The sequence below is a fragment of the Aegilops tauschii genome, chromosome 2 (genome assembly GCF_002575655.3).
Source record: "Aegilops tauschii subsp. strangulata cultivar AL8/78 chromosome 2, Aet v6.0, whole genome shotgun sequence".
Lineage (NCBI taxonomy): Eukaryota > Viridiplantae > Streptophyta > Magnoliopsida > Poales > Poaceae > Aegilops > Aegilops tauschii.
In genome coordinates, this window is record NC_053036.3 from 54225832 (window position 1) to 54297431 (window position 71600).

The 71600-nt window shown below is 46.1% G+C and overlaps 2 protein-coding genes and 1 long non-coding RNA gene across 19 annotated transcripts in view; 2 read left to right on the top strand and 1 right to left on the bottom strand.

Moving 5' to 3' along the window:
* The first annotated feature begins 27980 nt into the window (after window positions 1-27980).
* On the top strand, window positions 27981-33564 carry LOC109775038 (uncharacterized). Of its 3 annotated transcripts, XR_012201749.1 has the most exons (11): window positions 27981-28649; window positions 29318-29419; window positions 30317-30391; window positions 31089-31139; window positions 31544-31681; window positions 31764-31883; window positions 32023-32242; window positions 32435-32493; window positions 32584-32639; window positions 32717-32823; window positions 32934-33564. XR_012201749.1 is itself a non-coding variant. In XM_020333792.2 (10 exons), exons 1-10 carry the CDS (start codon window positions 27996-27998, stop codon window positions 33174-33176), a joined length of 1605 nt encoding a protein of 534 aa, XP_020189381.2. In that variant the 5' UTR covers window positions 27981-27995; the 3' UTR covers window positions 33177-33564. The 3 variants fall into 3 exon arrangements, 1 of the variants encoding a protein (XP_020189381.2); XR_005770484.3 differs by having other exon boundaries at window positions 32023-32493; XM_020333792.2 differs by lacking the exon at window positions 32023-32242.
* A 25591-nt stretch (window positions 33565-59155) lies between these two features.
* LOC109744085 (uncharacterized) lies at window positions 59156-68112 on the top strand. Of its 15 annotated transcripts, XR_012201754.1 has the most exons (19): window positions 59156-59553; window positions 59852-59992; window positions 60312-60377; window positions 60478-60582; window positions 60750-60822; window positions 60904-63455; window positions 63534-63630; window positions 63713-64504; window positions 64585-64687; window positions 64782-65041; window positions 65125-65328; window positions 65483-65548; window positions 65632-65742; window positions 65827-66180; window positions 66266-66403; window positions 66478-66714; window positions 66795-66840; window positions 67476-67551; window positions 67847-68112. XR_012201754.1 is itself a non-coding variant. In XM_045232579.2 (18 exons), the coding sequence occupies exons 8-17, from the start codon at window positions 64457-64459 to the stop codon at window positions 66837-66839; spliced, it is 1566 nt and encodes a 521-aa protein (XP_045088514.1). In that variant the 5' UTR covers window positions 59156-59553; window positions 59852-59992; window positions 60312-60377; window positions 60478-60582; window positions 60750-60822; window positions 60904-63455; window positions 63534-63630; window positions 63713-64456; the 3' UTR covers window position 66840; window positions 67847-68112. The 15 variants fall into 15 exon arrangements, 11 of the variants coding, with proteins under 11 accessions (XP_045088514.1, XP_073364046.1, XP_073364045.1 ...); XR_012201752.1 differs by lacking the exon at window positions 67476-67551 and having other exon boundaries at window positions 66795-66900; XM_045232579.2 differs by lacking the exon at window positions 67476-67551.
* A 3290-nt stretch (window positions 68113-71402) lies between these two features.
* Window positions 71403-71600, bottom strand: part of LOC141041526 (uncharacterized) — a 4601-nt gene continuing 4403 nt past the window's right edge. The window contains exon 3 of the long non-coding RNA XR_012201756.1: window positions 71403-71600. This exon is cut by the window's right edge and continues 796 nt beyond it. This is a non-coding gene — a long non-coding RNA (uncharacterized lncRNA).

The following is a 71600-nucleotide window of genomic DNA, read 5'->3' on the forward strand; positions in this document are numbered from 1 at the left end:
CACCCTTGGTTAAGTGTAGGCAAAGTAGCACTGTTCGAGGCGTGCTTTGTACGGTTGAACCTGTATAAGTACTCATACTGCTTTCAGCTATGGTTGTTAAGTGCCCCTGCTGGTTTCAGTTAAGGTTGTTAAGTACTCCTGCTGCTTTTACAGTCTGTCGTGTTTCTTCAGTCCTATCTTCCTCCAGCCGCCAAAACCAAACCAGCGCCGGCGGGGCCGCCTGCTTCCGCCTCCCACGGCTGGCTGCGCCTCAGCGCACGCATCGCCGCCCCACCGTCTCCTAAATCGTTAACGCCGACGTCCGAGGCCTCGCCGTTGTCCTCCGCGCGCTTTGGTGCGCTCGCCGCGGCGCCGCCCTCTCGCGTTGTCAACATGGTCAACAAACAACAGGAATCGGCAGAAGTACGTGGAGAGGATGACATTAGGGCCCACCATGTCAGCGTATGGAAAAATAAAATGCTTCCTCCTAGTGTTTTCCTGACATCTGGGACCCACGACATTGTGAGCGTATATAGTCAATAGACAAGAGAACAACACAAGATCGGCTGACACCTGGGACGTAGCAGCTCGAGTAGTATTTTTTTTGTTATTGTTGGAACAGAGCAGTGTTTGAACTGGGCTATGGCCCGTCTAGCCCAGGTTTATATTTTATGTTCACCATGTGACCAGCCCAGCTATTTTTTCTTTGTGAAAATGAGCCCAGTTTATTTTTTCTGAAGAATACCCAATCCAGGCCTACTTATTTTTCTACGCCCTGATGGGCTGCAACTCTTTCAAGATGCCTGCAAATCTTGAAAGTAATATGAATGGGTTGTAAATATAAAAACAGATGACAAATTGGCAATTACTTTATAATTTCTGAATTTTTTCACATTTTCATATTCCTATTTCACCGGCCATTAATCTAATTTAAATATATCTTCAAAGTACTTTAAATCTGGCTCGACATTTCGGTTTTTAAAAATAGTTTGGAACCCACAGAAATATGCGAAATTGGCCCTGGCCAACCAAAAAAAATGGACTGCAATAAATTGCATAAGAAGTCGCAATGAGCTATATATAAATTATTAAAAAAGAGGGAATGGTCTGACTTATGGGCCTATTAAGTTGACGCGTATGCAAGATTTTTTTAGTTATTATATACGTCAACAAATGATTCTAGCAGACGTAACCGTTGGATGTCAATCCAATGGCCGTCGTGTCTCTTCAATCTCTGATCTTCTTGCTACAGCCGCCAAATCCAGCACCGGCGGGACCGCCTGCTCCCGCCTCCCGTGCAGGCCTCACCGCCCCCTACTACTCCCACCGCTGGCTAGGGAATCCCTCTACTCACCCACACCCCCTATTATTCTGCGGCGACGGCAGCCTCACACCGCAGCCGAACCAGTGAACCCTCGTACTCCTCTCCACGTGGGCATCCACTGCCATGTCTTCCCCGGCTCCGCGTCGTCCCCTTCCTAGGCCTCGCCGTCGTCCACCGCCCTGGTGCTCTCGGCGCGGCGTGGTCAACGTGGTCAAGGAACGACTTCCATCAGAAGAGTACTCTCGTGGAGAGGCTGACAGCTGGGTCCACGGCAGCCGCAAGGAAGTGCCTCCTTATTACGCGGAAAATAATTATTCCTCCACCTGACAGCAGGGACCCACCGGACGGGCAACTGTATTTCGCAAAAAAAACATTTCCCCCTATCGGGTGGTAGGTGCGACATATGCCAACGGGTGGCTTATCATTGTGGGAGCCAGTAATACATCGCCGGTGCCTGGAAACGGGATAAGGCGAAGACATGCATGCCGGCGAATCTTACCCAGGTTCGGGGCTCTCCGTGGAGATAACACCCCTAGTCCTGCTCTGCGGGGTCTCCGCATGATCACTAGATCAACACAAGTAGCTACAAGTGCTCCTTGAGCTGTTTGGCTAGAGGACGAAGAAAGGCAAGGCTAGCTCTCCTCTTCCCTCTACGTGGTGGGTAAAACTATCTTCGAGATCAACCCTTTGCATGGGTGCCCTGGGGGGTTTATATAGGCCTACCCCCAGGGATACAATGGTAATCCGACTGGGTGCGGGTCCCAGCCGTCAGTGTCTGTGCTCGCCGGCTTCTCCGCCGGCCGTTGGGGCCCGCCGACTGGTGGGTCCCGCCGGCTGCCGGCCTCTTGGTCGACAGGCCGGTCCCAACGCCTGGGGGCCTTGTCGGCGGCTGGTTACTGTTGCCTCGCCCCTGATGAAGAGGGCTTTGTCAAGGTAAGCATGGCTACAGTGCCGCCGCCTGGCGGGCTCTCACTGTAGCCTCACCTCGTCTTGTCTCCTTAATGATGCACATACTTCAAGGGAGGGAGGTAGCCGGCTATTGGGAGCCGGCTATGCCTCAGGCCGACTAGGGGAGGCCTGGCCACCTTCGAGCGTCTCTCTGGCTGAAGGGGCCCGCCGCCCGCGGGCCGTACTAGCGCCTGTCGTGGGTGACGTCATGGTCAACATGGCAACAGTGTCGCGCCGGACGGGGGATGGCTGACCCGTACGGCGCACTGTGGCCATGCATGCTCCGGGATTCGGGGGTGGCAGGCTGTACTGTAGCCACGCCCCGTCTCATCACCGTTATGTGGGTGCAACCCTTGAGGGTGCTGCCTTGGCCGGCTTCTGGGAGTCGGCCTTCTTCATGGCCGGCTTCTGTGAGTCGGTCCTCTTGGGGCCGGCTTCCTGGAGTCGGCAATCTCGTAGCTCTCTTCGGGAAGGTTTTTGAGGCCGGGTCGCCTTCTGGTAGTCGGCCTTGGTGATAGTCGGCCAGAGGAAGGCGGCCCCGTGCTCTGGATGCTTGAAGGCTCGATTGGCCTGGTAATTTTTTGAAGAGCCAGGGGGAGTCGGTTAGGCTACCCGTGGCCATTTACTCCGACAGTAGTCCCCGAAGCTGGTTGGGCTTCGAGGCTGAGAGGAGGTTGAGAAGCTCGGTCAGCTTCTTATCTTGACGAGCCAGCAGCTAGGAGCCGGCTTCGGTTGGGTGCGCCGTCTTGGCGAAATTTTTGAAGTCTGAAGGTGGGAGTCGGTTGGTGCGCACGCCCGGTTGCGGGCCGGCCGCTCGCCGCCCGCGTACCACGTGGCACCCTCCGGCTGAAAAAAGCCTGCCAACCCACGCGCGCGACAGGACGTCGCCACAGGCCGGGGGGCCATCACTCCCACGCCTAGGCCGAGGCGTGGATTCTCTGTGGCCCAAACCGGGCCGCACGCCTTCCGGCGGCAGTTTCTGCACGTCGTTAGGGCGCAGTAATCGTGGGACGTGGGGGAGTGGGCGCAGTTAATCCCACATCCCCCCCCTACGCCTCGCCTCCTCGGCTTCGCCGCACGAGGCTATAAGTAGGGGGAGGAGGGGAGCGGCAGACGCTCGCACGCTCATCCTCTCTCCGCCATCTTCTTCCTCCTTCTATCCATCGCAGCAGCATCTTGCCGCCGCGCCCTCCCACCAATCTTCGCACTACCCCGCAACCTCGCCGCCACGGGGCCGTGGTTTCTCCGACGCCGCACCCTTTCTCGTCAGCTTCTTGCCATCATGTAGTACGGCGGAGACTGGGATGGCTCCAACGTCCACGCGGACCACATTGACTTCCTCCGCAAGATGCGGCGGTTGCCCGGCGAGGACCAGGTGCGGGTCCGTCTCGCGCCGAAGAAGGAGATCACGCCAGAGCCAGAGGAAGGTGAGCGGGTAATCTTCCGCTCGCATTTCCTGCGCGGCCTTGGCCTGCCTGCTAGCGCCTTCTTCCGCTCCTTCCTTGAATTCTATCAGCTCCAGCCGCACCACCTCACACCCAATACGGTGGTGCTATTGTCCGCCTTCGTCACTCTGTGCGAGGGCTTTCTTGCCGTTCTTCCCACCCTCGAGCTCTGGGGGGAATTCTTCCAATCCAAGCTTGGCACCCGCATGCAGGGCGTGCCGGCTCAGAGCGGCGCCTTCATCGCGATGCGGAGGCCGGCAGACGACAACCCCTTCCCTGTCATCACGCTGATCCAGTCGGTGAAGCGCTGGCAGAAATCATACTTCTACGTGAAGAACGTCGCCCCGCAAGGCGACTACGTCAACTTGCCGGCTTATGTAGCCGGCCCGCCGACTGGGAGGCGGCCCTAGTGGTCCTATCGGGCCAGGACGCTGTCGCCGGCTGGAGCCGCCGCCGTCACCCGACTCCGGGTAATGATCCTGTCAGAGGGCCTGACTGGGTCCGACCTTCTGGCCGCCTTCGTGGTGCGCCGGGTGCTCCTGCTTCAAAGCCGCCTTCATTTGATCAGTCAAATGAGCGGCCAACTCGATCCGAGTCGCATGTGCACCAAGGAGATGCCTCATGATGAGGTGGCTCATATGGTGAACTATCTCGCGAACTGCAAGCTCTCCGCAGAGTGGCAGTTTGGCAAGGAGCCGTACTCCCGTGCCAATCCCCCGCCTATGGCATGCTTTCTTTATCTTCTCTTCTTTTAGTTTTGTCACCAAGTTTTTCTTGGCCGACTCTGACCAGTCGGCACGTCTTGGCAGAGCCCTCTCCTTTGACCTGCGGCCGGGACAGCGGGGGCGGATCGCCAATTTCTCCCCGACCGGGCAGAGCATGACTTGGAGGACCCCGACTTGGGGGCGGCCGCCATGGACGATAACACCGAGGCAGGAGGTGGCGAAGCAGGCGGCTCCGGGCTTGGAGCCAGCTTCGACGACTGGCCGGATGACGACGAGGCGGAAATCGTCCCGCGCCGCCAGCCGGCGTCTGATCAAGGCGCGGGCTCATCTGCCGCGCTGGCTGCCTGAGGCGGCGCGCAGAAGCGCCGGGCCGCGTCGGGCCTATTCGGCGGTCGGCCGAAGAAGCCCAAGGGCGGGGCGGCGGCGACCAGGCGGGACGAGGCGGCCGCGAAGGCGGCCTGCTTCCGCAAAGTGGTGAAGCAGCCGCAAAAGGTTTCAGCGTAAGTGTCGATTCCCTCACGTATTCCTTCTTCTTTTCTAGTCGGTTTCTGAATCCTTGTCTTGACTCAAAAAACAGGGCTCCGCTTTCTCTTGAGCGGGTCGCTGCCGCCTCCGTGGTTGGATCGCTGGGAGGATCCGGGAGCACCCGCCGCGTGGACCCCCGCGCCGAGCTTCAAGCGGCGACGGAGCGAAATGCGCGGGAAGAGCTGAGGGCGGCTGCCGCCAAGGCGGCGCAGGAGGAGGCGGAGGAGTCGGCGAAGGCACAAGCCGACGAGGCGGCCAAGGCTCAGGCGGAGGCTGCAGCCGCAGCGGCCGGGGCCTTGCTTGTCACCCCCCTGCACGCCATGGCGCCCGAGATCCCAGAGCCTCCGCCGGAGGAAGCCGGTGGTGACCTGCCGGGGTTGGAGAGGGAGGAGGACGACATCGTCGTCCAGGAGAGGGAGGCGGCACCGCCATCGCCGACTGGGGCGGCCCAAGGCAGCCGGCCTAACGCGCCGCCTGCGCAATCGGCTGGAGGCGAGCCGGCTGTGAGGACGGACCTGGTGGTCCGGTCGCCATCGCGCCAGCGCGCGGGGAAGTCAACTTCGGCCCCAGACCCGCAGAAGGCCGCGGGCTCCAGCTCGTCGGCCCATGACGTGGAGACGGCCAGCACCAGCTCGGGGTGGACGCCGGGTGGTGGGACGGCCGTGGTGAATGTGGCGGCGCAAGAAGTCCGGAACCGGCTTCAGTCCCAGGCCGCGGTGCTGAGGCAGTATAATGACGAGTTCCTCATGACACGGGCGGCCATTCGGGTGAGTCTTCCCTTTTTTGCTTCCTGATCTTGGTTTCTTCCATGGGGGCGCGTCAGCACACCCACTGGGTGTAGTCCCCGAGTTCCGAGTCGGCTGCTGAGCAGGCGGCTTGAAACTTCTTGGTAGACTTTGTTTGCTATCTTGTTCTCATTCGCTTCTCTGTCCGACTTGCAGGACTACCACAACCTCTGTGCGGCTGCCTTCAACTCCCAGGCTCGGGAGCTGACCCAGAAGACTGCTGATCTAACTGAGAGCCGGAGTAAGTGCTTCATCTTTTATCTCACGTGGGGGCGCGTCAACGCACCCACTGGGTGTAGTCCCCGAGATTCGGGCCGACTGCTGAGCAGTCAGGTCGGATCTTTCCTAACGACTTCTTTCTTATTGCATTTTTCCTCTTTGCCATATCTGCAGAGGCCAATGCCAGCCTGAGGGAGCAGCTGGGTGGGACCCAGACCGCCATTCGCGCCAAGGAAGCCGAGTTTGACGCCTTGGTTCAGGAGCATGACCGCCTGGTCAAGAAGCTGGCCGACCAGGAGGAGAGTCACAAGGCGGCCCTGAAGGCGGTGCAGGACAGCGAGGCCGCCCTCCAAGCCGAGTACGAGACCGAGGCGGCGAGCTGGGCTGAGGCAAGGCAGTCGTTGATCAACGGCTACGGCCAGATCGAAGACTTGGTTGATGGTAGGCCGCCTTCTTCTTTGTTCCTTGCTTGCCGCTTGCCGTTTGGTTCATTCCTCTTAACTTTGTATTTTTCTCTTCTTTCTCTTTCTTTCTTTCTTGTGCAGAGTACTTCCCTGGTTACTCTACCGCCGCCAACCAGGTCGTCGAGGCCCACCGCGAGGCGCAAAGGCAGGCTGGCGCTAAGATCGCGCCGAACACTCGCCGGTCGCTTGAGGAACAGCTCCTGGCGATTCAAGTCCGCCTCCAGCCGGCTCACCGCATGCTCCGCCGGCTTCAACCTGTTGGGGCGCAAGTGCTGGCCGCTCTCTGGCCCGGCGAGGTGATTCCCCGCACCCCCAGTCGGACTGCCGACTGGCTGGAGGTAGCGGCCGGCCGCTTCGAGGCCTGGAAGGTTTCTGCAGCTCGGTCAGGCGCCAGGTGGGCGCTGGATTCGTCAAAGCCTGGTATCCTGAGCTGAGCTTGGACCAGCTGGCCACCTGGCGGCAGGAGGCCGACACGGAGCTGGAGCCGGTGCGGCCGGCTATCATCCAGCGTGCCTCGGCGATCGCCGACTACACCGACACCAGCGCCTTTGCTTCTGAGGTGGATGATAACGGCGTTGCTCAGCCCCAGGAGTGGTTCGGGCTGAACCCAGCAGATGGCGAGGACTCGGCGGAGGAGATTGACTCCAGCGACGAGGGCGAGGAGGAGGAGGAGGATGGTGAAGACGCCGTGCCAGATGGTGGAGCAGCAGGCCAGCCTCAGCTTGACCGTGCCTCCAGCAACAAGGTGCGTGCGAGCGCACCGCCTGCAGCCGGTGATGATCAAGCCGAGACTCACAGTCGGCCACTCCTCCAGCCAGCGCTGCCGTCTCCACCGACCAGCCCGGCTCGCCTGTTGCGCCCTTAGCCTAATCTGCCGCCTTTACTTTCCTGTTTTATTACTCTTTGAACAATATTTTGTTAAATTTGCGCAGTTCCACCCACTGGGGTGTATTCAAACTATGTTAAGTGCCGGCCTTTCGAAGGCCTTATGTGTAAATATAATCATGCATGTGTTTGGCTTCCCATTGTTCTTGCTTTTCATCCTTTGGCTATTTCATTTGCCGCCCTCCCTTGGTTGCCGCCTTCCCAACCGGACAGCTGCTCTGCAGTCTGTGGCTGGAGAAGTGCTTGGCCAGTTGGGAGGGCAAGTACTCTAGCTTTCTTGGATTGTAGCGAAGTGACTGGGAAGCCGGCCAGCCGGCTGTTCTGAGAGCCGGTAGGTGTGGTGGGAGGCCGGCTTGTGTTATATAGGTTCGTTAGTCCTTAGCCGTTTTCGTGTGGGCATCCTTTCCTGCCTTTGGCTCTTGCCAGTCGGACAGTCGGTTCTTCGAGCTACGACTTTCAATAAGAGGGGGGCTCGGGTGCCGACACACTACTTGTCTGACTTCAGGTAGAACTTTTAATATAACTCAAGGCGGCCAGTCCCCGGGCCGACTAGTCGAACCCGGTGCCAGATAGAAAATCAAATGTAATAGTACATTCATGGGTATGACACTCGTCATTCATAGATAAAAAAGAGGGTAGTCCCTAAGTGTGCCTCGGGGGCCCCGTTGTCTTGTACTTAATAAAAAGGTAGCGTGATACATACTGCTTTTAACTGTAAAATCTTCTCAGGAGATTGGCGTTCCATGGTCGTTCCGACTCCTTGCTGGAATCATCCCTCTTGTGTGCCTTCGGCTTCTGTGCATCGATCAGGTAGTAGGAGTCGTTGCCTAGGGCCTTGCTGATGACAAATGGGCCTTCCCAAGGGGCCGAGAGCTTGTGCTGGCCGACTGTTCGCTGGATCAGCCGGAGCACAAGATCGCCTTCTTGGAAGGATCTTGGCTTGACCTTTCGGTTGTGGTAACGGCGCAAACCCTGCTGGTAGATGGCGGACCGGCTGAGTGCTAACAGCCGGCCCTCTTCCAGCAGGTCGACACCGTCTTCTCGTGCTTCCTTGGCCTCCACCTCCGTGTACATGGTGACCCGAGGCGAGTCGAACTCGATGTCAGTTGGGATGACAGCCTCGGCACCATATACAAGGAAGAAAGGAGTGAAGCCGGTTGACTTGTTCGGGGTAGTACGCAGACTCCAGAGGATAGCCGGCAGCTCATCGAGCCAGCAGCCGGCCGACCGCTCCAGTGGTACGACCAGTCGGGGCTTGATGCCGGAGAGGATGAGCCCGTTTGCTCGCTCGACCTGTCCGTTTGACTGCGGGTGGGCAACGGACGCTAAGTCCAGTCGGATGCTCTGTGTCGCGCAGAAACGTGCCAGTGCTCCCTTGGCAAAGTTCATGCCGTCGTCGGTGATGATGCTGTGTGGTATACCATACCAAGTGGTGATATCTGTGATGAATGTCACGGCAGTCGGCCCATTCAGCTTCTTGATTGGCTTCGCTTCAATCCACTTGGTGAATTTTTCCACGGCGACAAGCAGATGTGTCATGCCGCCGCGGGCTGTCTTGAATGGGCCCACCATGTCCAGCCCCCAAACGGCAAAGGGCCAGGTGAGGGGGATGGTCTTGAGTGCAGAAGCCGGCAGGTGTTGCTTGGAGCTGAAGACTTGGCATCCTTTGCAGCATTTGACTAATTCCTTGGCGTCTTCCAAAGCAGTCGGCCAGAAGAAACCATGGCGGAAGGCTTTGGCGACAAGTGATCTTGAGGCCGCGTGGTGGCCGCATTCGCCTTGGTGGATATCCTTGAGGATTGCTATGCCCTTCTCTGGCTCGACGCAGCGCTGGAAGACTCCAGTGACGCTACGCTTAACAAGTTCTCTGTTTATTATTACGTATGCTCCGGCTCGGCGTTGAACTAGTCTTGCCGAGATCTCATCAGTCGACAGCTCTCTGTTTACTAGGAAGTTGAGGATGGGCTGGGCCCATGATGGAGCTGTGACTTCTTCTGTTGTCAGTACGGCTACTGTGACCCGGGTGGGTGGGTTGGGTGGTGAAGAGTTGGAGTCGGCCACCGTCTGTTGTGTCATTGCAGTCCCCGGACCACTTGTCGAAGTCCCCGAGCCGCCTGCTGGGTTCCCCAAGTCGGATCTGACTGCATCAGGGGCAGGCGGTATGAAGATGGAGTCCGATTCTGGAGACAGCTTGACAAACGGTTTGAGGAGGCGTTGGAGAGAGACGCCGGTTGGTATAGCTTGTCGGGTGGAGCCGATCCGTGCCAGGGCATCTGCTTGCTCGTTGTCGGCCCGTGGCACGTGGAGGAACTCGCACCCTTCAAAGTATCCGCTGATTTGCTGGACGAGGAATCGATAGCTCGCCATGTTTGTGTCCTTGGCGTCCCAGTCACCAGATGACTGCTGGACCACCAAATCCGAGTCGCCATAACACAGGATCCGGCGTATGCTGAGTTCTTTGGCTAGCCGGAGCCCGTGTATGAGCCCCTCGTACTCGGCCACGTTGTTGGAGGCGGCAAAATGAATTTGCAATGTGTATCTGAGCTTGTCGCCCTTGGGAGAGGTGAGGACGATGCCGGCTCCCAAGCCGGTGCGCATCTTGGATCCGTCGAAGTGCATCCGCCAATGAGTGGAGTCGGGAGCCGGCGGTAGGTACTGGGTCTCGGCCCAGTCGACAAGGAAGTCGGCCAGTGCTTGGGACTTGATGGCGGTGCGGGGCTGGTAGAAGATCGTGTAAGGAGCCAGCGCAATGGCCCACTTAGCCACCCGGCCGGATGCATCCCGGCTGCCTATGATCTCGGCAAGCGGGGCAGTGCATACGACCGTGATGGGATGCTCTTGAAAGTAGGGCTTCAGCTTCTTGGCGGCGAAGTACACTCCATAGCACATCTTCTGGTAATGCGGGTAGTTTTGCTTCGAGGTGGACAGTACTTCGCTCAAATAATATACCGGCCTCTGGACTAACTAAGCTCGGCCTTCTTCTGGGCGTTGGACCACGATAACTGTACTGACCACTCGGCTAGTCGCAGCAATGTAAAGGAGCATGGGCTCTTTCTCAGTCGGCGCTGCCAGGACAGGCGGTGTGGTTAGCATCTTCTTCAACTCGTGGAAATCTTGGTCTGCTTGGTCGTTCCACTCGAAGTGGGTGGACTTCTTCATGAGTCGGTACAGGGGGAGAGCCTTCTCCCCTAGCCGGCTGATAAAGCGGTTTAGGGAGGCCAGGCACCCGGTAAACTTCTGAACGTCTCGCAGCTTGGTAGGAATCTCCATTCTCTCTATGGCCTTGATCTTCACTGGGTTGCACTCAATGCCGCGTTCGGAGACCAAAAAGCCTAGAAGCTGGCTGGCTGGTACTCCGAACACGCATTTCTCAGGGTTGAGCTTGATCTGAAATCGGCGCAAGTTGGCAAATGTTTCTCTGAGGTCTTCCAGCAGGGTGCCGCGCTTCTCCGTCTTCACCACAATATCGTCTACATAGACGTGGGCATTTCTGCCGAGTTGCTTGAGGAGGCATTTCTGCACGCAACGCTGAAAAGTGGCACCGGCATTTCTCAAGCCGAATGTCATAGTCAGGTAGCAGAAAGCTCTGAATGGTGTGATGAAGGCGGTCTTCAGGCGGTCGGCTGGGTCCAACTTGATCTGGTGGTAGCCTGAGTAAGCATCCAAGAAACTCAACAGCTCGCATCCGGCTGTGGAGTCTATCACTTGATCGATCCGTGGTAGGGCAAATGGATCTTTGGGGCAGGCTTTGTTGAGGCTGGTGTAATCTATAAACATACGCCATTTATTGTTCTTCTTCAACACCAAGACCGGGTTGGCAAGCCACTCTGGAAAAAACACCTCCATAATGAAGCCGGCTGCCAGGAGCCGGGCTATCTCTTCTCCTACGATCCTTCTCTTCTCCTCCGACAGTCGGCGGAGAGGCTGCTTGACTAGTTTTGCATCCGCTCGGACATGTAGCTTGTGCTCGGCGAAATCCTTCGGAACACCCGGCATGTACTTTGGGGACCATGCAAAGATGTCCCGATTCTCACAGAGGAAGTCGACGAGCTCGCCTTCCTATTTGCTGTCCAGGTTTGCACCAATGACAGCAAACCTCTCCGGGTTCTCCGGGTCCAGAGGTATCTTCTTTGTTTCCTTGGCCGGCTGGAAGGAGCCCTGAGCATCATATTCCTTGGGGTTGGGGGACAGGGCCGACTGCTTGCCGGCCATGGCCACGACTTGGTCCAGCATCTTCTTCTCTTCAGCAATCACGAGGGACTCGGCCAGTCGGCTGCTGGCCACAGCGCACTCGGTGGACTTCTTGTAGTCTCCGGCTATGGTGATGATCCCCTTTGAACTCGGCATCTTCATCTTGAGGTAGGCGTAGTGGGGCACAACCATGAACTTGGCCAGGGCAGGTCGGCCAAGCAAGGCGTGGTAAGGGCTCTCTAGATCCACTACTTCAAACTAGATCGCTTCTCGGCGAAAGTGATCCTTGTCTCCGAAGAGAACATCCATCTTGATCTTGCTGATTGGGGAACAGGACAAGCCGGGTACGATGCCATGGAACACAGTCCGGCTTGGCATGAGTTGCTTCGCCTGGAGGTTCAACTTCTCCATGGTGTCGCGGTACAGTATGTTGATGCTGCTTCCACCATCAATCAGCACACAGGAGAAACGGGCAGCTCGCCTTTCTGTCGCGAGGGTGGCGTCCAACACCAATGCATAAGAGCCAGGAGACGGCATCACCTCTGGGTGATCGGCCCGGCTCCAGCTGATAGGCTTCTCAGACCAATGCATGAATTCGGGGTTGCTGGAGGCGACCGCGTTGACTTCTTGGTGCTGTCGGCGCCGACTGCGCTTGTCTTCAATTTGGCTCGTGAAGACGACGTAGGCGGCGTGCTCATCTGGGAACTCATCTTGAATGGCTCCGACTGCTAGTCGAACAGCCGGCTGCTGAGGGGCTGGAGGCGGCGGGCCAGGAGGTGGAGGCGGCAGCAGCCCCTCGCCCTTGGAGATCCGCGTGAGCCAGTGGCACTTCCGGGTCGTGTGGTTGGACGGCTTCGCGCCGCTGTGGAACTTGCAGGGGGCATCAAGAGTTTGCTCGTAGGAGAAGACCGGCTGCCAAGCCGGCCTCCCGCCCTTCTTCTTGGGCGCGGGCCGCTCTTCGGGTTGTTCGTCTTCGACGGTGGCTACTTGCCGACTGGTGGAAGGCGGCATAGGGGCCTTGCGCTTGTGGTTGTTCTGGTAGGGGCGTCGGTTGGAGTCACCAGCCGGCGTCTTGGGAGCCGGAGCGAGCACCTTTCCAGAGGCGTCCACCCGGAGCTCGGTCTTCATTGAGGAGTCGGCCGTGGCGTACTTGTCTGCTATGATCAGCAGCTCGTCGAGGGTAGTCGGCTCGTCGCAGAGGAGTTGGTGCTTGAGGAGGGTGCCCTCTCGGCACCCGGCAGTGAAGTACTCTATGGCTTGAACCTCGTGCACCCCGTCGCAGGAGTTGCGGAGCTCGGCCCAACGCGTGAGGTAGTCGTGAGTCGATTCGCTGGGCCCTTGGACGCATAAGGAGAGCTGGCGGGGCTTGGGAGGCCGCTTGTATGTGCTGGTGAATTTGCGGACGAAGACTTCCCTGAAGTCTAGCCAGCTGTTGACGCTGTAGGGCTTGAGGCTGTTCAGCCAGGTGCGTGCCATGCCTTGAAGCATGAGAGGGACGTACTTCACGGCAACGCGCCTGTTGCCGTTTGCTATGCTGACTGCGGTAGAGTACTCGATCAACCAATCTTCCGGCTTCACGGAGCCGTTGTATTTTGGCGTGTCTCTTGGGAGTGAGAACCCTTTGGGGAAGGGCTCGTCGCGGATGCGGGGGCCAAAGCAAGGCGGGCCGACATCATCTTCTTCTTCTAGCACCAGGGATCGCGCTAGGCGGTCGATCCGGTGGCGGGCATCATTCTCGCCGACTCCTTCGCGGTGGCCTAGTCGGCCGCCGAGAGTCGGATGCGTGACAGGCGGCGGGGTGGGATATCTCTCCCCACGAGGCAGGGGGAGGCAGATTGCCTTGTCGTTCCACCGCTCGGGGGCGGCCTTCTGCGTCGCGCTCAATGGTGACCCGAGTCCGACTGCGGCTAGCAGCCGGCTCCTTGTCTTTTCTTGCGCGGGCGCCGCTTGCAGTCGGCGTCCGTGATGTCGCGGCGTGCTCTCGGCGTGGGGGAGGACTTTCAGCGCGGGCGCCGGCTTCATGCCGTTCTGCGGCCGCGTCGATCAGCTGCTGGATGCGTCTAGTCATGTAGGGGAGCTCATCAGCCCCCAGCCCGTTCAGCTCGTCTACGGCCGCCTGAGCGGCACGCGGGTTCTCGAGTGGCGTGGCGTAGACTGGGCGGTCTGCTCCCAGCATGCTGTCGATGGCCGCGTCGCGCTTCTTGACGAGGCCGGCTCGGCTCGGCCCACCAGGAGGCGGCGTACCAAAGGCGGCGCGGTCGACTTCGCGCTGGTGAGCCTCAGTGAGGCGTCTCATGGATGCTATCTTCTGGCCCTCCGCGATGAGGGCGAGGCGGCGTGCCTCCAGAGTCTCGGCGTCGGCGTCGGCCGGGATGGGGACGGACAAGTCGTGCAGCGCCGCTTGTAGGGCGTCGTGGGCCTTCTCGCCCAAGACGGCGCCGTGGCTGATGACCAGCACCTCAGCGACAGCGCCGCTGCACTGTCGGCTCGAGGGAGAGGGTCGTCGATGATCACCACGTTGGTGGGGAAGGCGTCAAGCGATGCCGTGTCGGAGTCGACAAGCATCGGGTCGGTGGAGCCGACCGACTCCAAGTCCACACCAAGCTCGCTGGAAACATGAAGTTGGTCGAGGAGGCTGACGAGGCGGCTCTCGGGGCAGTCTGTGCCCGTGTCGGACGCAGGCTCGTCGGAGATGCGAGCCTCGCCAAGAAGATCGGCGAGGCAGCTCGCCGCGCAGGCGTCGTCGATGCCTTGCAGCGCGTCAGGGCAAGCGCCATCGGGCGTAGCGGGCTGGCTACGCTCGCGGGGGAGGAAAAGGGTTCCCGTCCAGAACAGGTCTCCGGACGACGGTGCAACTGGCTCCTGTTCAACCAGCCCTCTCAACGGGCTCCTGTTCAACCACCCCTCCACGGGCTACTGTTCATCCTGCCATCCACCGTCTACTGTTCATCCTGCCCTCCACGGGGTGATCCTGTTCATCCTGCCCTCCACGGGGTCCTGTTCATCCAGCCCCAACCGGCTCGAACGATCGGGGTCCTGTTCATCCACCCCACTGGAAACTATTCATCCAAACCCCCCAGCAACACTCACTGTTCATCCAGAGGCAACGCCACGGGGTCATGTTCATCCACCCCCACCGGGAACTGTTCATCCACCCCCCCCCAACGCTCACTGTTCATCCAGAGGCAGCATCGATCGGCTTCAGTTAGCAGTAGTAGCGAAGGAATCGCTCGATCGGGTTCATTTAACAGCCATCGATCGATCGCTCGGGTTCAGTAACACGTAGCTTGCAGTGCAATCGCTCCGGTTCAGTTCGAGCCCAACGCCTCGCTCGAGTTCAGTTAGAGCCCAACGCCTCGCACACACGCGCGTACGTATGAGAGAAACGCGCATCGCTCGGCCCCCGACCACCCACCGTAACCGGGGACTCCCCGATATTTTCCGCGCCCTTGCTTCTACCACGGTTTTTTCCATCATGGACGGCCCAAAGAATGTCATGCAGCTGCATCTCCGGCCCGCCCAGGACGAAAAGCCCATTTTCTGTCATGATTTTTTGTCATAGAAGTAGGACCCCACCACATCTATGATGATACTGGGTTTTGTCACAATTATCATCATAGAAGTGTCATAAGTATGACAGAAAAGATTTTCGTTCGGCCCAAAATGTCACGGATGTGTTTTTTTTGTAGTGTATAAGGAGGTTTATGTGTGACAGAGCGTATCATATCACGGGGTTTGGATGCACCGGCGAAGTTTGCACCAACTCTCAATGTGAGAAAGGGCAATGCATGGTACCGAAGAGGCTAGCAATGATGGAAGGGTAAGAGTGCGTATAATCCATGGACTCAACATTAGTCATAAAGAACTCACATACTTATTGCAAAAATCTACAAGTCATCAAAAACCAAGCACTACGCGCATGCTCCTAGGGGGATAGATTGGTAGGAAAAGACCATCGCTCGTCCCCGACCGCCACTCATAAGGAAGAGAATCAAAGAACACCTCATGTTTCAAATTTGTTACATAATGTTTACCATACGTGCATGCTACGGGACTTGCAAACTTCAACACAAGTATTTCTCAATTCCACAACTACTCAACTAGCACAACTTTAATATCACTACCTCCATATCTCAAAACAATCATCAAGCATCAAACTTCTCTTAGTATTCAGCACGCTCATAAGAAAGTTTTTACTAGTCTTGAATACCTAGCATATTAGGATTAATTTCCCAATTTAAGCAAATTACCATGCTGTTTAAGACTCTCAAAATAATATAAGTGAAGCATGAGAGAATAATAGTTTCTATAAAACAAAACCACCGCCGTGCTCTAAAAGATATAAGTGAAGCACTAGAGCAAAAACTATATAGCTCAAAAGATATAAGCGAAGCGCATAGAGTATTCTAATAAATTCTGAATCATGTGTGTCACCTCTCAAAAGGTGTGTCCAGCAAATATGATTGTGGTAAACTAAAAAGCAAAGACTCAAATCATACAAGACGCTCCAAGCAAAACACATATCATGTGGTGAATAAAAATATAGCTCCAAGTAAAGTTACCGATGGAAGTAGACGAAAGAGGGGATGCCTTCCGGGGCATCCCAAAGCTTTGGCTTTTTGGTGTCCTTAGATTATCTTGGGGTGCCATGGGCATCCCCAAGCTCAGGCTCTTGCCACTCCTTGTTCCATAATCCATCAAATCTTTTACCCAAAACTTGAAAACTTCACAACACAAAACTTAACAGAAAATCTCGTGAGCTCCGTTAGCGAAAGAAAGCAAAACACCACTTCAAGGTACTGTAATGAACTCATTCTTTATTTATATGGGCGTTAAACCTACTGTATTCCAACTTCTCTATGGTTTATAAACTATTTTACTAGCCATAGATTCATCAAAATAAGCAAACAACACACGAAAAACAGAATCTGTCAAAAACAGAACAGTCTGTAGTAATCTGTAACTAACGCAAACTTCTGGAACTCAAAAAATTCAGCCAAAATAACGACCTAGACAATTTTTTTATTGATCAAAAGCAATTGGAATCAAATTTTATCACGTTCTGGTGATTTTTAATAATTGTTTTCGTGAACAGAAAGTTTCTGGAATTTTCAGCAAGATCAAATAACTATTATCCAAGAAGATCCTATAGGTTCTACTTGGCACAAACACTAATTAAAACATAAAAACAAATCTAACCAGAGGCTAGATCAAATATTTATTTCTAAACAGAAGCAAAAAGCAAAAAACTAAAAATAAAATTGGGTTGCCTCCCAACAAGCGCTATCGTTTAACGCCCCTAGCTAGGTATAAAAGCAAGGATAGATCTAGGTATTGCCATGTTTGGTGGGCAATTCTTCAATAAGACACCTATAACCCCTAGGAGTTTCTTTCTTTTTATTAATTATCAAATTCCTAGGCACAAAATCAAGAAAATCATTTGTAGCAAACGGTTCCTTAATGATAGCAAAAAGATTGGGATGAACACTTATTGATTTTAAATCTGCAGTTTCCTTACTAGAGGATTCACCCTTATTTTTAGGAACATAAACAAGCTTGGCAATTTTGGTAGGAGGATTTGGAGTACTTTTAACGGAAGAAAAAGCAGGCCCCAAGTTGGTGATAATTCCCTCAAGTTTATCGATTCTAGTAGAATCTTGATCTATTCTTTCATTAACTATGGGTTCTTTTTCCTTGAACCTTTTCAGAGTAACTCCCACCTTAGATCCATATTGGGTAATTTGGTTGTGGATCTTTTTATCCAAATTCTTAATCAACTCTACAGTAGCAACTTTATTTTCAATAATTTCAAGCCTTTGCATCACATGTTCCAAAGTTAACATAGTTCCATTAACCAAAAGAGGTGGTGAGCCAAACAAATCTATCATAGCATTATAAGAATCAAAAGTATGGCTACCCAAGAAATTCCCTCCGGTAATGGTATCAAGAATATATCTGTACCAAGGAGTAGCGCCTACATAAAAATTGCGGAGAAGAACGGAAGTAGATTGCTTCCTAGTAGATCTATTTTGAGCATTGCAAATTCTATACCAAGCGTCTTTTAGATTTTCTCCCTCCCTTTGCTTAAAATTAAGAACTTCATTCTCGGGAGACAACGGAGAAGATAAGGGACTAGCCATAATGACTAGGCAAGCAAGAAAGCGACAAACGGAAAAGAGAGGGCGAATAAAACGGCAAGGGTGAAGTGGGGGAGAGGAAAACGAGAGTCAAATGGCAAATAATGTAATGCGGGAGATAAGAGTTTGTGATGGGTACTTGGTATGTTGACTTTTGCGTAGACTCCTCGGCAACGGCACCAGAAATGGCTCGTTGTCGGGAAATCAAATCTTGACTTGACTTGGCGCGAATCTCCCCGGCAACGGCGCTAGAAATCCTTCTTGCTACCTCTTGAGCACTTCGTTGGTTTTTCCTTGAAGAGGAAAGGGTGATGCAGTAAAGTAGCGTAAGTATTAACCTCAGTTTTTGAGAACCAAGGTATCAATCCAGTAGGAGGCCACGCCCAAGTCCCTCGCACCTACACAAACAAATATAAACCTCGCAACCAACGCAATAAAGGGGTTGTCAATCCCTTCACGGTCACTTACGAAAGTGAGATCTGATAGATATGATAAGATAATATTTTTGGTATTTTTATAATAAAGATGCAAAGTAAAATAAAAGGCAATAAAAATAGCTAAGTGTTGGAAGATTAATATGATGGAAAATAGACCCGGGGCCATAGGTTTCACTAGTGGCTTCTCTCAAGAGCATAAGTATTAGGGTGGGTGAACAAATTACTGTTGAGCAATTGATAGAATTGAGCATAGTTATGAGAATATCTGGGTATGATCATGTATATAGGCATCACGCCCGTGACAAGTAGACCGACTCCTGCCTGCATCTACTACTATTACTCCACACATCGACCGCTATCCAGCATGCATCTAGAGTATTAAGTTCAAAAGAACAGAGTAACGCTTTAATTAAGATGACATGATGTAGAGGGATAAACTCATGCAATATGATAAACCCCATCTTGTTATCCTCGATGGAAACAATACAATACGTGCCTTGCTGCCCCTGCTGTCACTATGAAAGGACACCGCAAGATTGAACCCAAAGCTAAGCACTTCTCCCATTGCAAGAAAGATCAATCTAGTAGGCCAAACCAAACTGATAATTCGAAGAGACTTGCAAAGATAACCAATCATACATAAAAGAATTCAGAGGAGATTCAAATATTGTTCATAGATAAACTTGATCATAAACCCACAATTCATCGTTCTCAACAAACACACCGCAAAAGAAGATTACATCGAATAGATCTCCACGAGAATAGTGGAGAACTTTGTATTGAGATCCAAAAAGAGAGAAGAAGCCATCTAGCTAATAACTATGGACCCGAAGGTCTGAGGTAAACTACTCACACATCATCGGAGAGGCTATGGTGTTGATGTAGAAGCCCTCCGTGATCAATGCCCCCTCCGGCAGGACACCGGAAAAGGCCCCAAGATGGGATCTCACGGGTACAGAAGGTTGCGGCGGTGGAATTAGGTTTTCATGGATGCTTCTGATAGTTTGGGGGTACATAGGTATATATAGGAGGAAGAAGTACGTCGGTGGAGCAACATGGGCCCCACGAGGGTGGAGGGCGCGCCCGGGGGGGTAGGCGTGCCCCCTGCCTCGTGCTCTCCTGGTTGATGTCTTGACGTGGACTCCACGTCCTCTGGATCACGTTTGTTCCGAAAATCACGTTCCCGAAGGTTTCAGTCCGTTTGGACTCCGTTTGATATTCTTTTTCTGCGAAACTCTGAAATAGGCAAAAAACAGCAATTTGAGCTGGGCCTCCGGTTAATAGGTGAGTCCCAAAAATAATATAAAAGTGTATAACAAAGCCCATTAATCATCCAAAACAGAATATAATATAGCATGAAGCAATCAAAAATTATAGATATGTTGGAGACGTATCAGCGCCCATTAACGAGAACGTCCAAGCCTCTCCGCGCGAGCTCAGACCTGCGCTAGCTATGTCCCCGCGCTGGCCTAGACAGTGTATATATGTAGGCTCGAGCCCTCTCTTCTCTTACTTGTCCAACTCGCCCGCCGTTCGTCCGCGGGTCGGCCTACCGGTGTATATGTAGTCCCGCCGAGTCCTCTCTTCTTACTTGTCCTGCTAATACTCGTTCTTGATCTCTGAAAACCAGCCTCTTTCGATTGAAAGTTGGTGTCCTACTCGTAATAGATTCATGTGTAAGATAAGATCACGTACTCTGGAGACATGGGAGCACAATGCAGCTGGCACCAGTCGGCGTCGTGGCTTTTCCGGTCACTCATCAGGCGATGTCGTAATGTTCAAGAGCCCCTGGCCACGTGAGGACCAATTGATTTTCACGTTTTCGCACTTAGTTGCACAATGTGTCAGCGGCCACGAGGTTGGCAGATACTTCCTCCATCCTAAAGTAAGTGACTGAACTTTGTACTAGATTTTCTATGTTTTCATAATTTATGCACTCACGTTTGGTGTGTTGGATACATGGAACTCACCATTACGGTCTTGATCCTCATGGAGATCAATATGCGCATGGGTATCATCAAGAGCCCAATGCTGGCACTGATACATATGTAGGGGGAAAGCTGAGTAATTCTGATGTAAGGTAATTCGAGAGAAATTTTGGAGTACCAAGAGTGGAAAGAGTGTTCAATATTAAGGATAATCTTGTTATATATTATCTATGACAGTTTTCGTATTGTGTTGTTCTTAGATAAATTCTGGTGTCATTTTAACTCTTCACTATCAAAGCTCCACAGACATCATAACAATTTTATTACTCGCCTTTTTTGCATCATTTGCTTTATTTTAAGTGTATATTTAGCATGTTTAAGAGGTATAATAACCTTACTCGACAATCTCATTCTTATCCTAGAGGAAGCACCCGTGGTTTAGATTTTGGCAAATTATTTCATGCTTTTGACAAACTCATGTGACACTTATTTGTCCTCTGACACGACTACGAAGGTTGTGCAATTGGCGATTGGTTGATCATTGTAGAGTTTGCGCTATTTGCACAAGACAAGCAAACCACTGTTCGCATTACTTGCTCTTACTCAGTTTTTATGCTACTTCATTTAATTTTACATATCATAAAGTCCACCTTGTTTCAAGCTTGGGATAAACTCAATCATGAACATTGTGGGCTATGATAACCACAAGTATAGGGGATCACGATGGTCTTCGAAGATAGTATTTCACCCAAATTTATTGATTCGACACAAGGGGAGCCAAAGAATATTTATGAGCGTTAGCAGTTGAGTTTTCAATTCAACCACACCTGGACAACTAAATATCTGCAGCAAAGTATTTAGTAGCACAGTAGTATGATAGTTTTGATAGACAGTAGCAACAGTAAAGGTGGCAGTAACAGTAGCAGTTTTGTAGTGATTGTAACAACAGCAGGAACAGTAGTAACTTAGCAATATGCATTAGATCAGCGATGGATATTTGTGTTGGATGATATTCATCATATAACAGTCACAACCTAGAGCGGTACACAATAACTCCAAGTCATCAATTCAATGTAGGCATGTATTCCATATATAGTCATACATGCTTATAATAAGAATTTGCATCGCATCTTTTGTCCTACCCTCCCGTGGTAGCGGGGTCCATAAGGAAATCTAAGGGATATTAAGGCCTCCTTTTAATAGAGAACCGGAACAAAGCATTAACACATGGTGAATACATGAACTCCTCGAATTACAGTCATCCCTGGAGAGTATATATCCCAACTATTGCCACTTTGGGGTCTACGGATCAAAACAATAACAAGTGCATACAACTAGCAGATAGGATCAAGAACTCAAATATATCCATGAAAACATAGAGAGTTCAGATCTGAAATCATGACACTCAGGCCCTAGTGACAAGCATTAAGCATAGCAAAGTCATAGTAACATCAATCTCAAAGCATAATGAATACTACTAGGGATCAAGCCCTAACAAATTGACTTGATTACATGATAAATGTCATCCAACTCCATCACCATCCAACAAGCCTACGAACAAATTAATCACTCCTGGTGGTGAGCATATCATGGAATTGTTGATGAAGAAGGGTTGGTGATGACGATGGTGACGAATTCCCCTCTCCGGAGCCCCGAACAGACTCAGCCTTCCTGAGGAAGAATAGGAGGTGTGGCTCTGTATGGTAAACACGATGAAACTTCTTCTCTGTTTTTTTCTCAGGGAAACATAATTTATAGGCTTGGAATTAGGTCAGACGATTGCCTGTGGGACCCATAAGGCATCAAGGTGCGCCATGTTGCCTTGTGGGCACCTGGTGGCCCCCCTCCAATGGATCTTCATTCCAATATTTTTTATTAAATCTCTGCAAAGTTTTGTCCGATTACGAGAACTGTTATTTCTGCACAAAAACAACACCATGACAGTTCTCCCGAAAACAGCGTCAGTCCGGATTAGTTTCATTCAAATCATGCAAATTAGAGTCCAAAACAAGAGCAAAAGTGTTTCGAAAAGTAGATACGATGGAGACATATCATGCTAGAGACAGAGACTTCACCAATTTGAGGGGGTCATATAAGCACTGGAATAGTGTAAACTTTTTGTTCTATGAGATGTGGTATTGAACCACCATTCTGTAAAACACAAGCAAGAGCACCATTTCCTACAACAAAAGCCATGCATGCTCCACAAATAAGCTTCTAGGCATTGATTGACTCTTTATTTATGTGCATCAAACTAAGGAGGATGAGTTGTGCTCATGTTTAAATACACCTTAAGATATTTAAATAGTGATTGCCAGAAGTTGCTTGTAAAAACTATGAACCTATCAGTTTCCATAGAGGCTGGCATGCCACGGAGTTTAAAGACGTTGTCTATAAATGCTTGCAGCATAGTGTGCACAACAAATGGGTGTGCTAGTGGTATGAAGTGAATGTATTTTGTAAATCATTCTACTACCACTAGGGTCACCTCTTTTCCATTCGATAGGCAGACCTTCTACAAAATCCGTTGATATATTACTCCATGCCATATCGAGCATTGGAAGTGGGTCCAATAAGCCTATATATGACAATGCTCAACTTTTGCTCTCTCACACACACGACAAATCTGCACATACTGTTCCACAATATTTTCAAATTGGCCCAATAGAATATCTTCTTCATTCTATGATATGCGGCTCTAATCCCTGAATGTCCACCAATAGGAGAAGTATATGTGTAGAACTTGTGCCCCCTTCGTCAACTAACCCACAATGCTCCCTTCATTAGGTACTAAGAGCATATACCAATTATATGCCATTGTGCTCTGTGCGGGCCCCAGGGCCGCGTATATCCAGGCTCATACGACCTGTTATGCGGTATACACAACACATCGATGTGGTAGCTTGACTACCCATCATCGCTTACCTTGAGGATGTTATTTTAGTGTCAAATACAACACATGATCAAAAGATCATTGAAGCCATTTTTTATCAAAAAAAATAAAACATTAGGCCAATGATTCAGTGACAAACTCCTTATAAGCATGTATGCTCCAGATGTTTCTATTCGTGTATATCTAAATATAAAGGACGCTATCAAGATATTCCATAGATCATACTATTTAGAATTCCCTGCTATGGTGTTTAACGACAGCCACACACATACAATATGTTCACGCAAATTGCACAAATTAATTCATGCAAATGGTGTTTAAAGATAGACATTCGATTTTGTCTTCAATATATTTTTAAAGGCTCAATGAATAAAAAAATGTAACATTTTTTACAAACATATAATTTAGATTTACAATATATAATATTTATTATGCTGATTTGAGAAAAGTGATTTATAAATAAAACTTTAATGTTAGTATAAATAATTATATTTATTTTAATTAGCCCCGAGGCTAAAACTTACACCAACTAATTAAGAGGCCAAAGGAGTAGGAGCTGCAGGAGAAGCACTAGGTTTTTTCTTCTCAGCCTTCTCCGTGGCGCCGATCAACGCGCAAACAACATCGCAACGGCTCTTCTCAGTAGCAGTGACACGGGGATCAGGGATACTCCTTCTGCAAGATGGGGGAACATCTCGTGAGCCAATGCGTAGGCTTCTGTGGCTTCTTTGACGACGGGGCACACTCAAATCTTCAAAAGAGGACTTGTAGGTTTTGTCCTCTTCACTGGCTGCCGTATCCTCAGCTTTGGCGGCAGCGTCCACCCCGTTGCTTCGCCAGAAACACAAGGTACATTGCTGCTGCATAGAACGCAATAAGAAACCTATTTCAGATAGCTATATCAAATTTCAGCATGTCAGCAACCATTGTTGATGAAGACGGTGAGCAGACACAACCAGTATGACAATTAGTTGTACCAGCAATGGGGGTCATCAACCTAGGATCCACGAGTGCGAAAGTGGTTGCCAAGAATACAGCTAAGAAGAAGCCCAAACACGCCGAAAACATCCAGCAAATAGTTTGTTACAGCGCTGCCAAATTGTGCCATCCTCTTCTGTCCAAGATTCGCCATCTTTCTACCCACGGTGTACTCCTCTAGGCTGAGAGAGATGTGGAAGTGGGAGAATCAGAAAGGGGCCAATGACGAGTGTGTTGCAGGTGTCGAGTGGACGAATGAGATGAAGGTAGGCAGGACCGGGTGGAGGGAATCGTCCATGGCCGGAGATGGAGGGGGCGAGGGTGGCGAAGAGGCTGCAAAGAGGAGTCGGCGGCAGCGCCTACGGGGTAGGGCTTTTCAGGTCGCGGGGGGAATGGGATTTGTGAGTGAGTGATGGCAGGGGCGGTTTGGGATCTATGAGGGACAGAGGGGTGGGTTTCTAATGCTGCCCTGCTATAGAGCATCTGGACCATTGGATCTTAGATCAAACGGCCAGATGGAGAGCTTTGCAAAAATTGCAGGGAGCCCCCGAGGATTCTGTAATTATGCTTATAGATCGATGGAGATAATTTGAGAAATATATAATCTAGCAACACTAAACCATCATCAATCAACTGCAAGATCTCCTTGACTAGCTAGGTGATACGAAAGCAATAGTGTTGGATGGAACCCCTCCCAGTTTTGTTTCCCCCAATGAGCTCATGTCATCTAACCCCTAGTGTTTGCTGCCAGAGAACAACAAGCCTTCTTGTATGCCATCAAGAAGGTGTAAACCATGAAATTTGCTTGTTAATAGCAGTCAATAGCAATAGAACTAGTATAACTAATAATGTACTTAATCAGAATCACAACACTACAATGATATAGCCATTAACTAGTAGCAACGAACACACCATGATGTCGATCAGGGCAGATAGCACGAAGCAAGTTAAGCCCAACGACAACGACTCTGCGTGATTGGACAGTGTGACTTATTTTTCTCATGGTACAGAATGAAAATTCAAATTTTAAATGGTAGCATGTGTTCATGAAATCAAACCTAAGTTAGTGGTAGAAGGGGACTTTGAAGTTGCTAGTTCAGCGAAAGACATGCTCTAGCAAGTCCCGGTTTTACAACAGTGGTTTCAGCGGAAGACGCGCTCTAGCAAGTCTTAACATCAGGAGCCAACCTTGCTTCCAATAATGCCCATTGCTTCAACATTCTTCATCTCGGACTATTCAATTGCAAACTGAAACCTGTATAGGAAAAGAAAATTGGTTTAGTAGCATGCAGAGCTACTCATATCAACCTCTGCATACATATACAGAACCTCTCTTCTATGACACAACAAATTATCATGCACCATCCACTTACCAACACCACATACTCCCTCCGTTCAAAAATATTTGTTGAAGATATGGATGTATCTAGACATATTTAGTTCTAGATACATCCATTTTATCAATTTTCTGACAAGTATTTCCGGACGGAGGGAGTATATGCTTATGTATATCTATCCATTTTTGTGCAGCTTCATAAACAGTAATGCCTGCTGCAGCAGTGACAAGTACCTAAAAATGCAGTAATGCATCTTGATGCTCGATAAAAAGCAATCCAATGCCAGGAATATCAACACAGCTGCAAAGCAATCCAATACTAGGAATATCAGTGACTTGGATTTCTTCCCTCTTACCTATCACTTTACAGAAGAACATAGGTAGAGGCAAGGCGATTATTTGCTGATTAATCAGACAATAGAAATAAGGCAGCCAATAATAGCAGTAAGACAGTCAATAATCTACAGGAAGCTATGCAAATGAATATGTGACTCAAAATCACATCACCTTAGATGTTATAAAAAGTTCCCAAGCACATGACTAAACTCAAATAGGTTTCAGAAAGCACCTTAGGTCCAGTAGTAATATTGAAGACACACCACTTTTTTTTTTCCTATCTAGCATTACCAATCGGGGAGAACATACACTCATATTCAAGATATTCAAAGACACTAACCAGCACACAAACACATGATTCAGTTCCTTGCTGTTACAATGCAATCCGTTGAACCTATTTATACTACAGACAATTGATTTGCGTTGAGCGAAAACTACAAACATGATGCCATCAAGTTCTATCATCCGTCAGCTCAGGAGGGTGTTGGGTGGTCACTTCCATGACTTCTTCTATGATGTGGAAACTATTGTTCTGGAACGGGCCCCTAAAGAACAAGCTTCTGTTTCCATTGACAATGATGTGGAAACTATTGTTGTGGGAGGGGCCCCTAAAGAACAAGCTTCTGTTTCCCTTGACAATGGAAATGTGCCCATCTCCTAAAAGAGCCAGGACTGGGAACATTACTCATACTCCCTCTAACAATCAGTCCAGTGATGCAAGAGGTGGTGGTCAGTCTGATGCTAGCAAATATGGTAAAACCTATAGTCCTAGTCTGCCTGCTGTGGTTGAATAGGAATCTAAGGACGAAGAGAGACAAGATGACCAGGGGCTGCTCAATGAAACTCTGGCCCAAGAGAATGTGGAATCTCCTGCCACTATTCATTCTGACTACAACAATGCCTTTGATTGTTCCGTGTTACCCAACCTACTTTTCCTATGAATAATATAAATTTTGAGTAAAATGCCAAGTTGCCTCAAGCTGATAATTTCACTGCTGCTCCAAAAAATGTGATGTCTAATACTCTGCAACATGACACTACTCAAGTGCTCCAGGTCACTATTTCGGATGTGGCGCAACCTGATTTGGCTACGATAAAAACAAGCAGACCCTCTGAATGCATGAGCTATGACATGTGTGCAGGCTCCTCATACTCCTGCCCTTAATAAAGAAGCTGTTCTTGAAACTTTTCTCAGAAAAATTAATAAGTATTTAAACTTAGTGAGAATTACATGTGCAAGCAAAACCCTGTGCGCACATGAAAAAAGAACATTTAGCTTTTCGGTTTTGCCGGGTGTGAAGTAATCAATCCGCTATTTTTACATTCATTAATAGAGGGCATTTAAGAGTTTTGTTATGTCATCGTACGTCAAAGAAGGCTCATGTTTATTCAATCTACTTTTCCTTTCAATGTAGGAGATTTTAAGATATGAAGTTTCTGAATATTGTAGGAAACACGAATAATTTTTTAAATCCTGTACAGTTTTTTGAAAATTATGTACACTTTCAAAAAAACATGAACAAAATTTGAAACAGAAACATCTTTTAAAATTGAAAAATATTTTTTGAAAACATTAACTTTTTTTATAAAAACATAAACATTATTTGAATTTGTGAATTTTTTTGAACGGAAACATGCATTGAAAATTCATAACATTTTTTAAAAATGTATATCTTTTAACATTATTTTGAATTTTAAATTTCCACTTTTCTTAGAAATATTGAACTACCTACTATTTGCTTATGAATTATAACACTTTTTTTTTGTTTTATACAGGTTTATATTTATATGGGTTCACAAAAGGAGAGTAAATTTCCTATGATGCTACTCTAAACTTTTGCTGCATTTGTATAAGATGTGCTTGGTAGACCATTAAGATGACAATAATTTTTTCCACATCTTCCCTGTGTTTGGTGGTCGTGCTAGCAATCAAAAGATGTGTGGGTTAATTGCGGCGTAGCAGCAGATGGGTGAGCATTACGCCGTCCTCCTATGGAGGACAAGTACAAAATGTGTGTAGTGCATGATATGCCGCCACATCTTCCTTGGTGATCCAATTGTTGCTTGTCACATATGAGCTCCTCTCCTAAGCTCACGACATTGGGAGAGAAGGTCTTGAGGCATTATTATCAAGGCAAGTATCATCTGTTTAAGTAATATGGAATTTACATGTGACTCACCACTAAATTCATTACCACAAAAAAATGCTGTCATGGAAACTACATTTATTTTTCTTATTTTAACGCATTTTATTTTTCATGGGATATGTGAAGGTTACGTGGTTCAACGTGGAGTTGTTTGCAGAAAAGAAAACTCCCGAGGACCAAACCGCCGTCATAGTTTCGAAATAAATAGCCGTCAAACCTTCTCCCCTTTTCCATCCCGCACCCTCCACACGTTTCTTCTCCACGCCCTCGCGAGTTAGCGAATTACCACGCGAGTCCTCCCGCCGCGACCGCGATGGAGGCACCCGGTTCAGGTTCAGGAGCAGCAGAAGCGGTGGAGGACGACCGCATCCAAGAAACGGCCCATGGGGGCTCCAACTCCAACGCCTCTTCCAATGGGGGTGGGGCCCCGAGCGCTGCTGCGCCGCCACCTCCCCGCGCGACGCCCTTCCACCTCGAGCAGGCCGGAAGCGGCGCCGATGGGTCGAGCCCCGCCACGGCGGTGGACCCCCGGAAGGGCAAGGATCCGCTGCTGCCCAGGGACATTCCTCCTCCTCCGAGCCCCGCGGGCAGCAGCTCCTCCACCCGCTCCCGCGACTACGCCGCGGCATTCAGAGACGGGGTCGGGGAGTCGAGCAAGGCGGGCGCCAGGAGGGCGCGGGTGAGGTGGAGCCACCCCGTGGTGGCGGAGACGAGGGAGGTGCCCAACGCGGCGGCGCATCCGTTGGACCCCAACACGGTGTTCGAGCAGATGGCGATCCAGCAGGCGGCCGACGAGGAGGCGAACAGGCGACGGGAACATCAGGCGAGGGCCTCTGCGACGTGCTCTTGTTGTTTCTTGGACTTCTTGGAGTCTCTGTCTCTGCAAGTTTGGAGTGCGTTCTTGAGCATTTCTTGGTTTCCCGCTGAGCAGTACAACTCGGAAGAGGCCATGTATAGGAAGGAACAGGTATGTCATGAATCTGCTCTGCTTGCTTGCTCGGAATTACTTTCTGTAGTCTGTTAAAATCTTGGGGTTGGGGATGATTTAGCAGTAGAAATGAAATCTCGGGCAAATGTTGGGGACAGTTTGGCGATTAGGCATTTCCTGATTATTACTCGACTTCTTCTTGCGGTGCGTTATGAAATTTAGAGGTAGGCAAGGATCTTGTTGTGATTATTCGCAAGTGTTCAAGATTTAGGCGTCCAGGTTTGTGCTAATTGATTCTTCTATTTGGTTTGGTATGATAGCATGTTTTGCACTTTTGCACTTCCGCTGCAAGTGAAAAATGTGGGGAAATATGAGGATCATGTCTTGGCAGTGGTTGCTGTCATATTTTGGTAAGAAATCTTGATGCCAAAATGTATCAGTTTCCAGTGTAGATGAATGTCGTTATAGGGGATGTTAAGCTGAATGTTTGCTCGGGATTACATTATCTGGATCCTTGGCTCTATGCTTTTGCCTTTTGTCATCTGTTGCCTGAAAGGCTGAAACTGGCTCCGAAGCCTCAAAACTCGATTTATATGAATAATTGGCAAGAGTAGAAAGGATTTGGATGACTCAACATTGCAACTTGTTAGCCCTTTCACCTTTGCTAATCCGAAATGTGTGATCTTGATGCTAATTCTGTGGAGCAGGAGAAACTATCACAAGTACAGGTTGGGGTAAAGGTGAGACCCAAGCAGGACAAACTACCGCACGTACAGGGGAAATCGTTCTGGAGTCGGTTCAAGAACAAGGTATGTCCTGAATCTTGTTTAATCTTCGCACTTGTGATTCTTGGGTGGTATGACCATATGAGTTTTTGTACTTACCTATTTTATGTGCATAGAAACTGGAATTAGGATTCTTGATTTCTGTTTGTTCATGTTAATTCTGTACTTGTTCTAAGAACTACATTGATGAAAGCTCATTATAAATTTAACTCATCCTAAGAACTACATTGATGAAAGCTCTAGAGATAGTCTGATGAAACCCAGTGTAAAATGATTAGCTGGGCTTGATAGAGCATGATCTTGGGCAAATGTTGGGGACGGTTTGATTAGGTATTTCATGATTATGACTCGGGGTACTTGCGGTGCAGTATGAATTTAGAGACGAACGAGGGTCTTGTTGTGATTATTCAAAACTGTTCAAGATTTAGGTCTCCAGTCTTGTGCTAATTGATTCTTCTACTCAGTGTGATGAGATATGTTGCTGCAAGTGGAAAATGTGGGGAGATATGACATATGAGGATCATGTCGTGGCAGTAGTTGCTGCAATACTTTGGCAAGAAATCCTGAAGCTAAAATGAATCAGTTTTCAGTATAAATGAATTGTATTATAGGAGAAGTTAATCTGAATGCTTGCACTGAATTACTTAACTTGACGTACATTATCTAGATCCTCGGCCACTTTTATGCAAAAGCCTTTGATCTCTAAATCCACCCTGGAGTTTGGTCGAGAAGTTTGGGCCTTTGGTCATTTGTTACCTTAAAGTTTGAATCTGACTACGAAGCCTCGAAAGTCGAAACTCAGTTCGTATAAAAATCGGCAATAGTATAGAGGATTTGGACACCTCCACATTTTTCAATCCTGTTAGTCCTTTCACCTTGCTAATACAAAATGTGTGAATCCTGATGCTAACTCTGGAGTAGGAGAAACTACGACAAGTCAAGGTGAGACCCAGGTCTGAAAAGGGGAAATCGCCCTGGAGTTGGCTCAAGAACAAGGTATGACCTCAATCTTGTTTAATCTTCGCACTTGTGATTCTTCGGTGGTATGACCATATGAGCATTCTTGTACTTAACTATTTTATGTGCATAGAAACTGGAATTGGGATTCTTGATTTCTGTTTGTTCATGTTAATTCTGGACCTGTTAGTTTAATCAAGGCAAGGAATCTTGGTTAGAGCATCATGTGGCATCCTAGAGTAGAGGAGGAATCTTGGGCAAATGTTGATAGCAGTACACACGTCCTTGTTGCCTGTGGGTCTTTCCGAAATCTGGCATCGTATTTTGAAGCGCATGGCTATCTTGTTGAAATTGCTCTGTAAAATTTGTGGAAATTAGGAGGTCATGTCCTGATTGCTGCAATATTTTTGTAACAGGGCCTGAAGTCGAATGTACAATCCTCCTTTGTAAGCAGATATTGCTATCAGAAGATTTAGTCTAGACATTAGTTCGAGACTGCATAACCAAACATAATTTCCGTACATCGTTTGCCATTTACATGCAGAAGCCTCAGAATATAATTACATTTAAATAGTTGCCGAAAATAAAGAGCTTTGGACTTGAACGTTTGTGGTCTTGCTATTACATTTTTTTTTTGGACTGGGAAAAGGAAAATGCTCGGCATGTTGATTCTTCACAATTGTAGGACTGGCAGGATGTATGGACTTTAACTTTGTTTTCTTCGCTTGTCCAATAGATTTTTTGTAGAGAAGGAAGGCAGATATGTCCGGAACATGTGCAGCACCAGGTTTGTCTCCATTAATGTGATGTTCAAATTTTAAGTGCGTGAAATTTGAGGATGAAAGTCCTAGATCACAAGATACTTTGATTCGTCGTTCCTGTACGATGAACTGCTCAGAAGGATTATTTTCTCTTTTATGGATACTAAATTGTATGTTAACTCTTTGTTGTGATAGTTTGATGGAAGCTGAATCATACTTGTACTGTTGTTGAGTTTATCAGACATTAACATATATCTTCTTCTTTTCTTACTGAACAGCAACAGATCAATATCAATGATGGGTTTATATATGATAGTTGTTTCAAAAACCGAAAACTGGAATAAAAACAAACTTTCCATCACATATTTAGATAGTTGTTTCCATGTTCTACTCTGTAATTTGAATCCTTGTATTTGTGTGGTTGTTGCAGACACAACCCATCACCGAAGTAATGAATCGTTATACGGTTTGTTCTAATGGGATGAACAGTCTTAATGCCTATTCGGAATTTAGACCGGTGATTGGAGATGGGGAGTGTTTCTACAGGAGCTTCATATTTTCCTACCTAGTAATTGCCCTCCTCTCTTTTTCTTAGCATATGATGTAGGTTTAGTTATTTAACTTTCTCTGTTTATGCGAATGTACAACAGGAGCAAGTTCTTGATAGGCCAGACACAGATGAGGAACGCCGTCTCCTTGATGTTGTTGAAAAAGCGTCTGCGCGACATGCAGATCTTGGATGGAACTCTAAGTTTTCCAGGAGCAGCAGAGTAAGTTCTCGCCTTCTCCATATTCGTTCTTTCTTGTATAAACATGCTTGCAATTGCAAGGGATGATGATTTTCTTCAGGTTACAAAGTACACTTCAAGCTGCATCTGGCATCTCACTATCTTTGTTTGTCATCTGCAGGAGATGCACAATTGCTTAACAGTAGTGGCATGCCGTCACAGTTTTACACAATGTTGGCACAAACTCAAATTTGAAGCTTATTGTGAAGTTAACAACCCGATTGTAACAACGACCTTAAGAGAAATTTACTTGCAATGTAACAACGGCAATATAACGGGGAAATAACATAATTGTATGCTTGTCTGAGCACTGCAACAATGCACACCTGCTGGTTATTATTGTACAGCCACCTCACTGTTCTGTTACTATGCTGTGTTCTTTTATATCCTACTATATATGTAATGACTGAAGCTTCTCAGGGAGTTGTCTTAGCTGTGTTCTTTTATATCCTGCTATTGATCAGTATTCTGTATGTACTATTTGTAATGGTATGATTTTCAACTGTGAATAATTGAGTCGCTGATTCTTTCAGGCATTTAAGAAGCTGCTTGAGAAAGTAATGAGATGGAAGAAGATGGAATCAACTAGCAGGTTTTTGATTCTCTTGGTTTTCTGCAATTCCATCAAAGTATTGTAGATGAATGCATTCCATCTCACTGACATAATATATGCCATTTTTAGTTGCCGTAAAGAGGAACTTCTCAAGTTCTTCAGCACGTATGATAAGACGCTAGACAGTGAGAAAAAACACCCTTGAACTTACATTTCCTTCTGTTCATCATAATTCATGTTTCTGACGCATTTTATTGGTTAGTTTTTGCTTTCCTCAGATTACTAGTAGCTATCCAGATATGCTCGCACAGCGAGGAGTATGTACCGCATATACCAGTGGTCGCTAGTGGAGACTGCAGTCTGGAAGTTGTTAGTATCAGCAATCAGCATCCCTTCCCTTACATTAACTCGTGCTGAATTTCCAGTGCATCCATTGTTGGATACACGGCACTCATTTTACCTGACTTTTGTACAAACAGTGGTGCTTTCGGCGTGTCACTCCAGCTGGTGTGGAGTCGGAGTATCTTATGATGAGGGCCTTGGCCAGCGCGCTTGAGGTAATCCTCATAGTGGAAACATTCCAAGAACGATATACTCAAGATATCTACACTGATCCTGGAGTTCCCCGTCCGGCTGTGACCCTGCTGTACAATGGTAATCACTACGACATCATCTACCCATGCGCAACATCTTCTGGGAGTTCAAGTCATCAGGCTTCCTAGATAGAACATCCTGGTGATCAGAGTTCAAGTCATCAGGCTTCCCAGAGAGAACATCCTGGTGATCAGAGTTCAATTCAACAGACTTCCTAGAGAGAAGATCCTGCTAATCAGAGTTCAAGTCAACAGATTCCACCGGATTAAAGTTGAGTTGGCCTGCTGCCGTTGAATGAGAGTGTTGCTGAGTTTAGTGGTAGAGTAGATGCACCGATGAAGTTGGGGTAGGCATAGCATATACTTGTGCATTCTTCTTCTGTTGGCTGGTATACGAGTGAATGTTCTGTGACCGCATTCAAACTTAATTGTGTTTTCAAAATTTGAACATGGGCATGATATCGGTTGATCTTTTTTGTATGTTGTGGAAGACACAAATATTGCACTTGTTTGGACATGTCTCTTTGGTGTCTTGCCGTTTTGTTTACAGCAATGTGGATGATGAAAATATCCTACTTTTCACATTTATATTGTTAGTCACTTAAACAAGGCTGGGTTAAGTTGAGTTGTTCTGCTGCTGATGGCAATACAAGCCAATAGATCTCACATGCAGAAATTCAACAGATTTTGCTAGGTTAATGTTGAGTTGGGGCTGCTGCCTACCTATCAATACAGTAACGAAGCAGAGATGCTTACTTGTGCATTCTTTCTTGTGTTGGCAAGGATACATAGTGCTGGTGCCACTGGATTTATCAGTTGGCATATATACAAGGATGAATGCAATCGTTTAATTAGTTTCCGTGATTGGTTTATTTGCGATTCTTTCTATCTCTGCTGGTTACCCTGCTTGTGTCTGAACCTGTATGATAATCTAATATATTTTCCAGGAATAGCTCGAGTCACAACTTGTTATTTTTTATACATTGCGATGTAATAGCTACGATCTTCCAACAGTAGACTGTAGAGTTGTACATGCTGTGCATCTTTGGACTATTCCAAGTCATCTGAAGAAAATGAACATTTATACTCTTTCGCTTGCATCATCACAAAGTTGTGGAAACCAGAATCTTTAGTAGTGTCATCCACGGCAAGATCCAGCTCTGGAAGAGCGTTGCAGACATCAACATTTAGATGACGACGAAGGAGAAGAAGAAGAGGGAAAATGGAACAACTGTGATGGTGTTCATGAGGCTTCCAAGTTGGTCTTTAAGGAGCTGCGTGCCACCTGGAGTATGAGAGGAGGTGGGAGGTTTTGGCCCGGCTGTTTCTGGTGGAGGTGATGCTTCGGTGGTTCTTGCTGCTATGGATGTAGATAAAAACAATGTACAGCCGGGGCTGGTGGATGATACAGATGCTAGTAGGAAGAGAGATGGTGCCTCGCATCAACTTGCTTTGTTGGGATCTGATGGGTTGCCTCCCAGCCCTTCTGGTAAACCGGATCCAAAGAGAGTTCCTCGGGTATAAGTGGTCAAAATCTTACCTAAATATGTCAATATCGGCGGGCTCCCAGGTGGGGCTCCGTTGGGACCAATGAATCTAATTAGTTGGAACCCCGGACAGTTCAAGAAATTGCGACTATCTCTCAGTCGCATTCCCCATGTTGGTTTTTCTTTGTGAGACTAGGCAGCAAGCAACAAAGATGAGAAGAATTCATGCGCGTCTCGGTTTGCAGGGTTTTGCGGGAGTGGATAGTAATGGCATGAGTGGTGGTCTTGCACTTATCTGACATGAATCGTGTGTTGTGGATATATTGGACAAGGAGGATCCTTTCATTGATGCATTGGTCATTTATGGTGAACCACGTGTCGAGAACCGGCATTTAATGTGGGCCAAGCTTCAATGTTTAAAGAATGTAAGTGATTGGCCATAGCTTGTATTTGGAGACTTCAACAAGGCGCTATGGGATTTTGAACATCGGATTTCGAACATCTTTCCGCTACTCCAAGGCTGGAGCCACAAATAATTGCGTTCAATGACACACTTGAACACAAATAATTGTCACAAGGGACCGATATATTTCGTTGGAACCTGCACGCGAGTGGTAATTTCTCGATGGAGTCCATATGTATAGAGCGTTGATCCAATCATATGTGCCAGTTGATAATAATAAAATGATTTGGAAGATGAAGATACCACTGAAGAATAAAATCTTTGCGTAATATCTTCGTCGAGGAGTCATTCTTACCAAAGATAACCTTATTAAGAGGAATTGGCATGGAAGCGCGAATGTGTTTTTTGTCACCATGATGAGACCATAAAACACTTGTTCTTTGAATGCAAATTGGCTCGTTCTATATGGTCAGTCATCCAAGTAGTTTGTGGCTTGTATCCTTCATGTAGTGTTGCTAATATTTTTGGCAACTGGTTACATGGGATCAATAACAAGTTTAGAATTCTTCTTAGGGTGGGAGCGCTTGCCGTGATTTGATCGCTCTGACTATGTAGAAATGATAAGGTTTTTAACGATAAAAGTTCTTCTCTACTGCAAGATGTACCGGTACGCTCTGTTTACGGTCGTGGCTACAACGTGTGGAGAACCGAGACCTATTTACGGAGGTGTGTACACGCTTGGAGGCCACGGCGAGGGATACTTTTACCCGACATGGATGGCAGCATGATCTTCGGATTGGCCCTCCAACATCTTAGGCGTTATACAGTCTCAACATGATTACTTGTCCGCCTTTTTCAAATTTTTTCGGAACTTGGACTTGGTTATGGCTGTGTGCATCCCAATTATGCAGAGGCCGGGTGTAATGCTTAAACCTTTTAATAAGTAATAAAGCGCCCTTTATCAAAAAAGACATACTTGAAGTTTGTGAGCTTATTGACCTCAGCTTCTTAGGAATACCATTCACATATGATAACTTAAGGGCTGGTGTGAGCAATGTCAAAGTTCGCGTAGATAGGGCAACGACTACTAATGATTGGCGTAATTTGTTTCCGCTCTATTCTGTTCAGCATGTGGTGTCGCCGTGTTCCGACCATGTAGCGTTGGTGTTGAAGGGTGCGCCGGACTCGGGACAGCCGGGCCCTAAGGCAAGGCGCTATGAGGTCTTCTAGGAAAGAGGTTTGGCGTTGACGGGGGTAATAAAGGAGGCTTGAGATTCGGTTGGTGATGTGGACAACCTAGAAAAGCCCCAAAAAGCTTTACATATGACGTTGGCTACTCTCAGTACTTGTAGCAATAAGAAATTTGGTAATATTTCAAGAGAGTTAGCCAAGTCTTGATCACAACTTGAGGAGTTGATGAGTACGAATGCTGATAGGATGGAGATAATAAGGATCACAGACAAGATAAATGGATCGATTTATCAAGAAGACATGATGTGGATGCAAAGATCAAGAATATCATGGTTGAAAGAGGGTGACAGACACACTAAATATTTCCAGAGGAAGTCTGTTTAGCGCGCTCGTAAGAATAAAATTCGTGAACTAATAGATAGTATTGGAGTGGTTCATTCAAAATTTGATGATATGCCGACTTTGGCCAATGAGTATTTCAAAGGTATCTACTTGGCATATCCTAACCTTGATGCTTCCGTGGTACTTGATCTTCGACTGTGTGCTCTTTTTGATGATAAGGGGAGAACGGATGCACTATTTCAGATTAGTCCTTTAAAGGCACCAGGCCCCATTGGCTATCCAGTGAGGTTCTTTTAGGATAATTGGGGCACCCTTAGTGACAGTGTCGTTGCAGCTGTGACGGAATTTTTTCCGGCCGGGTCTTATGCCGGCAGGGGTAAATTCTACCTCTATCATTCTTATTCCTAAAATTCCTAATCCTACTACCTTGTCTGATTACATGCCTATTAGTCTTTGTAATGTGATATATAAAGTTATCTCTAAATGTCTGGTGAATCGGTTGAGACCACTTTTAGATGATTTTATAACTCCGAACATAGTGCTTTTATTCCAGGCGTATGATCACAGATAATGCCATGGTTGCCTTTGAGTGTATGCATCACATCAAGTAAGAACGGAACCAACAAAAAGCTTTTGTGCATATAAGCTGGATTTATCTAAGGCATATGATAGGGTGGATTGGAAGTTCTTGAAGCAGGTGATGCAAAAGTTGGGTTTTTTTCCTTGGTGGGTGGACTGGATAATGTTGTGTGTCACATAAGTGATATCTTCTGTCAATTTAAATGGGACCCTCTTGAAATCATTTGCACCATCATGTGGGCTTCGGCAGGGCGATCCTCTCTTTCACCCTTTTTATTCCTTTTTGTGGCTGATGGCTTATTTGCTATTCTCAAGTATTATGTGCCTTCTCGTGATATATCTCCGGTGAAGGAGTGTAGAAGAGCCCTATGTATCTCACACCTATTGTTTGCGGATGACACATTGCTATTTTTTAGGCTTCACTTGTTCAGGCTGAAAAAGTTAAGATGGCTTTGGATGTATATGGTAAGGCAACAGGGCAGAGGCTGAATTTCAACGAGTGTTCCATACTTTTTGGGGCTGCATGTCCTATACCTACTCAAGAGGATGTTAGAGGGGTGCTTAATGTTACAAGTTTGGTCATCTAAGAGAAGTATCGTGGTCTACCTACCCCTGATGGTCGCATGTCCAAAGGTCATTTTCAAAACCTCTAGATGAGATTAACTAAATGATTGATACGGTGGGTGATGGTCTTCTCGCTCATCTTGAGAGGGAGACTCTCATTATGTTCGTTGCTCAGGATTTACCCACATACATCATGGGGGTATTTAAGTTACCTTTTTTCAGTATGCGATGAACTAACAAGGATGGTTAAAGGATTTTATTGGGGGTCTGAGAAGGGCAAAAAAAAGTACATTGGCAAGCTTGGGATGAACTGTTGCAACCAAAAAATAAGGGAGGTGCAGGTTTTCACGATTTTCGTATTTTTAATCAGGCTTTGCTGGCTAGACTGTTGGGGAACGTAGCATGAAATTTCAAAAAAATTCCTACGATCACGCAAGATCTATATAGGAGATGCATAGCAACGAGAGGGGGAGAGTGTGTCCACGTACCCTCGTAGACCGAAAGCGGAAGCGTTATGTTAACGCGGTTGATGTAGTCGAACGTCTTCATGATCCAACCGATCCAAGTACCGAACGTACGGCACCTCCGTGTTAAGCACACGTTCAACTCGATGACGTCCCTCGAGCTCTTGATCCAGTAGAGGGTCGAGGGAGAGTTCCGTCAGCACGACGACGTGGCGACGGTGTTGGTGATGTGATCTGCGCAGGGCTTCGCCTAAGCACTACGACAATATGACCGAGGTGGTAACTGTGGAGGGGGGCACCGCACATGGCTAAAGAACAATTGATGTACCTTTGAGGTGCCCCCGCCCCCGTATATAAAGGAGGGGAGGAGGAGGCGGCCAACCTAGAGGGGGCGCGCCAAGGGGGGAGTCCTACTAGGACTCCTAGTCCTAGTAGGATTCGACCCCCTTTCTTTTCCTTCTCATGGAGGTGGAAAGGGGGAAGGAGAGGGAGTAGGAGAAGGAAAGGGGGGGTGGCGCCCCCTTCCCTAAACCAATTCGGCCTCCTCCCTTGTGGGGGCGCACCAGCCCCTTGTGGGCTGGTTAGCCTCCCTCATATGGCCCATATGGCCCATATCTTCCACCGGGGGGTTCCGGTAACCCTCTGGTACTCCGGTATGTACCCGATACACTCCGGAACCCTTCCGGTGTTTGAATACTACCTTCCATTATATCAATCTTTACCTCTCGACCATTTCGAGACACCTCGTCATGTCCGTGATCTCATCCGGGACTCCGAACAAACTTCGGTCACCAAAACACATAACTCATAATACAAATCGTCATTGAAGGTTAATCGCGCGGACCCTACGGGTTCGAGAACTATGTAGACATGACCGAGACACATCTCCGGTCAATAACCAATAGCGGAACCTGGATGCTCATATTGGTTCCTACATATTCTACAAAGATCTTTATCGGTCAAACCGCAATAACAACATACGTTATTCCCTTTGTCATCGGTATGTTACTTACCCGAGATTTGATCGTCGGTATCATCATACCTAGTTCAATCTCGTTACCGGCAAGTCTCTTTACTCATTCCATAATGCATCATCTCGTAACTAACTCATTAGTCACATTGCTTGCAAGGCTTATAGTGATGTGCATTACCGAGAGGGCCCAGAGATACCTCTCCGATACACGTAGTGACAAATCCTAATCTTGATCTATGCCAACCCAACAAACACCTTCGGAGACACCTGTAGAGCATCTTTATAATCACCCAGCTACGTTGTGACGTTTGATAGCACATAAGGTGTTCCTCCGGTATTCGGGAGTTGCATAATCTCATAGTCAGAGGAATATGTATAAGTCATGAAGAAAGCAATAGCAATAAAACTTAACGATCATTATGCTAAGCTAACGGATGGGTCTTGTCCATCACATCATTCTCTAATGATGTGATCCCGTTCATCAAATGACAACACATGTCTATGGTCAGGAAACTTAACCATCTTTGATTAACGAGCTAGTCAAGTAGAGACATACTAGTGAGTAGTGACACTCTGTTTTGTCTATGTATTCACACATGTACTAAGTTTCCGGTTAATACAATTCTAGCATGAATAATAAACATTTATCATGATATAAGGAAATATAAATAACAACTTTATTATTGCCTCTAGGGCATATTTCCTTCAGTCTCCCACTTGCACTAGAGTCAATAATCTAGTTCACATCGTCATGTGATTTAACACCAATAGTTCACATCACCATGTGACCAACACCCAAAGGGTTTACTAGAGTCAATAATCTAGTTCACATCACCATGTGATTAACACCCAAAGAGTACTAAGGTGTGATCATGTTTTGCTTATGAGAGAAGCTTAGTCAACGGTTCTGCCACATTTAGATCCGTATGTATTTCGCAAATTTTTATGTCTACAATGCTCTGCATTGAGCTACTCTAGCTAATTGCTCCCACTTTCAATATGTATCTAGATTGAGATTCTGAGTCACATGGATTAGTGTTAAAACTTGTATTGATGTAACTCTTTTACGACGAACTCTTTATCAACTCCATAATCTAGAAACACTTCCTTAGTACTCTTAGGTAACTAAGGATAATTTTGACCACTGTGCAGTGATCCACTCCTGGATCACTATTGTACCCTCTTGCCAAACTCATGGTGAGGTACACAATAGGTCTGGTACACAGCATAGCATACTTTATAGAACCTATGACCGAGGCATAGGGAATGACTTCCATTCTCTTTCTATTTTCTGCTGTGGTTAGGTTTTGAGTCTTACTCAACTTCACACCTTGCAACATAGGCAAGAACTCCTTCTTTGACTATTGCATTTTGAACTACTTCAAAATCTTGTCAAGGTATGTTCTCATTGAAAAATCTTATCAAGCGTCTTGATCTATCTCTATAGATCTTGATGCTCAATATGTAAGTAGCTTCACCGAGGTCTTTCTTTGAAAAACTCCTTTCAAACACTCCTTTATGCTTTCTAGAAAATTCTACATCATTTTCGATCAACAATATGTCATTCACATATACTTATCAAAAAGGCTGTAGGGCTCCCACTCACTTTCTTGTAAATACAGGCTTCTCCAAAGTCTGTATAAAACCATATGCTTTGATCACACTATCAAAGCGTATATTCCAACTCCGAGAGGCTTGCATCAGTCCATAAATGGATCGCTGGAGTTTGCACACTTTGTTAGCACCTTTAGGATCGACAAAACCTTCTGGTTGCATCATATACAACTCTTCTTTAAGAAATCTATTAAGGAATGCAGTTTTGAGATCTATTTGCCAAATTTCATAATCATAAAATGAGGCAATTACTAACATGATTCGGACAAACTTAAGCATCGCTACGAGTGAGAAAATCTCATCGTAGTCAACACCTTGAACTTGTCAAAAACCTTTTGCGACAATTCAAGCTTTGTAGATAGTAACACTACTATCAGCGTCCATCTTCCTCTTGAAGATCCATTTATTCTCTATGGCTCGCCGATCATCGGGCAAGTCAACCAAAGTCCATACTTTGTTCTCATACATGGATCCCATCTCAGATTTCATGGCCTCAAGCCATTTCGCGGAATCTAGGCTCATCATCGCTTCCTCATAGTTCGTAGGTTCGTCATGGTCTAGTAACACGACTTTCAGAACAGGATTACCGTACCACTCTGGTGCGGAACATACTCTGGTTGACCTACGAGGTTCGGTAGTAACTTGATCTGAAGTGTCATGATCATCATCATTAACTTCCTCACTAATTAGTGTAGGCATCACTGGAACTGATTTATGTGATGAACTACTCTCTAATTCGGGAGAAGGTACAATTACCTCATCAAGTTCTACTTTCCTCCCACTCACTTCTTTCAAGAGAAACTCCTTCTCTAGAAAGGATCCATTCTAAGCAACATAGATCTTGCCTTCGGATCTGTGATAGAAGGTATACCCAACAGTTTCTTTTGGGTATCCTATGAAGAGACATTTCTCCAATTTTGGTTCGAGCTTATCAGGCTGAAACTTTTTCACATAAGCTTCGCAACCCCAAACTTTAAGAAACGACAGCTTTGGTTTCTTGCCAAACTATAGTTCATACGGTGTTGTCTCAACGGATTTAGACGGTGCCCTATTAAACGTGAATGCAGCTGTCTCTAATGCATAACCCTAAAATGATAGTGGTAAATCGGTAAGAGACATCATAGATCGCACCATATCTAATAAAGTACGGTCACGACGTTCGGACACACCATTACGCTGTGGTGTTCCAGGTGGCGTGAGTTGCGAAACTATTCCACATTGTTTCAAATGAAGACCAAACTCGTAACTCAAATATTCGCCTCCGCGATTAGATCGTAGAAACTTTATTTTCTTGTTACGATGTTTTTCCACTTCACTCTGAAATTCTTTGAACTTTTCAAATGTTTTAGACTTATGTTTCATTAAGTAGATATACCCATATCTGCTCAAATCATCTGTGAAGGTCAGAAAATAACGATACCCGCCGCGAGCCTCAACACTCATCGGACCGCATACATCAGTATATATTATTTCCAATAAGTCAGTGGTTCGCTCCATTGTTCCGAAGAACGAAGTTTTAGTCATCTCGCCCAAGAGGCATGGTTTGCAAGTATCAAGTGATTCCAAAAGCCATCAGCATAGAGTTTCTTCATGCGCTTTACACCAATATGACCTAAACGGCAGTGCCACAAATAAGTTGCACTATCATTATTAACTTTGCATCTTTTGGCTTCAATATTATGAATATGTGTATCACTACGATCGAGATTCAATAAACCATTTATATTGGGTGTATGACCATAGAAGGTATTATTCATGTAAACAAAACAACTCTAACTTAATGAATAACCGTATTGCAATAAACATGATCCAATCATATTCATGCTCAACGCAAACACCAAATAACATTTATTTAGGTTCAACACTAATCCCGAAGGTAGAGGGAGTGTGCGATGGTGATCTTATCAACCTTGGAATCTCTTCCAACACACATCGTCACTTTGCCCTCAACTAGTCTTTATTCATTTTGTAACTCCTGTTTCGAGTTACTATCATAGCAACTGAACCGGTATCATCAAATACCTAGGGGTTACTATGAACACTAGTAAAGTACACATCAATAATCTGTATATCAAATATACCTTTGTTCAGTTTGCCATCCTTCTTATCCGCCAAATGTTTGGGGCAGTTTCGCTTCCAATGACTATTTCCTTTGCAGTAGAAGCACTCAGTTTCAGGCTTAGGTCCAGACTTGGGCTTCTTCCCGGGAGCAGCAACTTGCTTGCTATTCTTCTTGAAGTTCCCCTTCTTTCCTTTTCCCTTTTTCTTGAAACTAGTGGTCTTGTTTAACCATCAACACTTGATGCTCTTTCTTGATTTCTACCTCCACCGCCTTTAACATTGCGAAGAGCTCGGGAATTGTCTTGTTCATCCCTTGCATATTATAGTTCATCACGAAGTTCTAGTAACTTGGTGATAGTGACTAGAGAATTTTTTTCAATCACTATCTTATCTGGAAGATTAACTCCCACTTGATTCAAGCAATTGTAGTACCCAGACAATCTGAGCACATGCTCACTGGTCGAGCTATTCTCCTCCATCTTGTAGGCATAGTACTGTTAGAGGTCTCATACCTCTTGACACGGGCATGAGTCTGAAATACTAATTTCAACTCTTGGAACATCTCATATGCTCCATGGCGTTCAAAACGTTTTTGAAGTCCCGGTTTTAAGCCGTAAAGCATGGTGTACTAAACTATCAAGTAGTCATCATATCGAGCTTGCCAAACGTTCATAACGTCCGCATCTGCTCCTGCAATAGGTTTGTCACCTAGCGGTGCATCAAGGACATAATTCTTCTGTGCAGCAACGAGGATAATCCTCATATCACGGATCCAGTCCGCATCATTGCTACTATCAGCTTTCAACTTAGTTTTCTCTTGGAACATATTAAAAATAAAACAGGGGAGCTATACGCGAGCTATTGATCTACAACATAGATATGCTAATACTATCAGGACTAAGTTCATGATAAATTAAAGTTTAATTTAATCATATTACTTAAGAACTCCCACTTAGATAGACATCCCTCTAGTCGTCTAAATGATCACGTGATCCATATCAACTAAACCATGTCCGATCATCACGTGAGATGAATTAGTTTTCAATGGTGAACATCACTATGTTGATCATATCTACTATATGATTCATGTTTGACCTTTCGGTCTCAGTGTTCCGAGGCCATATCTGCATATGCTAGGCTCGTCAAGTTTAACCCGAGTATTCTGCACGTGCAAAACTGGCTTGCACCCGTTGTATGTGAACGTAGAGCTTATCACACCCGATCATCACATGGTGTCTCGGCACGACGAACTGTAGCAACGATGCATACTCAGGAAGAACACTTATACCTTGAAATTTAGTGAGGGATCATCTTATAATGCTACCGCCGTACTAAGAAAAATAAGATGCATAAAAGATAAACATCACATTCAATCAAAATATGTGACATGATATGGCCATCATCATTTTGTGCCTTTGATTTCCATCTCCAAAGCACCGTCGTGATCTCCATCGTCACCGGCTTGACACCTTGATCTCCATCGTAGCATCGTTGTCGTCTCGCCAACTATTGCTTCTACGACTATCGCTACCGCTTAGTGATAAAGTAAAGCAATTACATGGCGATTGCATTTCATACAATAAAGCGACAATCATAAGGCTCCTGCAGTACTAGGAAAAGGCCTACTAGTGGCGCACCAGTTTTGCCTACTAATGGCGCACTACTGGTGCGCCACTAGTACCACGCCACTAGTATTAAATACTAATGGCGCACCACTGGTGCGCCATTAGTATCTGGTATACTAATGGCGCACCACTGGTGCGCCATTAGTATAGGCCACGGTGCGCCATTAGTATAGGCCACTGGTGCGCCATTAGTATAGGGCACGATGCGCCATTAATATTTTTGAATTTTGAAGGCGGGAAAATAGTAGTGGCGCACCGTCTAACCCCCACCGTGCGCCATTGCTATTTTTGAATTTTGAATTTGGATCTGGATCGCGATTTTTTTGCCCATTTTTTGCTCGTTTTTTTGCTTGTTTTTTTCACGATTTTTTTTTCAAATTTTGTTCTCGTATTTGGATCTTGTACGTTCTTTTGCCGTGTTCTTTTGCCGGAGAGGAGTTCGCCGAAGAGGAGGACGAGGTCACCGGAGAGGAGGAGGAGGAGGAGGTCACCGGAGAGGCGCTCGCCTACATCGCCGAAGAGGAGGAGGTCGCCGGAGAGGAGTTCACCGGAGCACCGGAGAGGAGGGAAGGAGAAACCGTGAGGGGAGGGAAGGAGAGGAGGGAGGAGGAGCTCACCGGAGAGGAGGGAGGAGGAGATCACCGGAGAGGAGGGAGGAGGAGATCACCGGAGAGGAGGGAGGAGGAGATCACCGGAGATGAGGGAGGAGGAGATCACCGGAGATGAGGAAGGAGAAACCGTGAGGGGAGGGGAGGAGAGGAGGGAGGAGAAACCGTGAGGGGAGGGGAGGAGAGGAGGGAGGAGGAGGTCGCCAGAGAGAAGGAGGAGGAGGTCGCCGGAGAGAAGGAGGAGGAGGTCGCCGGAGAGGAGGAGCGGAGTATGGTGGAGGAGAGAAGGGGAGATGGAGTGGAGGAGAGGAGGAGATGGAGTGGAGGAGAGGTGGAGTGGAGGAGAGGACCCGCCCAGCCATATATACGGCATAGTAATGGCGCACCGTGGGCAGGTGCGCCATTACTAACTTTTTTTGATTTATTTTGAATTTGGAAGGCGGGAAGATAGTAATGGCGCACCGTGGGCAGGTGTGCCATTACTGAGTTTGTTTTTTTTTGAATTTTTTTGCCTCTTCAGATCTTAAAAGCCCCGTAACTTTTTTTCTGTTAGGTTTTTGAGGATTTTGAAAATGTTTAACGGGGTTCACCCGGTTAAATTCGGATGTAACTTTTCGAGTAGATGATTTTTCATATAAAAAACTTTTTCATCCGAGTTCGTATGCAAAAGTTATGCCCATTTTACAAATTCTCGAGAGATTTTGCAAAAAAGTCGAAAATTCATATTTGTAAATTTTGCTAACAACTAGACCACATATCACAAGGGAATCTTATTTTCTTTTATTTTTTTGACATTTCTATCATTTTCTTTTATTTTTTTAAAACTGAAAAGGCGGTCCAGGGGGGTGCATTCGGGGGGATGTTTGGGCCAAACTAGTAATGGCGCACCACACCCACGGTGCGCCATTAGTAGTTTAAAAAATAAAATAAAATTGAAAAAAATTTGAAACATATTTACTAATGGCGCACCGTGGGAGTGGTGCGCCATTACTAGTTAAACTAGTAATGGCGCACCAACACATGGTGCGCCATTACTATTTAGTAATGGCGCACCACATGCATAGTGCGCCATTAGTGTCCATATTGGCTATAGCTGTTTTTGTAGTAGTGCTGCCAGTTGTCGATAACTTTTCAAAAATGATCATCTCATACAACAATTTGTTGAAAATATGCCCTAGAGGCAATAATAAATGGTTATTATTATATTTCTTTGTTCATGATAATAGTCTATTATTCATGCTATAATTGTATTGTCCGGAAATCATAATACATGTGTGAATACATAGACCACAACCTGCCCCTAGTAAGCCTCTAGTTGACTAGCTCGTTGATCAACAGATAGTCATGGTTTCCTGACTATGGACATTGGATGTCATTGATAACGGGATCACATCATTGGGAGAATGATGTGATGGACAAGACCCAATCCTAAGCATAGCATAAAAGACCGTGTAGTTTCGTTTGCTAGAGCTTTTCCAATGTCAAGTATCTTTTCCTTAGACCATGAGATCGTGCAACTCCCGGATACCGTAGGAGTGCTTTGGGTGTGCCAAACGTCACAACGTAACTGGGTGACTATAAAGGTGCACTACGGGTATCTCCGAAAGTGTCTGTTGGGTTGGCACGGATCGAGACTGGGATTTGTCACTCCGTGTGACGGAGAGGTATCTCTGGGCCCACTCGGTAATGCATCATCATAATGAGCTCAATGTGACTAAGGCGGTAGTCACGGGATCATGCATTGCGGTACGAGTAAAGAGACTTGCCGGTAACGAGATTGAACAAGGTATTGGGATACCGGCGATCGAATCTCGGGCAAGTAACATACCGATTGACAAAGGGAATTGCATACGGATTGATTGAATCCTCGACACCGTGGTTCATCCGATGAGATCATCGTGGAACATGTGGGAGCCAACATGGGTATCCAGATCCCGCTGTTGGTTATTGACCGGAGAGGCGTCTCGGTCAAGTCTGCATGTCTCCCGAACCCGTAGGGTCTACACACTTAAGGTTCGGTGACGCTAGGGTTGTAGAGATATATGTATGCGGAAACCCGAAAGTTGTTCGGAGTCCCGGATGAGATCCCGGACGTCACGAGAGGTTCCGGAATGGTCCGGAGGTGAAGAATTATATATAGGAAGTCAAGTTTCGGCCACCGGGAAAGTTTCGGGGGTTACCGGTATTGTACCGGGACCACTGGAAGGGTCCCGGGGGTCCACCGGGTGGGGCCACCTATCCCGGAGGGCCCCGTGGGCTGAAAGTGGAAGGGAACCAGCCCTTAGTGGGCTGGGGCGCCCCCCCCCCCTTGGGCCTCCCCCCATGCGCCTAGGGTTGGGAACCCTAGGGGGGAGCTTCCCCCTTGCCTTGGGGGGCAAGGCACCCCTTTCCACCCCTTGGCCGCCGCCCCCCCAACCCTAGATGGGTTTTGGCCGGCCCACCCTCCCAAGGGGGGCCTATATAAAGGGGGGGAGGGAGGGCAGTAACACACAGCCTTGGGCGCCTCCCTCCTCCCCTGCAACACCTCTCTCTCTCTCTCGCAGAAGCTCGGTGAAGCCCTGCCGGAGACCCGCTACATCCACCACCACGCCGTCGTGCTGTTGGGTCTCCATCAACCTCTCCTTTCCCCTTGCTGGATCAAGAAGGAGGAGACGTTGCTGCACCGTACGTGTGTTGAACGCGGAGGTGCCGTCCGTTCGGCACTCGGTCATCGGTGATTTGGATCACGGCGAGTACGACTCCGTCATCCACGTTCATTGGAACGCTTCCGCTCGCGATCTACAAGGGTATGTAGATGCACTCCGTTCCCCTCGTTGCTAGTATACTCCATAGATGCATCTTGGTGAACGTAGGAAAATTTTAAAATTATGCTACGATTCCCAACAGTGGCATCATGAGCCAGGCCTATGCGTAGTTACTATGCACGAGTAAGTAAGATGATCCCTTATAATAATTTCAAGAATGTGTTCACCCTAACTGTGCACCGTTGCGAAGGTTCGTTGTTTCGAAGCACCACGTGATGATCGGGTGTGATAGATTCTAACGTTCGAATACAACGGGTGTTGACGAGCCTAGCATGTACAGACATGGCCTCGGAACACACGCAATACACTTAGGTTGACTTGACGAGCCTAGCATGTACAGACATGGCCTCGGAACACGGAGGACCGAAAGGTCGAGCATGAGTCGTATAGAAGATACGATCAACATGGAGATGTTCACCGATCTTGACTAATCCGTCTCACGTGATGATCGGACACGGCCTAGTTGAATTCGGATCATGTTTCACTTAGATGACTAGAGGGATGTCTATCTGAGTGGGAGTTCATTAAAAATTTGATTAGATGAACTTAATTATCATGAACTTAGTCTAAAATCTTTACACTATGTCTTGTAGATCAAATGGCCAATGTTGTCCTCAATTTCAACGCGTTCCTAGAGAAAACCAAGATGAAAGATGATGGCAGCAACTATACGGACTGGGTCCGGAACCTGAGGCTCATCCTCATAGTAGCCAAGAAAGATTATGTCTTAGAAGCACCGCTAGGTGAAGCACCAATCCCAGAGAACCAAGACGTTATGAATGCTTGGCAATCACGTGCTGATGATTACTCCCTCGTTCAGTGCGGCATGCTTTACAGCCTAGAACCGGGTCTCCAAAAAGCGTTTTGAGAAACATGGAGCATATGAGATGTTCGAGGAGCTGAAATTAGTTTTTCAAGCTCATGCCCGGGTCGAGAGATATGATGTCTCCGACAAGTTCTTCAGCTGTAAAATGGAGGAGAACAGTTCTGTTAGTGAGCACATACTCAGAATGTCTGGGTTGCACAACCGCTTGTCTCAGCTGGGAGTTAATCTCCCGGATGACGCGGTCATTGACAGAATCCTTTAGTCGCTTCCACCAAGCTACAAGAGCTTTGTGATGAACTACAATATGCAGGGGATGGAAAAGACCATTCCCGAGGTATATTCAATGCTGAAATCAGCGGAAGGGGAGATCAGAAAAGAACATCAAGTGTTGATGGTGAATAAAACCACTAAGTTCAAGAAGGGCAAGGGTAAGAAGAACTTCAAGAAGGACGGCAAGGGAGTTGCCGCGCCCGGTAAACCAGTTACCGGGAAGAAGTCAAAGAATGGACCCAAGCCCGAGACTGAGTGCTTTTATTGCAAGGGAAGTGGTCACTGGAAGCGGAACTGCCCCAAATACTTAGCGGACAAGAAGGCCGGCAACGCCAAAGGTATATGTGATATACATGTAATTGATGTGTACCTTACCAGTACTCGTAGTAGCTCCTGGGTATTTGATACCGGTGCGGTTGCTCATATTTGTAACTCAAAACAGGAACTACGGAATAAACGGAGACTGGCGAAGGATGAGGTGACGATGCGCGTCGGGAATGGTTCCAAGGTCGATGTGATCGCCGTCGGCACGCTACCTCTGCATCTACCTACGGGATTAGTTTTAAACCTCAATAATTGTTATTTAGTGCCAGCTTTGAGCATGAACATTGTATCTGGATCTCGTTTAATTCGAGATGGCTACTCATTTAAATCCGAGAATAATGGTTGTTCTGTTTATTTGAGAAATATGTTTTATGGTCATGCCCCGCTGGTCAATGGTTTATTTTTGATGAATCTCGAACGTGATGTTACACATGTTCATAGTGTGAATACCAAAAGATGTAAAGTTGATAACGATAGTTCCACATACTTGTGGCACTGCCGCCTTGGTCACATTGGTGTCAAGCGCATGAAGAAGCTCCATGCAGATGGACTTTTGGAGTCTCTTGATTACGAATCATTTGACACGTGCGAACCATGCCTCATGGGTAAGATGACCAAGACTCCGTTCTCCGGAACAATGGAGCGAGCAACCAACTTATTGGAAATCATACATACCGATGTGTGCGGTCCAATGAGTGTTGAGGCTCGTGGAGGATATCGTTATGTTCTCACTCTCACTGATGATTTAAGTAGATATGGGTATGTCTACCTAATGAAACACAAGTCTGAAACCTTTGAAAAGTTCAAGGAATTTCAGAGTGAAGTTGAGAATCAACGTGACAGGAAAATAAAATTCTTACGATCAGATCGTGGTGGAGAATATTTAAGTCACGAGTTTGGTGCACACTTAAGGAAATGTGGAATAGTTTCACAACTCACGCCGCCTGGAACACCTCAGAGAAATGGTGTGTCCGAACGTCGTAATCGCACTCTATTGGATATGGTGCGATCTATGATGTCTCTTACCGATTTACCGCTCTCATTTTGGGGCTATGCTTTAGAGACTGCCGCATTCACTTTAAATAGGGCTCCGTCGAAATCCGTTGAGATGACACCGTATGAATTATGGTTTGGGAAGAAACCTAAGCTGTCGTTTCTAAAAGTTTGGGGATGCGATGCTTATGTCAAGAAACTTCAACCTGAAAAGCTCGAACCCAAATCGGAAAAATGCGTCTTCATAGGATACCCTAAGGAAACTATTGGGTATACCTTCTACCTCAGATCCGAAGGCAAGATCTTCGTTGCCAAGAACGGGTCCTTTCTGGAGAAGGAGTTTCTCTCGAAAGAATTGAGTGGGAGGAAAGTGGAACTTGATGAGGTGATAGTCACCCCTTCCGAACCGGAAAGAAGCGCAGCGCGGGAAAATGTTCCTGTGGTGCCTACACCGACTGGGGAGGAAGTTAATGATGATGATCATGAAGCTTCGGATCAAGTTACTGAACTTCGTAGGTCCACAAGGACACGTTCCGCGCCAGAGTGGTACGGCAACCCTGTCCTGGAAATCATGTTGTTAGACAACGGTGAACCTTCGAACTATGAAGAAGCGATGGCGGGCCCGGATTCCGACAAATGGCTAGAAGCCATGAAATCCGAGATAGAATCCATGTATGAAAACAAAGTATGGACTTTGACTGACTTGCCCGATGAGCGGCGAGCCATAGAAAACAAATGGATATTTAAGAAGAAGACGGACGCAGATGGTAATGTGACCATCTACAAAGCTCGACTTGTCGCTAAGGGTTATCGACAAGTTCAAGGAGTTGACTACGATGAGACTTTCTCACCCGTAGCGAAGCTGAAGTCCGTCCGAATCATGTTAGCAATTGCCGCATACTATGATTATGAGATATGGCAGATGGACGTCAAAACGGCATTCCTTAACGGCTTCCTTAAGGAAGAGTTGTATATGATGCAGCCGGAAGGTTTTGTCGATCCTAAGAATGCTAACAAAGTATGCAAGCTCCATCGCTCAATCTATGGGCTGGTGCAAGCATCTCGGAGTTGGAACATTCGCTTTGATGAGATGATCAAAGCGTTTGGGTTTACACAGACTTATGGAGAAGCCTGTGTTTACAAGAAAGTGAGTGGGAGCTCTGTAGCATTTCTCATATTATATGTGGATGACATACTATTGATGGGAAATGATATAGAATTCTTGGAAAGTATAAAGGCCTATTTGAATAAGTGTTTTCAATGAAGGACCTTGGAGAAGCTGCTTATATATTAGGCATCAAGATCTATAGAGATAGATCAAGACGCCTCATTGGTCTTTCACAAAGTACATACCTTGACAAGATATTGAAGAAGTTCAGTATGGATCAGTCCAAGAAGGGGTTCTTGCCTGTATTGCAAGGTGTGCAATTGAGCAAGGCTCAATGCCCGACCACGGCAGAAGATATAGAAAAGATGAGTGTCATCCCCTATGCCTCGGCCATAGGGTCTATTATGTATGCCATGCTGTGTACCAGACCAGATGTAAACCTTGCCGTAAGTTTGGTAGGAAGGTACCAAAGTAATCCCGGCATGGAACACTGGACAGCGGTCAAGAATATCCTGAAGTACCTGAAGAGGACTAAGGATATGTTTCTCGTTTATGGAGGTGACGAAGAGCTCGTCGTAAAGGGTTACGTCGACGCTAGCTTCGACACAGATCTGGATGACTCGAAGTCACAAACCGGATACGTGTATATTTTGAATGGAGGAGCAGTAAGCTGGTGCAGTTGCAAGCAAAGCGTTGTGGCGGGATCTACATGTGAAGCGGAGTACATGGCAGCCTCGGAGGCAGCACAGGAAGCAGTCTGGATGAAGGAGTTCATTACCGACCTAGGGGTGATTCCCAATGCGTCGGGCCCGTTGACTCTCTTCTGTGACAACACTGGAGCCATTGCCCTTGCGAAGGAGCCCAGGTTTCACAGGAAGACCAGGCATATCAAGCGTCGCTTCAACTCCATTCGTGAAAGTGTTCAAAATGGAGACATAGATATTTGTAAAGTACATACGGACCTGAATGTAGCAGATCCGTTGACTAAACCTCTCCCTAGGGCAAAACATGATCAACACCAGGACGCAATGGGTGTTCGATTCATCACAATGTAACTAGATTATTGACTCTAGTGCAAGTGGGAGACTGTTGGAAATATGCCCTAGAGGCAATAATAAATGGTTATTATTATATTTCTTTGTTCATGATAATAGTCTATTATTCATGCTATAATTGTATTGTCCGGAAATCATAATACATGTGTGAATACATAGACCACAACCTGTCCCTAGTAAGCCTCTAGTTGACTAGCTCGTTGATCAACAGATAGTCATGGTTTCCTGACTATGGACATTGGATGTCATTGATAACGGGATCACATCATTGGGAGAATGATGTGATGGACAAGACCCAATCCTAAGCATAGCATAAAAGATCGTGTAGTTTCGTTTGCTAGAGCTTTTCCAATGTCAAGTATCTTTTCCTTAGACCATGAGATCGTGCAACTCCCAGATACCGTAGGAGTGCTTTGGGTGTGCCAAACGTCACAACGTAACTGGGTGACTATAAAGGTGCACTACGGGTATCTCCGAAAGTGTCTGTTGGGTTGGCACGGATCGAGACTGGGATTTGTCACTCCGTGTGACGGAGAGGTATCTCTGGGCCCACTCGGTAATGCATCATCATAATGAGCTCAATGTGACTAAGGCGTTAGTCACGGGATCATGCATTGCGGTACGAGTAAAGAGACTTGCCGGTAACGAGATTGAACAAGGTATTGGGATACCGGCGATCGAATCTCGGGCAAGTAACATACCGATTGACAAAGGGAATTGCATACGGATTGATTGAATCCTCGACACCGTGGTTCATCCGATGAGATCATCGTGGAACATGTGGGAGCCAACATGGGTATCCAGATCCCGCTGTTGGTTATTGACCGGAGAGGCATCACGGTCATGTCTGCATGTCTCCCGAACCCGTAGGGTCTACACACTTAAGGTTCGATGACGCTAGGGTTGTAGAGATATATGTATGCGGAAACCCGAAAGTTGTTTGGAGTCCCGGATGAGATCCCGGACGTCACGAGAGGTTCCGGAATGGTCCGGAGGTGAAGAATTATATATAGGAAGTCAAGTTCCGGCCACCGGGAAAGTTTCGGGGGTTACCGGTATTGTACCGGGACCACCGGAAGGGTCCCGGGGGTCCACCGGGTGGGGCCACCTATCCCGGAGGGCCCCGTGGGCTGGGGCGCCCCCCTTGGGCCTCCCCCCATGCGCCTAGGGTTGGGAACCCTAGGGGGGAGCTTCCCCCTTGCCTTGGGGGGCAAGGCACCCCTTTCCACCCCTTGGCCGCCCCCCCCAACCCTAGATGGGTTTTGGCCGCCCCCCTCCCAAGGGGGGCCTATATAAAGGGGGGGAGGGAGGGCAGTAACACACAGCCTTGGGCGCCTCCCTCCTCCCCTGCAACACCTCTCTCTCTCTCTCGCAGAAGCTCGGTGAAGCCCTGCCGGAGACCCGCTACATCCACCACCACGCCGTCGTGTTGTTGGATCTCCATCAAACTCTCCTTTCCCCTTGCTGGATCAAGAAGGAGGAGACGTTGCTGCACCGTACGTGTGTTGAACGCGGAGGTGCCGTCCGTTCGGCACTCGGTCATCGGTGATTTGGATCACGGCGAGTACGACTCCGTCATCCACGTTCATTGGAACGCTTCCGCTCGCGATCTACAAGGGTATGTAGATGCACTCCCTTCCCCTCGTTGCTAGTATACTCCATAGATGCATCTTGGTGAACGTAGGAAAATTTTAAAATTATGCTACGATTCCCAACACAATTTATATCTCATCACGTCTTGACCATATCAAATCACAACATGCCCTGCAAAACAAGTTAGACGTCCTCTACTTTGTTGTTGCAAGTTTTACGTGGCTGCTACGGGCTTCTAGCAAGAACCGTTCTTACCTATGCATCAAAACCACAACGATTTTTCGTCAAGTGTGCTGTTTTAACCTTCAATAAGGACCGGCCGTAGTCAAACTCGATTTAACTAAAGTTGGAGAAACAGTCACCCGCCAGCCACCTGTGTGCGAAGCGCGTTGGTAGAACCAGTCTCATGAATGCGGTCATGTAATATCGGTCCGTGCCGCTTCATCCAACAATACTGCCGAATCAAAGTAAGACGTTGGTGGTAAGCAGTATGACTATTTTTGCCCATAACTCTTTGCGTTCTACTCGTGCATATCTTCTACGCATAGACCTGGCTCGGATGCCACTTTTGGGGAACGTAGCATGGAATTTCAAAAAAATTCCTACGATCACGCAAGATCTATCTAGGAGATGCATAGCAACGAGAGGGGGAGAGTGTGTCCACGTACCCTCGTAGACCGAAAGTGGAAGCGTTATGTTAACGCGGTTGATGTAGTCGAACATCTTCATGATCCAACCGATCCAAGTACCGAACGTTCAGCACCTCCGTGTTAAGCACACGTTTATCTCGATGACGTCCCTCGAGCTCTTGATCCAGTAGAGGGTCCAAGGAGAGTTCCGTCAGCACGACGGCTGGCGACGGTGTTGGTGATGTGATCTGCGCAGGGCTTCGCCTAAGCACTACGACAATATGACCGAGGTGGTAAACTGTGGAGGGGGGCACCGCACACGGATAAAGAACAATTGATGTACCTTTGGGGTGCCCCCCGCCCCCGTATATAAAGGAGGGCAGGAGGAGGTGGCCGGCCTAGAGGCGGCGCGCCAAGGGGGAGTCCTACTAGGACTCCTAGTCCTAGTAGGATTCGGCCCCCCCTTTCTTTTCCTTCTCATGGATGTGGAAAGGGGGAAGGAGAGGGAGTAGGAGAAGGAAAGGGGGTGGCACCCCCTTCCCTAAACCAATTCGGCATCCTCCCTTGTGGGGGGTGCACCAGCCCCTTGTGGGCTGGTTAGCCTCCCTCATATGGCCCACACGGCCCATATCTTCCACCGGAGGGTTCCGGTAACCCTCTGGTACTCCGGTATGTACCCAATACACTCCGGAACCCTTCCGGTGTCCGAATACTACCTTCCAATATATCAATCTTTACCTCTCGACCATTTCGAGACTCCTCGTCATGTCCGTGATCTCATCCGGGACTCCGAACAAACTTCGGTCACCAAAACACATAACTCATAATACAAATCGTCATCGAACGTTAAGCGTGCGGACCCTACAGGTTCGTGAACTATGTAGACATGACCGAGACACATCTCCGGTCAATAACCAATAGCGGAACCTGGATGCTCATATTGGTTCCTACATATTCTACGAAGATCTTTATCGGTCAAACCGCAATAACAACATACGTTATTCCCTTTGTCATCGGTATTTTACTTACCCGAGATTCGATCGTCGGTATCATCATACCTAGTTCAATCTCGTTACCGGCAAGTCTCTTTACTCGTTCCGTAATGCATCATCCCGTAACTAACTCATTAGTCACATTGCTTGCAAGGCTTATAGTGATGTGCATTACCGAGAGGGCCCAGAGATACCTCTCCGATACACGGAGTGACAAATCCTAATCTTGATCTATGCCAACCCAACAAACACCTTTGGAGACACCTGTAGAGCGTCTTTATAATCACCCAGTTACGTTGTGACGTTTGATAGCACACAAGGTGTTCCTCCGGTATTCGGGAGTTGCATAATCTCATAGTCAGAGGAATATGTATAAGTCATGAAGAAAGCAATAGCAATAAAACTTAAAGATCATTATGCTAAGCTAACAGATGGGTCTTGTCCATCACATCATTCTCTAATGATGTGACCCCGTTCATCAAATGACAACACATGTCTATGGTCAGGAAACTTAACCATCTTTGATTAACGAGCTAGTCAAGTAGAGGCATACTAGGGACACTCTGTTTTGTCTATGTATTCACACATGTACTAAGTTTTCGGTTAATACAATTCTAGCATGAATAATAAACATTTATCATGACGTAAGGAAATATAAATAACAACTTTATTATTGCCTCTAGGGCATATTTTCTTCATAGACAAGCCTGAAGATTAATCTCTAAGCCATATAGTATGTGTGCACAAGTATTGAAGGCGAGATACTACCCTGATGGTAACCTTGAGGATACCATTTTTTTTCTGGTAATGCATCATCGTCATGGCAGGCTATTAGTTATGGTCTCGATCTTCTGAAGAAAGGCCTGATTTAGAGGGTGGGAAATGGTAGGAGTATTTGGGTCTGGTGTGATAATTGGATTCCGCGGCCCTTCTCCTATAAACCCATCACACTGCAAGGAAGATGGAGAATTTGGTATGTCTCAGAATTGTTAAATGAGAATGGTTCATGGAACTATGGGTTGCTGCAGAATTATTTTATGCCGACTGATATTACTGAGATCATGAAGATCTGGGCATCACCACGGTTTGAGGATGACACGTCGGCATGGGACCCTGGTATGTAGAATATATTTTCAGTAAAAAATGCCTACCAATTTGGTTTTGATGAAGCACACAGAAGCTCGGCGACGGGGTCTAGTTCTATACCCAATGGGCGACGATCATGTTGGCAGTTTATTTGGTCTTGTGATGTGCCTCCTACAGTACGTAATTTTGGTTGGAGTGCTGCCATGGATTCTTTATCCACATGGTGAAATAAGTTCATTTGGGGCCTTGAACATGATGATATATGCCCGGTTTGTGCCGCTGAAACATAAGACTGTTTACATTCGTTGTGTCGTTGTACCTTTTCTCGAGTTCTTTGGAGCACTATGGCTGAAGTTTGGACCCTACAAGATATTAATTCCATTCAAAATTCAGGTAAAGAATGGTTACTGCAAGCCCTTGAACCATTGCATAATGTTGAGAGGTCTATGCTACTGATGATGTTGTGGCGTTCTTGGCATATTAGGAACGAGATGGTCCATCATAACCTCCACTACCCATGGAAGCTTCCAAACGTTTTTTGATGAGTTACCTTGATTCACTTATTAGAATTAAACATACCTCTCCTCTGATCTTCCAAAAGGAAAGTTATTGTCACATATGATAATACTCGTTGTCGGCGACATGCGATAATGAGTGTTGATGGTCCCAAGTGGTGCGCACCTGATGCTAGTTGGGTGAAGTTGAGTACTGATGGGTCATATGCTGATGTTGGTACAACAGGTGTTGGTATGGTATTGAGAGATGACAAGGGTTCTATTATTTTCTCAGCCTGCTGGCAACTTTTCTCGTGTCGTAATGCCCTTAAATTAAGCTGAATTATGCACTTGCATGGAAGGCTTGTTGTTTGCTCTCCATAGGAGTGACCTACCAATCAAAATTAAGATGGATTCTATTGTTGCAGTTAAGTTGGCCCAGTCTAAGGAGGTGGACAGATCGATCTACTCTTCGCTCGTTAAGGAAATTAGATATCTTATGTCTCTCCGTAATTCTTGTATTATTCATGTTAATCATACTTAAAATAAGGTTAGGGGTAGTTTAGCTAAGTTGGCTCGTTTAGAAGGCAAAACCATGACCTGGATAGGTCCGGGGCCTCCAGTTGCTGTGGAGCTAGCTGTGACTGATTGTATGAACCTTATGAGTAGAGTAATACAAATGTTTTAGCCGCCAAAAAAGTAATCAGTTTGCTTGATTTTTAATTAGTTAATTATTTAAGATAGGAGAGAGAAAGTCCTTTTGTTTAAGTTGGTTTGGAAACCAACTCAGGATCGAGTCAGGATGAGTCCTTGTATCGTGTGCCTACGTGCACAGTATAAAAGGGAGGCAGCCCCGTACGAGTTAGACAAGTTTTTCTTTAACACAGTACATACACAAACGCTCGTATATACGTGCATAAATTTATTTTTATGAACGCACACACGTACACCTTACCCCTATGAGCATCTCCGAGAGATTGAGCCGGCATATCATCTTGAGATTTTACGAAGTCACTATAGGTGCCTCGTAGTCGACGGGAACGTCTCCCTCACTGAATGCGCATCGCCAAAAATTCTGAAATAAATCCAGGATAAATGCGAGCATCAGGACTTAAAACTTAATGGGCTGGGGATACCACTATCCACATAACCACCCAACCACAGCTAAGTTGAGAAGTTGATTACTTTGTGGGTTTTTGGCAAGTAGATTGGAGCCATCTGGTTCTAATTTGTTGTTTGATATTTTTAAAGATCATCCATGTACTTTCTTTTTGGGGTGTGTGTGTTGTTTTTGTGGTGATTGCATCTATAAGATCGCGAGCATCACGTTGTTTCAAGTGACATTGTGCCGTGAAAGATTGGAAAATTATTCGCGTCATCGATTATCTATCGAAGTTCACATCAAGTGGTATTTAGAGCATGGTTGATCACAATACAATTATTTTTTGCCACATTTGATCCAAATGTCGATAGATGGTGAGCTCACAACATGAGAAATCTGATCATGAGAAGGGTGACGAACTTCCAATGGATCTGGAGATAAGTGATGATTTGCGTATCCATCTGAAGTCGATCAAGGGAGCCAACAAGAAGCTTCAGACAAGGGTTGAGAAGTTTTCTACAAATATTGTAGGCGCCAAGGAGAGGTTGAAAGAGCGTTCGACTGCTAGTGACCGACATCGCGCTGATAGTCTCACTACACCATGCACCAGAATTCCCTACCGTTGTGTGTTGGGAAAAAGTCACTATTGCCGACCCACGGTTGGCCATGAAAGTTTCTAAGAGATTGTGGGTCGGAAAAATTCTTTACGGTGACACACTGTCGGTCGGGAATGATAAAACATATACCATCGAACTGTCGGTCGGGAATTCCCTTATGGCCCACAGACCATCGGTCGGCAAATAATCCCGACCAACAGTCAGATGCTAAATGGGCCTCGCGCGCGAACGGCCAAATTTTAGCGCAAAGTCTGGCCCAGCCCGCGAAATGTTTTTTTTCCCAAATCACTTCAATCCCCACGAAGGGCCAAATCCCTAGCATTTTCCCCCAGCCACGCCGCCACACACTGCTAGATCCCAGCCATTCCACCGCCGCCCCACGCCTCCCGCCGGTCGTTCCCCACGCCGTCCCACGACCTCCGCTGCGCCGTCCTGCCCGCCCTGCGCCGTCCTGCCCGCCCCACGCCGTCCTGCCTCTGCTGCGCCGCCTCGCGCCGTCATGCCTCTGCCGCGCCGCCCCGCGCCGTCCTGACCACCCTGCGCCGCCCCACGCCGTCCCGTGCCTCCCTGGCCGCCCTGCGCCGCCCCGCACCGTCCTGCCCGTCCATCTCCGCCCCGTGCCGTCCTGCCCGTCCATCGCCGCCCCGCGCCGTTCTCTCCGGGTGGCTGCTTCAACTTGTATCGGGGCAGCGTGCGTCTGAGGTACAGCTGCTCTCTCTCTCTCTCTCTCTCTCTCTCTCTCTCTCTATATATATATATATATATATATATATATATATATATATATATATATATATATATATATATCCCCTAGAGGCATGTTGTAGCTCCGGTGGCGAGGAACATGGAGCTCCGGCAGTGGGGAACGAGAATCTCATCGGGGAGAACATGGATCTTCCGTAGAACGCATGTGGCGGGGATGGGGAGACCTCACGCAGTGTGGATTTTCATCTCTCTGTACATGCGACCTGACTTCATCTCTCTTTTGTTTTTGTTGCAGGTTGCACAGAGAACCACTGTTGGTACCATTGAGCAGAGGAAGAAGAGTAGCAAAATCATTGGTACTTAGTGACCAGCTTGTGGTATTTGATTGTACCTAGCATCATATTTGCCTGAACCAAACACCACCTTAGTGCACAAGGTGTGTGTGGAGTGTCCACTGTTTATTTTTCTTTTAGTATATGATTAGTTGATGGAGTGCTTTTAGTCTGGCTGTTTGATTCAGAATTATGTGAATAACTGAAATGGTAGATAGATTAGGAGTTAGTGGCTAACAAACAGATATTATTTATGAAATTGGTGAACTTAATATCTTGTTGGTATTTTGTAACAAATGTGGCTCCAAGATTTATTGAAGTTGTTATCTTTGTGTGTTCCTAGCATAACCCAGCCAATGTTGCGTGTGAACATGAATTGAAGGTTTTGCTTAGGCTTCGGCTCTTATGCATTTTTTCCTTCAGGAGGCTACACCGTGGGAGCTCATCTTCAAGAGATCATCCACCGACGTGCTTACTGCATCCACTCAAGTGAGTTCCTCTGCCCCACTCAAGTCCAGAGGCCCTCCATGTGTGTGGATGCCATGAATATGTAGAGATACCTCCTTATGTTTGGCACTGATTTTTGTAGTGTGCAATCTGGTTGGTTATTAGGATTCTTGTTACCAACGACTCAGCTTCCAGCAACGGCGCAGTAATCCCCTTCCGTGCTTGTCACGACATCCTTCACTAGTTGGTGAGTCAACCATATCTTTGGTCTGTTTATTTCTGGTGGTATCTACCTTTGCTATGTGTACTACCATTGAATTGGTTCTATGATTCTTCCTTTCTTTTCCGAGCCACTGTATTTATAGTACTTCAAGTAATTCCTTGCATTCTCTGGTTGTGATATTATCTGTTCAGGATTTAGTGTGTATTTGTAGTGACCAAGTGTGAAGCTAGCTACCATGGATAGAAGTTGGATGGATGCGCCTAGGTATAACGCATCATATATATTTTAAATTTCTTAGATGCTGAAACTATATATAACACACTACACATGTACACTTGCATGTAGGCATACAGAGAAGTAGTTACAAGGGCTCGCCAAATTCCCAGGCTTTGCATTTAATAAATCATCGGTCGAGAATAAAATCTTATGTCCTTGCAAAAACTGTGTGAACTCATACTGGAGAGAAGAGTCTGAAGTCCGTGAGCACCTGGTATGCGAGGGATTTGTAGATGGCTACAAACAGTGGATGTTTCATGGAGAACGTGTCTCTTCTTCTTCCATTCCTCCAAATCTAGATGAGGGTGACGATAGGGATGAGGGCGATGATATATCTGATTTGCTAAGAGACCTTGCTGCTAGTTTGGATAAAGGGGGAGATCTTGAAGATGATTGTGGTTTAGATCAGGATGATTCTTTTCTAGAATCTCTCCACAAACTTGAAGCTGATTCTAGACAAGAGCTATATCCAGGCTGTAAGAATTTCTCAAAGCGTCGTTTCCTAGTGAGACTTCTTCTCACCAAACTGCTTGGAGGGTGGTCTGATAGAAGTTTTGATCTGCTGTTAGATCTACTAAAAGATGCTTACCCTCAGTCCGCAATACCCAAAAACTCCAATGAAGCTAAAAAACTAGTCAAATGCCTAGGACTTGGGTATGTTAATATCCATGCATGTGAAAATGATTGCATTCTATTTTGGAAGAACAATGCCAATGCCAATTCATGCCCAGAATGTAAGGCTTCAAGATGGAAATCTGAAAGGAAGAGTGCAGATGGGAAACGTGTCCACAAGGTTCCTAAGAAGGTTCTTCGTTACTTCCCAATAAAGAAGAGGCTTCAAAGGTTGTTTGTGTGTTCCAGAACTGCGGCTCTCACAAGATGGCATGCGGAAGAGCGCACACAAGATGGCATGCGGAAGAGCGCACACAAGATGGCTTGATTAGGCATCCTAAAGATTCCCTCCTTTGGAAAGATTTTGATGAAAAAAATAAAGATTTTGCAAAAGACAACAGAAATCTTAAGCTTGTAGTACGTGCCGATGGTTTTAATCCGTTTAGATCCATGAATCTCAGCTATAGCATTTGGCCAGTATTATTGATTCCTTATAACTTTCCACCCTGGATGATTATGAAGCAATCAAATTTCATCCTATCACTGTTGATTCCTGGCAGAAATTCTCCTGGTAGTGATATTGATGTCTATCTTGAGCCACTAGTTGATGATATGGTAGATATGTTTCTTGATGGTGTTAGGACCTATGATGCTTCAACCGGAGAGTATTTTCAGTTTCATGCTGCCATAATATGCACAATTACGGATAAACCAGGTCTTGGGTCTTTGGTTGCCTGTGCTTCCTCTGGAGAAGGAGCTTGCCCTGAATGCCACTCTCAATTATGTTCTCTTAGGCTAAAAAATGGTAGCAAGACTTGCTATATGGGGCATCGTAGGTTCTTACATGCAGATCACCCCTTGAGGTATGATACACGCACATTTGGTGACATAGAACGTGGGACAGCAGCCGTTCCACTTTCCGGTAGGCAAATCTTAGAGCTGACAAAAAATATGCAAACCAAGTTTGGGAAGGATCCTATAACGAAGAAGCCTAGAACTAAGAAACGCAAGAAAGGGGATCCGCTGATCATTTGGAAAAGAAAGTCTATTTGGTTTAAACTACCATATTGGAAGGATTTGAAGATGCATCATAACTTTGATGTCATGCACATAGAAAAAAATGTGTGTGAGAACATAGTTAACACTTTGTTGGCAGTAAATGGAAAAACCAAGGATAATATTAATTCTCGATATGACCTTCAAGCACTCAGTATTAGAAAGGATCTTCAACCTATTGATCTTGATGATGATGAAGTTTTTTTTCCTCCGGCACCTTACACAATGGAATCTGATCAGCAGAGGACATTTTGCAAAGTATTTAAAAATGCCATGTTTCATAATGGTTATGCATCTGACATACGCCGTAATGTGCATTTTAAGGAGAAAAAGATAACTGGGCTAAAGAGCCATGACAACCATGTCCTTTTGCAAGACTTGCTGCCACTTGCAGTGAGAAGAACATTACCAGAAAGAGTGAGTGCGGTACTGATTCGTGTGAGCAGATTTTTCAAGCGAATGTACTCACAGGTTATTCACATAAGTGACATGCAAAGGTTGCAGGATGAAATAGCTGAGACCTTGAGCCTTCTTGAGGCCATATTCCTCCCATCATTTTTCGATATTATGGTGCATTTGATGGTTCATCTTCCAGCACAAGCAATGATAGCTAGTCCAGTACATTTTCGCAGCATGTGGGCTGTAGAGAGGTATATAGGAAAGCTCAAGGGACATGTCCACACCAGAAGTCATGTGTAAGGATCAATTGCAGAGGGCTATTTGTTTGATGAGAGCTTGACATTTTGCTCACACTATTTGGATGATGAGAGTCGGTTGAATCGAGCTAGGAATGATGGAGGTTTGGATATGGAAGTTGATGATACAACTCCTTTCTTCCACAACATTGGTCGAGGGCTGGCTGGCAAGTGCATGGTGATGTTAGATAACAAAACTTGGCTGCAAGCCCACAGATACGTCTTGTTCAATTATGACAACATAGAACCATACCTAGAGTAAGATATCCCTACTATGTATTGCTATTAGGTTATTTCTCTCCTCCTTGTCAATTGATAAATATAACCTATATGCAGCAAACATATGGATTACCTTTCTTCTATTGGTGTTCGAAGTCATCGAGAAGTCAAGCGTGTGCATTACGAGACCTTTCATGAGTGGTTTAAATTGCACGTAAGTGGGCATGTGACTGTCAACCTATAAGACATATAATTCCATCCCATTGTAGAGTAACAATAGCATTTCATAATCACAGGTGGCAGAAATGGGCGATGAAGCACCTCATGAGATAAAAATATTAGCTAAAGAGCCAAACTTGGTTGCTATGAAGTATAGTAGCTACACTATAAATGGGATAGACTTTCATACACAATCATATGATGAGGGCCGGTCATTTCAGAGTAGTGGAGTAGCTCTTGTTGCACAAACCACATCCTTTGCAAAAGGAAAAGGTGACAATATTAGTGTAAGAAACAAGACCTATTATGGCATTATAAAGGAAATTCTTGAGTTGAACTATCAACATGAAGGGAAAGTAGTGTTGTTCAAATGTGACTGGGTTGATAATCATGTAGAAGATGAATGGGTGCAAACTGATCAGTTTGGAGTCACTTCTGTGAATTTCAAGCATTTGTTCAATACCGGTGAGAAAATATCAAACGAGCCCTTCATATTAGCCACACAAGCAACTCAAGTTTACTATGTTGAAGATCCCATTGATGCTGAGTGGTCTACTGTTGTTGTTCCATCATTATATGACATGGAAGAATCTCAAGATGATAATGGTAATGTTTTACGTGTGACGTTGCCTGATCCATGTACTGCCATACGTGTGAGTGTTGCGGATGGATGCATTGGTTCTGCTAGGACAGATATAGATGGACTAGTTCTTAAAGCAAGTGATATTGAAAAAAAGTAAGTTGTGTATGAACTACTGAGAAGTAAGAGGATTGAAGAAAATGATAAACGGCTAGCAGCGGTACGGGCAACAAGAGCTTCTATGCAGGAAGATATGGAAGCAAACAAAGCCGCCAAAAAGAAAAGAAAGGTATGTAGCTTCCATCACATTCATGTTCTACCTGAAGGAAGCAAATGTATCTTGCAACACTAACATATATATCTATGCAGGCACCCTCCAGCGCACCTGTAAGCGCGAATGAAGGACGTGTTTTGAGGTCTAGGGTATCAAAAGATCAAGATCATGTTGATCCTGAGCATCAGCCTTCCAAAGGTAGCCTAATGTCACTTGCTAGAATTGTTCATATTGTAACGTAATGTCACTTGCTAGAATTGATGTATGACTATGTTAATTTTCTTGCATGAAGAGATTACTCGTGAGCTGGATGATGATGGTAGTCAAAAGAAAGGTGGAAGAAAAATTACTCGAAAGGCTAACATATATGCAAGGTTGAATCAACCCAAAATCCATATTCCACTTAATGGGGATGGGCAGCATGTTGGGCCAGATGCAACTGAATTTGCCAATTTCATTGGTACTTTGGTGAGGAAGCATATACCACCTGCAGAGTTAGACTGGCGAGATGTTGATGTAGAAAAAAAGTTGTTAGTGTGGGAGACCTTGAAGGTAGAAATGAGCATAATTTATAACTTACACACTCTTTTTTAGTGCCATCTAACTGAGCGTCCTGTTTTCTCTCATTTTAATAGGCATTTTATGAGCTGGACTCAACTGCTTTGAGCTTTGTTATCAACACTTCACACATAAAATGGAAGGATTGGAAGTCAGATTTAAAGAGGTACAAGTTTGATGCTGCGCTCACTGATGCACAACTTATGAAAAGACGTGACAGCAGAATTAGTGAAGCTGACTGGAAGACCCTTATTACTTATTGGAGATCTTCGGCATTTGAAGTAAGTCATCCTGCTAATCAAAACTGTAGTATATCTTTGCAGCACACTCTGTCCTGGACATAGATAAACAAATATGCATGTAATGATTCTCAAAACACAAACAATATGTGTGATAAATCTCCTTTACTTTTTGCTTGTGGCTATCGCCAAAAAGAATCGTGCCAATGCAGTACCTCATACATCTGGCAGCAAGAGTCATGCCCGTGTTGCCAATGAAATGGTAAAAACAATTACCCCAATTATAAATGATATGCCACTGTGATTCAGTGACTAATGCATATTGAAATAAATAAATGATTGTAGGCTGTCAAACTTGGGCATGATCCTCGGAGAGATGAAGTTTATATCGAAACACATACATGCAAGAAAGGGGAAAGGAAAGGGAGTTATGTGCCGCAGGCAGCAGCAACAATTGTAAGTCTCTTTTTCCATGTTTTTCAGTATTACTCAGAAATTGTACAAGTACAATTTATAGAGCAAGTAAATATCATTTTGCAGAAAGAACTCATAGAGAGTGCTGAAAAACACCCTGAATGGAAGGACAAAAGCATTAAAGAAGGTGATCTGTTTGCACGTGTATGTGGACTGAAGGAGCCCAGGGGTCGTGTCCGTGTGTTAGGTCTAGGGCCAACACCTCAAGATTTGGGCACACCGGGTACACGGGGTAAACTGAGCACAAGAGTTCTAGTTGCAATGGAAGGGCGCCGAGAAGCTGAAAATCGCTTTAACATGCTCCAGGGGCATGTGCAACAAATGGAGGAACGAATGAACCGAATGGAATTGATGTTAGCTTCACAAGGAAGGCATAATCTGGAAACTCCTATCTCGCAGCACGGTTCCAATTCTCGACAAGTAATGAACTATTTTCACATCTTTTCATTGCATCATTAATCCATCTTGCATGCACTAACTCTATTTCCATATTGTTGTCTGGTAGAACTCCGGAGTTGAAGCTGAGGAAGATAACGATGCTGAAGAAGATGTTGAACAGGATGATGAAGAGCCATTTGTTCATAGAAGAGTTGTTGCAAAGCCCTCTGCAAGAAGCTCATCAGCCCATGAAGATGAAAGCCTTGTAATCTTCACATCTTTACCTATATGTTTAATTTCTGTTTCATTTTCATGTTTCTAAAATAATCATTGATTCAGATTGGTATGGATGTGCTTCTATATGCATGGACTGGTCCTGAAACTCCTGTTGCCAAGGCAACGATTATCTCAGTTGACCCAGACACTATGGTGGGCGGAGAGCCCCTTGGACCAGCAACTTATGAGGTTCTTGTCAATGTTGCTATCAGAAGGGATGCCACTGTGCCTTATGAATATGATGGTTTACAAATTATCGCTGATGCTGTCACAAGGACCATTGCATGGCCATCTAGCAAGGTAATCACCTACAATATGTGTTCTGTCCACTTATCTCAAATTGTTTGATGTGTGATACTGACTCATGATCACTTTGCTAGATGAAACCCTACAAACCAGGGGCATCTTCCTCATCCCGCCGCTAAGGTACTGTAAAAGAGATGCTTCTTGGTGCTTTCTTTTGCTCAAAGTACACAAGTTGCTAAGGTACTGTCACACACCAAAAAGTTATAGCACAGCCATTGTGACCCCACACATCAGCCATCAAGATACTCAAATAGCACCAGCGATGTACTAGACAGCGACGCATAAACTTGTAGGAGATGTACAAGTGTACAATAATTTCTAAATTTAATTTAATTTGTGAACTAAAGTACGTCTACTGTTCTGAATATAATGGTCAGGTGCAATCCAAGTTTTGGATCTTAAAGTAGTCATACAATTTTTTTAGTTCTGCCACTAGCAATAAATTAGATTCATGTCCATATAGTACATTGTATCCTTATACCAAATCCTGATTCATGTCCATAAAGTAGTCATACAATTTTTTTTATAGTTTTGCTATTTTCTGAATCCTGTTTCTAGGCCCATATATTACATTCTATCTTCTTTATTTCTCTTATGCATAACCTGATGGTTTCACAGGTTCTGGCTCTTATACCTATAAAGATTTGTATGTACAGTACATATGCTTCTCTGAAATTAATGGCTTACTTTAATATAATTTGTGGCGCTGACGTGCATATGTAATTCTCTGATGGTTTTCTAAATATAATCGTCAGGCACACTGCAGTCTTTTCCAGCCCAGAGAAAAGAAAGAAAGAAAATTGGTGGTTTTTTCTAGAAAAACTGACCATCGTGAGTCTACCTGAATGTGTTGCTCCCAATAATTGGCCGTATGCTAAACTGCAGCCAGATGATGCATATTGCTCATATTTCTTGATGAAATATATTCCATGGCCATCAGGCATTGATGCTCTATTATGTCTAACACAGTACAAATTCTAATTAAACATGTTGTCGCATTATTTAGGACTTGCCCTGTTTTTTATAACACTAAAACCCCACTGCCATTGATGCTTTATGCAATTATTATTTTCACCATTGTCTCTATGAATGCATGAATTCATCGGTGACTTTGTATCCTTTGTAGGTAAGACATACAAAAGGACCATGAAGGAACCATGAAGATGGCAGTTCGTGTTTGCTAGACATCTTGTGTAATGGAGCAAAAACAGTGTCTTTTAGGATCATTTTGTGGACCTATATGGCGGCGTCTTGTCATCTGGGTATTTTGTGTAATGGAGCAAACAATGAATCGATGGACATGCATCTATCATTTTGTAAACCTATCGAGTGATTCGGTGACTGGAACATATAAATGTTGGAAGGCTTATGAGAATGAATTACTATTTTATCCTTCTTTGGTCATGATTTATTTTTTTGTGAGTACATGCAAGTTAGTTAACTTGATTGATATTGTGCTGTGATGAGATATGCAACTTGTTTGATATTGTATAAAGCAGATGAGAAATATATAACAGGTTCATATTTATTGCTCAGTTAAACTAAACGCTGACGAACTGTTGGCTGGGAAAAGAAAATAACGTCCTATTATCGGTCGGCAAAGGCTTACGCCAGGGCCAACGGAGAGTCGGTTGGTAAAAAACAAAACCATCCAATTGTCCGTTGGGAAAGATACATAGCAGAGCCAGCAGAATATCGGTCGGCAAAGATTGCACCGTCAAACAGTCGGTCGGGAAAAGTTCTAGGACAGTACCAACGGAAAATCGGCGGGAAAGGTTCATAGTAGTGCCAACAGAAGTTCGGTAGGCAATGTCTTGTATCGCCATCCAACTGTCGGTCGGCAAAGATATGTCGGTCGGCAAAAGGCTTTCCCGTCTGGACTTTGCCCAACAGACACGGTCGGTCGGCAATACTCTTTCCCGACCGACTGCCTATCGGCGGACGCTGTTTTTCCGACCAACCTGTCTGTCACAGATGCAGTGCTGTGGTGTAGTGTCTACAGGTGGTGACCGAGAGTCTTAATCGGCTCACTGTAGAAGTTCAACGTCTTCAGGCGAGAGACGTGGCACCCTAACAGTCCCGCTCACCATGACGATGTCGTGACCACGGCAACGACGATGATGGTGATTTTTCTGAGGACTACGATGCTCATGGAAGCTTACCTCACTGACCACGACATGAGGCTGAGGCTCACCGCCATGCGGGGCGGCAGACCATGGCGGCCATGCTACTCGGGAGGAGGAGGATTTGGGTCGAATCAAGATAAGCATGCCTAAATTCTTGGGACGTTGTTGTGACCTGAAGAAATATTTGGAGTTGGAGATGTGTGTAAATAAGATGTTTGATGGTCACAACTACTGCGAAGAGAAGAAGGTTCGTGTTGCATCAATGGAATTTACAAAGTATCCTCTTGTATGGTGGGATAATAAGAACCGTAATCACGAGTGACGAACGACATGGGATGACATGAAGTGAATCATGAGGGAACGTTTTGTGCCTGCTTACTACACTCCCAGCTTCACAGTAGACTACTTCATCTATTGAAAGGTACAAAATCAGTTGATCATTAGCACAAAGAGATGCAAATTTTGATGACCCGTCTGTCATACCTGAGTCTACAAAGGCGACCATGGTACGATTCTTTGTGGCACTAGAGGAAAACATTGATGACTATGTTGATTTAGTTCAATATAATGATATTCATGAGTTACTTCATTAAGTAGAGCGTGTTGAACGTTGTGTATTGGAGAAGCAAGCTTCAGAGATTTGTCCAACTTACAACAGTGGGCAATGTGGTTCTTCTCCTATTGATGGTGGGTCTAGTGCTTAACCGGCTCCTTCTTATAAGTAGGGAAGCATTGAACAGGTGTAGTGACCCAGTTCCGATAAGGATCCAAGTCTCCTGTGCTTCATTGCTATCCCTGAATCAGTAGCTAGCACACACACAGTAATCAATGAAATAACAGAATATCACATGTTATAAAATATGTAAATATTATTACCTTATAGCCCTGGGGCTAGAATACATAGCACAAACAACAAATATGTGGGGTCCCATCAACACCAACGGCAAAGTTGAGTGTAGACATCTTAACCCTATCTCGTACCTTAACTCATCGTCTGTAAATTCTGCAACATGATAAGTTGTAGCCATGTAGGTCAGTACGTTGAATGTACATGCAAGTCACACCACAAGAGATGTCAAAATGTCCTACTTCTACATGGAATCTGGCTGGGGAAGGCTCTAAGTTATTTTTTTTGCATAAAGTCGATTTTCCCTACTTTCATGAATATCAAATTATTACTACAAAGCTCATATGATTTAGATGGTTCCTCCATTCAATCTATACCCAAATTGATTTAAGATACTCCATTCTTTATGTGTTTAAGTCATCTTACGAAAATCAAATAATCCCAAAACACTTAGGCACGGTGCATTAACTCCCACCTCGTTTCTTGTTTCTTGACATAAATAAAGGAATCAACCAATAAGAGATGTGGGGCATGTATGCTTTTAATGACTTGAGACTACCAAACACGACATGCAGGTCAGTTCATTGCATGCAATGCTATTAATTAGCAAATGAACATTAAGTTCTCTCGTTTTTTCCTCCGCCTTGGTCGCAGTGCACAACTAAGATCACTTATACACCTAGACGGAGGGAGTAGTAATGTAAACATCTAACTTACTATAACAAACTGAGGTCATAACATTAAGTGATGTGCTGATTCTATATATTATAGTCTTACCTTGCTTTAGTAATAATCACCCAAAGAGGACAAAAAGAAAATATTAAAGTTGGCTAATATGAACTTTATACCCGCAAGGCAAAACGGCTACACAACTTTAAAAAGGAACCGCGTGGAGCTGAAGTATAACATTACTGTAGAAACAACACATATATTCTAATGCTTATGTCCAATGTAATTAAAGTAACTTATAAGTAGCTACATATGTTCTATTTATGGTGAAAAATCTAATCAGTTTCTTCTTTCTGATAAACATTATAGTTTCATACAATATAGAAAACTCTTATGCAGCCAAGCAATTTGGCTTGTTATCTCCGGTCATGTTTGCTAAGGAATGGAGAAGTAAAAGAGATAGAGAGCGGTATGCATGGTTTAGCAATGAAGAAAAACAGAAAAAACTAAAAAAGCGACCTGAAGCCTATCATCAAAACAAAACAATTAAAGACTCAACTCAGTTGCAAAAAATGCACACAAGGGAGGAAGAAATATGCAAATATGAAGCTAGCACAAAAGACAAAAAAATGTGCATGAGAAAGGCAGAAATATGCAAATATGCAGCCCGAGCAAAAGAAAGCTAGAATGGGGCAAATTGCAGTTAATCGTGAATTAAAGCGCAACACACCAGATGCAAATAATCAATTGCGATGGAAAACCCTGCATATGTCAAAGAGGAAGTTAGTATGAAAGTACCATTCTGCTCCTGAGCTCAAATGCTCCCTTATGAACAGTAAAATTGAAAAAAATAGTTAAAAATTCAAAAAATTCTGAAATTTTTTTGGGTTAAACTTTGACAAATGTTTTCTATGCTTGCAAAATTTCAACACAAAATAACATTCGTCGAAGGTGTGGCAAAAAAAAAATCAGCACTCCAAAATGTTTTCAAAACTAGCATTTTTGGAACATCAAATTTTTTTGCCACGACTTCCATGAGTGTCATTTCGTGCTGAAGTTTTACAAGCATAGAAAAATTGTCAAAGTTTACCACAAAAAAATTCGGAATTTTTTGTTTTTTTCTATTTTTTTAATTTACTGTTCATAAGTGAGCATTTGAGCCCGGGAGTAGAAACTCCATGTCCAAGTTAGTACATCTATACGATAAGGACTTCACGGGTAGCATACACACAATAGAA

Coding starts and splice junctions, on each gene's coding strand:
- LOC109775038 (XM_020333792.2), top strand. CDS start 27,996: ATGGAGGCACCCGGTTCAGGTTCAGGAGCAGCAGAAGCGGTGGAGGAC. Junction 30,392..31,088: donor GGAGTTGGCTCAAGAACAAG/GTATGACCTCAA, acceptor CTTGTCCAATAG/ATTTTTTGTAGAGAAGGAAG. Junction 31,682..31,763: donor GCTTCATATTTTCCTACCTA/GTAATTGCCCTC, acceptor AATGTACAACAG/GAGCAAGTTCTTGATAGGCC.
- LOC109744085 (XM_045232579.2), top strand. CDS start 64,457: ATGCAGGAAGATATGGAAGCAAACAAAGCCGCCAAAAAGAAAAGAAAG. Junction 64,505..64,584: donor CCGCCAAAAAGAAAAGAAAG/GTATGTAGCTTC, acceptor ATATCTATGCAG/GCACCCTCCAGCGCACCTGT. Junction 64,688..64,781: donor TGAGCATCAGCCTTCCAAAG/GTAGCCTAATGT, acceptor TCTTGCATGAAG/AGATTACTCGTGAGCTGGAT.